General features: G+C 32.3%; 3 protein-coding genes across 3 annotated transcripts; 1 reads left to right on the plus strand and 2 right to left on the minus strand.

Annotated features, from left to right (window-relative positions):
• Positions 1-34,432: 34,432 nt before the first annotated feature.
• LOC149055077 (zinc finger BED domain-containing protein 5-like) lies at positions 34,433-34,960 on the minus strand. Its single transcript, XM_089229497.1, has one exon. It carries the CDS (start codon positions 34,958-34,960, stop codon positions 34,433-34,435), a length of 528 nt encoding a protein of 175 aa, XP_089085623.1.
• A 440-nt stretch (positions 34,961-35,400) lies between these two features.
• On the minus strand, positions 35,401-36,285 carry LOC149055078 (SCAN domain-containing protein 3-like). Its single transcript, XM_089229498.1, has one exon. The coding sequence runs from the start codon at positions 36,283-36,285 to the stop codon at positions 35,401-35,403; it is 885 nt and encodes a 294-aa protein (XP_089085624.1).
• A 2,933-nt stretch (positions 36,286-39,218) lies between these two features.
• On the plus strand, positions 39,219-40,346 carry LOC149055079 (KRAB domain-containing protein 2-like). The gene is made up of 2 exons (XM_089229499.1): positions 39,219-39,626; positions 39,870-40,346. Exons 1-2 carry the CDS (start codon positions 39,219-39,221, stop codon positions 40,344-40,346), a joined length of 885 nt encoding a protein of 294 aa, XP_089085625.1.
• The last annotated feature ends 31,743 nt before the right edge of the window (positions 40,347-72,089 follow it).

Consider the following 72,089-nt stretch of genomic DNA (forward strand, 5'->3'; position numbering starts at 1 on the left):
ATTTCTTGTTATTTTATAATCAATCATGTTTCTTGCATCACTAATTTATATATTAATGCGAGATTAAAAGAAAAAAGACAAATCTATGCGTTTCTACGCTTTTGTCCATGTAACTTTTCGGTAGTCAAGTTACGTTGAATACATTAGAAATAGAACGATATATTATAATTGAATATTATTTGAAGCACTTTCATTTAAATGTTTTTTTTTTCAATTAAGTGAATAATATACACAAAAAATAAAGTGCCTAAACGAGCTTTAAGTAAATTTTCTTAGAAATTATAATGTTTTTATAAAGCTTATAATTATGATTTTTAAAATAATATTTTAAATTATTAAATAAATATAAATAATTTATTTTGTCTGATTTTGTGTCTTAATAATATAATTTCTATGTCAAATGAAAATCAAACGTTAAACTTTTGGTCTACAAAATGCACTATTTGTTTGCATTTTCATCGGCTAAATATTAATATATTATTATATTTATTTATCACGTTTAATAATAAAAATAAACATTTGCACCATAGTTACAGTACCAGGCGACCAGTAAACATATTATTATTTCAAACTATTATAATCGTACAGATATTAATAAAGCAATCATTCAATCATAATATTATTTTTTGTGAAAACCTTGATTAAAAAGCTTGAACATTTCTTTTTAAAAATGAAGACGTTTAATCCTAGTTCTGAAGAAAATGTTTCGAAGACATTGGACCTTAACTTTGGTGACGTGGAAAAAATGCACAACGTCTTGTCCGCAGATACAGATTATATGATTTTAGATGACGATAATGATGGTGATGCTGAAATTATAAACCACGGCTGGCCCAAACACGAGGATTACATGATGTTAGATGACATGACGTTAACTGACATGATTTTAGATGACAAGAAGTTAGATGAATCGATTAACAACATGTCGAATAATCCACTTCGGACCGCCATTGGTCTTGACATAAAACCGTATCCGATTGCAAAGGATCGGAAGGCCACCAGACCAGGATTAAAGGGTTTCGGTGGTTGTACACCATCGACAAAGAACAGAAAAATTGCTGACCCGAAGACGCGGCCGTGTAAACCATCAAATGAAAAGGTTGTCATTACCCGAGGTACTTGGTTAATTATTGTTTTTTTTTCACGCCAAATATTCATCGTGGTCCTACATCTATGACGTGGAGCTCATTTTATACTATTATAACAGAACCGTTCATGTTACAATATTTAATTATAATATCGTACCTACTATTTTGCAGAAGTTCGCCGTCAACCACTTCCGTCTATTCCGAAGGGTCCAAATACTACCGGAAAAAAACCTGCTCGGGTGGTACCACCTCCACCAGTAATTCCTAAGGCAACATCGGGTGTTTCAAAAGCAGCACTTAATTATAACGCATCGGACCGGATAAAGAATTTGGCCAAGCCCCGATCATTGCCAAAAATGGAAACCATCGACAAACATTTGTGTTCTATGGGAAAATCAAAGGCACTTGCTTACAAACCGTCGCTCCGAATTCAACAACTCGCCTTGCCCCGGAACCGCATTGAAGCGAAGAATTCTTCGACGCTTCAAGATGGCGCTGCTTAAATTAATAATATGTATGTATAATATTTCTTATAACGTCAATTTAAATTTCAATCTCGTAGTATTTAAAATTAAATACTAAATATCACTGTTCACCAAAATAGGTTTGTGTGCCCGTTTTCCTGTAAGACTTATGGCCCCAGCACTCTCGATAAAAACTACTCAAGTGATGCACCCCACCAACTGTAATACCCAAACCAAGAACGGGCATATCATCACAAGCTGCGGTCAAATATAAGAAGACGGACACCACATAAAAAATTTGGCTCGTCATATGCCGAAAGCGTACAGCTATGACGAACGGATATGTTTTATAACAAAGACTTTTTCGTTTATACATATACAAAATTAGGTGAGTACCGACAAAATGTATTTATTTTATTGAAAAACGGTTTACGTTGTATCGATTGCAGTATTTTAAACTTTAGAACTCTCCAGTGATATGAATGTATAATCGTTGGTTTATACTCATTTCTGGTGACCGGCATTGGAGTATATTGAACTTCATATTATGTTTCAAATACATTGGTCAGTCAGTGCAGCCACCTTTCTCTCGTGTTATGAAAATTAACGTATTAAAACAATAAAGATTTTAATTGCAAATATGGTACATTGGACCAACGAATTTTAAGGAGATTTATATAGTACCAAATATGTTATTTGTGTTATATAATATATAAGTAATCACACAACAGTATATTTTTTGGATACTTAATCTAAAAACGTTTTCTATTTTGTTATTGTTTGCATATTATACATCACAAATAACATATTTGGTACTATATAAATCTCCTTAAAATTCATTGGTCCATTGTACCATATTTGCAATTAAAATCTTTATTGTTTTAATACGTTAATTTTCATAACACGAGAGAAAGGTGGCTGCACTGACTGACCAATGTATTTGAAACATAATATGAAGTTCAATATACTCCAATGCCGGTCACCAGAAATGAGTATAAACCAACGATTATACATTCATATCACTGGAGAAGTCTAAAGTTTAAAATACTGCAATCGATATAACGGTTTACGTTTTTCAATAAAATAAACAAATTTTATCCGTACTCACCTAATTTTGTATATGTATAAACGAAAAAGTCTTTGTTATAAAACACATCCGTTTGTCGTAGCTGTACGCTTTCGGCATATGACGAGCCAAATTTTTTATGTGGTGTCCGTCTTCTTATATTTGACCGCAGCTTATGATGATATGCCCGTTCTTGGTTTGGGTAGTACAGTTGGCGGGTGTATCACTTGAGTAGTTTTTATCGGGAGTACTAGGGCCATAAGTCGTACTGGAAAACGAACAGTAAACTACTCGCAATCCAATCCTTGCGAGCAGTAATAAATAACATTTAATTTTAAGTACCATGAGCCGGAAATGAATGTCATCCATATAATGTATTTTCGTTAAAACTCAAAATTTTGATGAATTTCACTATTTGAATAACTATTTTATGAAATGCATGATTTGAAAATGTAGATACGAGATATATAATGTCACAAAAATAAATGTACGTTATTTCTTGTATTTCAGTTTTAGTTTCAAGCTCGTGGTACTTAAAATTAAATTCTATATATTATTACTGTTGGCCAGGATCAGATTGTGAGTAGTTCACTGTCCGCTTTCGTGTACGGCTAGGGAGAAGTGGAGAACGGTCGTCTGTAATACCCAATAACAAAGCAAGAACGGGTGTTATCCCTAGCAGCGCTCAAGTACTGGAAGACGGACACAACATTTGTCTCGGTAAATGCCGAAAGCGTACAGCCTACGATGGACATATTAAGCGCTTCATAGCAAAGTCTTTGTCGTTTATACATACAAAGTTAGTTGAATACGAACAGGATTTATTTATTTTATTGAACTAAACCGACTGTTGTATTGATTCCAGTATTTTGAGCTTTAGAACTCTCCGAGACTCAGACCCTAACCTGCACGTGATGTGCATTCGTAATCGTTGGTTTTTACTCATTTCTGGTGACCGGTATTGGAGTATATTGAACTTCACATGTTTCAAATACATTGATAGCCACAATCACTCTCGTCAAAACGTATTTTTGACAAAATTCACGATCTGTTTTTCATCGTTTAAATTATATTTGTAATGAGTTAAAAAATAATCAAGGAGAGTGTGATCAGATGTATGGAATTATATTTTACAATTCATCAATGTATCAATATAATAAATGTTATTATTCAATGATATTTATTTTTCACTCATTACTTAAATATTATCACTTAATGTGAGAATTAATTAAGGTGGTGAGTAATAGAGTTTTATATTATAATACAAGAAAAGCAATACAGGAAGAATGTTTAAATAAATGCGTATTTATCTTTTGCAAAACTGATGATTCAGAATATCTTGCACGATTCGATTTAACTATAGTGTTAAATATAAGTCGTGAGAGGTATATTAAAATAATATATTTTACTAATGGCCCAGTAGCTGATGTTTATACGTTCAATAGTAATAAAAAGATGTATTATGATAAATTAATTTTCGTAAATATATATTTTTACAAGAACACAAATATAAAATATGTACAATATTTAAAAATGACATTTGGTGAGCAACTGAGTGACAGAACCTGTGTCGTAGGGACCTGTTTTATAGATAATCTTGTCCTTGCTGGATTTCTACTTAAAATTGATCACCCCCAACACGATTACGTGCTAGTCATGCATATATTTAAACTCCGTTTACTATTGAAAGTAGACAAGAAAGAGCTGACTAATTATATTATTTTCAATTTGCTTCACGGTAGGGTGGACGCACCTAGAGCGCATTAATTTACGTGTACCAAGTGCTCATATCAGATCAAAAGAGTCATTCCTCCTCCCCACCTCAAGGTGCAACTTTTTGTTGAACGATCCCTTAGGCAGAGTAGTTGCATCTAAAAATCGTACACTTTTAATTTTAACCCGAAAAAGGTCGATAGACAAAAACCGCACACTTTTCGGTCCTTATATAACAAAATACCGCAAACTTATAGTGATTAAAATCGCATGCTATTTTTAGTGCTCAGGCTAACTAACGGATAAGATTATAAGATAATATACTGAAATATTCATGCTAACACGTTTTAAGACTTAAGTCACTACTCGTTATTATTTTATTAGTCGATCTTGTCTCTTGTGTATACAGTATACATATACAGTGCTTACCTATAGGTATTTAGTGGGTTTTTTCAGTTTTATTAAAGGGGGCAAGTACTTAATACTCGACAATTTTAAATACAGACAATTTATAGTGTGTAATAGTGGAAATGTGGTTTGGCGGTGTTTTAATAAAAATTGCACGTCCATGGTTACAACATGCAGTCAAATGTAGAATCTACTAAAACTAAAAACACACATAAACATGAATAAGTGAAGACATTGAAAATTAAATTCCAAGAGGTACGTAATGAAGGTAAACGATCGTTTGAAGTTTTTTAAAAATGTTTCTAATCTAGGTAAGTATAACCTTTTTGGGGTCGAAATTAAATATGTGCGTTTTTTGGATACAACAATTCTAAAAATTGTGCGATTTTAACCTATTAAATGTGTGCGGATTTAACCTACCAAAAATGTATAAACATGTATGTAATGATATAACGTGTATATACCATTACGTATTGATACAACTCTTTGAAAACGATAACATGTTGTTTATGAATTTTTTCAAAAAAATAATCAATTGGAAACTTTTTAAGTCTTGTTTAAATAAATATTTATATTTATTCATGGTGAAATTTAAAATACCTGAAAGGACGTTATCAAAACTTCTTGCCAACTTTTTTTAACCTAACGTCATACTCCACGAGACCATAGTTTTTACGTATCACTTCAAAAGAGTAACTATGAAATACGGTTTTATTTAGGTATTATAAATCAAAACTATTGAACTTAATAAAACGCAATGTTGTATTAAAAAAATAATTATAATTATAATAATTATTCAAGAGCCATATAATAAAGATATTTTATACAATCAAACTTTTTTTTAGACGAAACCTACTTGTGTTACACTTCAAGAACCGTCGTTCTACTTTAACAGCGAAGTTAAAAATTGAATAATTAGTCAGTAACTGAACGATAACGGTGGTTTTCATTTTCATTTATTATTTTATTTATGTCAACTACGTTACGTTGACAGCTGGCAAAGTTTTATTCCATCACATCCCACGCCATAGTATATACTATACTGCCTTAATAATTTTTTTCTGGGTGATTATTTTTTAAACGTTTCTTGACGGTTAGATAATAAATTAGACGATTCTTTTGGATTGACAGCGTTAATGAACTTTCTGCGATCTGACGACAGTTTCCACGGTTGAATGATGAATTTTGTATTTTGTATTTTTTTTTTTTTTAACTGTCACCGAAAGACTTTCAAACAACTCTCCAGTAATTTTCTTGTAAAAACAATTGTCGAGCAAATTGAATTACTCAAAGTTTAAATAAAAATAAAAAGTTTTATGTTTAACATAAATATACGACCTACGAAAATAATATTTTAAAGCAGAATTAAACTTCATATTCCTAAAAAATATTTTCTTTGCAGCATTAAGATTTTTTTTATAGGAACTCGTACAATTATATAAAATTAAATAATTTAAAATATTAACAAATATGAGAAAATATGCATTTAAAATAATAAATACCTATATAAACATTTTTTTTTTAACAATATCTGAACAATCACGACTAGTGAATTGAAAAGCTCATTTTTTAATACTTCGTTTTGAAAACCAAATGGTTGCTCAGTACGCAATTAATAATATAGTCTACACATCGGCTTTAAACCATTTTTACAGACAACAAAGTTCTATATTATGAATATGTTTACACGCGACCGTAACACATTGAAGAGTGTTATTAGTTATTACTTGATTTTAATATAATGTAATGTCACGTCGTTTTATCGACTCTAGTTGGTGATTACTGTTGTTGTGATAATAAGTGTTCGAGTTGAATAATAGGATTCCGGAAATTCGGGATCCAATATTACATATATATCGAGGCCTACAATAATATTATCTTTGGCCAGTGTTGTTCTCGAGGAATGCGGCATCGCTTAGATGTGTATTATATTGTTTTGCCAAGACGATTGTGGTGGCGGCCACGTCGTCGTATACGTCCCAATAACACTTCTATATAATATATGATATATATATCTATAACTTTTCAGGAACGACCGCCACCGGTGGTGAGCGCATTGAATATTATATTACACACATTGTTGAACGGTTCCAACTAAGGTCGTTAAAATCAACTCGCGGTGTGTGTGTGTGTGTATGTGTGTGAGAGAGAGGGGAGGAGACAGAGAGCCAATATCTTCATGCGTCATAATTCACGGTATTGGGTACAACTCGAAAGATATCTGATTTAAGGCGCTGCAAAGTTTTGGAGGGGTGGGGAAGGCAAAACTGATGCGAGCGAATTCCTGCGGCTGCCGGGCGGATATCTGTGCACCGCTCGGGTAGTGTATGGACCGGACGAGAGAAACTTAAACAATAATTTGTGCTGCGAGTACAGAGCACGGGGTGCTAAGATTTTAGCAAAACTGCTAGGCTAGGAGTGGGTAGGTCCTTAATGGCTTTTAGTTGGGATTTAATATACATTTGTCATCCGACGGGTTCACGTCGATTTCTCCTCTCTCTTTTCCGTTTTGATCACGCGGTCCGATTACACCTTGCTTGACTCTTAACTCGGTCGCTCTCTTTCTCTCTCTCTATCACTCTCCGCATCCTCATCTCCCTCTCTCATACTTTTTTTGAAGGTTCCCGGTGCTGCTTAATGAGGTAGAACGTGAATTATGTGCAATCAAGGCTGTATCAGTTTCTTATCAGTTCCTGTAACAAAGTTTCACCGCCACATTCTGCCATGATTTAGGTGTTACTGCCGTAATTAGCACTCAGTTAAAAAAAAAAATTTCGTCTACCTCACGAGAGCGCACTTCGAAAAGGTGTATCAGCAAAATGATTTATTGGAATTGTAAATCGTTAAACAGAAACAAACAATATTGGAAAGGCATGTTTTTTTATTTATTTTCAAGCGTATAAATTATTTTATTCAAATAGGTAGCAATATCAAGGCCAGATAAATTTTAAATAATATGTGACTCTGTTTTGAATAAAATAATAATGGTTTTTTAAGTGTGGATTGAATGTGCAACTAAATTAAAAATTTCTCGACGAAGAGAATATTACTTGAATAACATTTATTCTATACCACATAGATTTCACAACTTGATTTAGTATTCAGCGCCCTCGAAATGTGGTATAATATTTTAGTTCATACAATTGAATGATCAGTATTGTATTTCGTATTACGTAATTTTACCGATGTCACGATACGTATTTTTGTAGCTATCGTGTATAACATTATTTCCATGTTTTAATGATTTAAAATCTAAAAAAAACATGTTTATAATATTTTATTTTATGAATTTATGTCAATAATATGACATCACCACCGCAACCTTAAAGTTTTTTTTTTAATTATTAATTGCTTGGGCACAGTAGTCTGTCAAATCAAATATATTTAATACGATGCTCTGAATAGTTGAATAATTCAAATATATAAAAATAATGTTTGATTCAAAATATTTTATGAACCGACATTTTCGTTCCACGTAGTTATACACACGACCATCAGATTCATAAATTATTTCGACGCTTAATGTTTAAACTTCAATAATTCTTCATTTATAATTATTCCGTGTCTTATTATGAAAAACTATTATACTATCGATAAAAAATTGATTTTATGGAAATTAATATTTTTGATTTTTATATTAATATTTTGTTATTTTCAATTTTGTACGTGAATGAATTATACATTCTTAGGTTAGGTCCTAACTTTACTTTATGGAAAATCAATTTTCCATACACTTAAGTTAGTACAACAAATTTAATAATTAAACTTATTAATGAAACATTTTATTATTTACAAATATGTATGTAAATTCATTTGAATAATATAAATATATGTCACGACGTTATGGATATGCAATTTAGCTACTCGGCTGTCAATGGAGCCGTTTTTCAAGTACCTTAAGTTATAATTTATTAAAATATTTGTCTAGTTATTACAGTATGGTTTGTTATAAGTTTATAACTTTAAATAAATATAAATCATAACATCAAGTACAATTATTATTTATATACATATATGCCATATTATATCATGACATCTATAATGAGTCATTATTGATGACTGAAGGCAATTCCAAAGTATTCAAAACTAGAGTAGTATTTTATTTTAAGTAAAAAATAAAAATAACATAAATTAAATATTAGGTTTAATAAATAAAAAAGTGTGTGAGTTATATAAGCAATAAGGGTGGATTAAGTGAAATTTCTTTCGTAGTTTTTAGTGATATCGGGTCTTTTCTGAAAATTGACAATCTCGAAGTAAAGACTTGTGTGAACTGATAGGATTTTAGGCTCAGGTTTGTGATATAAAAAATAATTCATTATTTTAACTATTTTTATTTATTATATTTATTTTATTTGCTTTCTTTTCATTCATTCGAAATGATTTACTAACTCTAAATGTATGACGGTAATATTATTAGTTTATTACTAAAATAATTGATGTAAGTATACTCAAATTCGCAATCGTTTTGATATTAATGATTATTAATTCATTATTACAAATATAATGGATATATAATTAAAAAATGTAATCGTAAATAAATAATATTACTAATTAGTAATAACACACGTATATGTATAATATGTATGTTTGTTATTAATATATTATATGTATAATTTATACATATTTATAAATTTAATCAACATGCAGTATGTAAGACGAAGTTCTGTCTCACTATTCCGCACGAATTATTTAATATTTAAATAGATAATAATACGCATTTTCTTTAATATGTATTATTTACACCGTTTTTATTAAACGTTGATGTAATTGTTTTATTTTAGCCCTTAAGAAATAATTTACGTTATTATATAAACAGATACAATAATTAATTAGAGTGACCATTATGAGAAATATAAAATTATTTTCAGATTTGAATGGCATTACTTTAAGTTTCGTGACGGGATCATAATTTCGTTGTTGTACCCTACGTAAAGAAATTTCAGTTCAATAAATATTTGAAAATCGGTTTTACACTTTTAGTATAAAATCTACATAATCATTTTTCAATATACTTAATAGTACCTTATATAAACTTGTTAGAAAAATCATATCTGATATAACATAATATTTGCTTATAAAATGAAACTGGAATGACTCAAATCAGTCGTAATAGATAAGTGAATCATAAAACAACTAGTTATCTTCTAATTATTTATTTTTGTGCTGCCTCAAATAGCTTATGTTATATTATATTCAATATGGAAATAACTGATCTCTCACGTTATCACTTCGTTAAATCAACAACTGCTCTCAACATTGTTGCTCTTTGGATACACATTTATATTTACATTTATATATGTATTCACGGATCCTTCAATGTACAACGTTGATGAAAAATAAAATACCACGCCGATAATAGGTTACGATTCAAATATCTTATTAAAACTGATAACTTGTTATCTAATGTTAAATTCGCCGTTCAGTCTTCAGCGATTTTTTTTTAAACTTTACTCTATAATAGACAAAAAAAAAAATTCTAACTCGTGGAATCGACCGAGGTTGCTGGGAACCTTAAACGTAGGTGGACCGAAGTTTATCGAATTCGTTCTTAGTATAATATTACACCTCTGCAATATGAAACGAATGATACGAATGTCTACGCGCGGTTTTGGGGTTTGAACGTCGCGACTAACTTTTTGTGAAATGAAAAACGCATCGTCCGGAGAGACGGACGAAACATAAAGTTTGAAATCAGTCGTCGCGGGAGTGTAACCATGAAACTGAACACACCGGTATAGTGTATACACACAGTGCACATTATGATTCCGCACAAACAAACACACTTATTGTATTATGTTCACACATTGCGCATAAAAGTGGAAGTAGCACAGTCGTGGAGGAGAAACTACGGTGGTCGGTCGGTCGGTCGGTGGAGGTGGCGGCGATGGAGTCGGTGGGCGGCGGCGGTGGATATAACCGTCTAATGTTCGGAACCGTACAGTCGATTTCCATGCAAAACAACCGTTGCACGCGGACACACGGCCATAACAATAATAATAATAATAATAATAATAATAATTTCGCTCACACGCACACACACACACACACACACACCGTTGTCGGCTGGACATAACGCGAGCACACATGCACACACAGTACACGCATATAAGCGCCGCACACGACGTGCCCAATGGAAAAGGTCCTGGGCAAAATAACCATAACAATATTCAGGCGTTAAATTTAATAAAGGATTCAAACAAAAGTCATTAATTACGATAATGCGTTCTGGCGCTCCGCGTAGAAGGGATTATGTCCCCGGTATACGACCAACAACAGAACTAAGGGACCGTCGCCGTTTATGATATCTACATCATTTTAGTTTAAAACCATTATCTCAATGTGTTGCTGCGCTCGCCGGAGAACCGCGGGGCCTCTTATGCACAAACACGCGTATATATATGTATATATATATATACATATACACACGATCAACTGTGTATCTCTCTCTCGCTCTCGCGAGTGTGTGTGTAATATATACGCACATTATACATCCCATTCCGCCGCTGCCTATGCCACCACCATCGGCCCATCCTCCTCCCTCTCACTCACTCGGTCTCCGATAATATGTGTCCGAAAATCCTCTTCTGGCGCTGCGGAGGAATCGAAACGAAACGCCGCCGCTGCACGCACCGGCTTAACGGCGATTACCATAAACACGGTCCTGTACACGGGGCCCCGGCGCGGTTAACAATGTTTATTCAAACCGTTTATAGGCATCGTGTGACGTGCGCGCCAACGCACACACACACGGCGAGGGCGGGAATTAACGGCCGTATAGTACCTATATAGCACCTGTTTCGCGACGACTATAATATGTGTACGAAAGCATGATACGCACGGCCATTGGAAGGGGTTTTATTTTAATCGTTACGTGACTATTATAATTCACATTAGGTCGGGCGCGAGATATCGCCGGCCCGGAGAAAAGACATCGCCGCCGGGATGTGCGCCTCTCGCACACGTCTGCGACGCGATTCTAACCGGGCGCAAACGACTGCCGCCGCAGTTTTATTGTTATTATTATTATTATTTAGCTGCAGCCCACCGACCCGGCAGGCTATCCCATTATCCGGTGTTTTATATATTATAAAATTATAACACGCGCACGCACCACTCGTCGTATAATAATAATAATAACAATTACTATCGTCGCTATTATTATAAATGTCATATTGCTGTGCGTTATTGCAACCGACGCGCCGTACAAAAAAAAAACTAGTGCGCGTCGTCGTCAGCATCGCAATTTGTCGGTCGGCGAAATCCATCCGATCAGCGCTAAAAACGACAAACGGATATAGAAAACGGACGAGAGAGCTAATCGATAGGCGCTAGATCTTTATAGAGATAATATGCTGTAATGTAAGGCTTAGAAATAATTCTTAACTATAGTTAATGAAAGGGATCATTCCATCGGATCAAACATGCAATTAATCCCAGACAAAACGGTTTTTAATTCAGCGGGACAATTTTTCAATTTTTTTTTTAACGCGTCTTTTCGTTAAACTGCTTTAAAAACCGTATCGAAAGGTTTTTATGGAGTCCAGTATAATATAATAGTAGTAGTTTAATCAGTATTTAATATTTGTAATAGTCGTATACTAATAGGGGGACGGAGGAAGTAGAAAGTAAAAAGCGTGCCTCCTGCTGCGGAAGTGTATGTATATATATTGTATCATAGTAGGTACTTTGTCCACTATTACCGCCGCCACCGCCGGGACAGAGGGCGCAGTGATGTGATTAATGATGGAATCATTTACCATCGCACGCTCGTTCAAGACAAATTAATTGTGAAAACATCGAGTCTCGCGGTCGAAACGATGTCGTTACTCTCTCTCTCTCTCGGAGTTAAATAGGGGTTTTAGTGACGGGGTGTTGGAATCACGTCATCGCGGACAATCTCGCGGGTAGGCACTATATAATATGCACGCATTTAATATAATAATAAATTGTGCGCATATCAACTCGGGCGACAGCGGCGGCTACGGGGTGAGTGTCAACCCTGCACACCCTAGACTTTTATTATACGACTCAGACGCGTTTTTCGCAACGATAATAATAATAATAATATAACGACGACGTTGTGATGTTTGTATATAAATGAACTCGCAATAATGTCCACGTTTATTTATTAACTTCGCGCGTGGTAGTTTTATTCATTGCATTATGTTGTATATACATCGCGCTCGTATACACGGCAGAAAACGACTTTGGGAAAATTAATGCATTTTCTTTGTCCGGTTTGATATTTTGCGCCGCGGCAATATTGTTGTGTGTATAATGTAGAGGAAAGCTTTTGGACGGCGGCGGCGGAGGTGGTTGTAGTGACTGTGACGGGCGCGGCAGTGTGGGTCGGGTTGCCTTTTCTTGTCACTTTCGTGTTTAAGCTGTTTGATTTGTAGTCCGGGTTAATTGAAATTCGAGAATCACCGGTCGCTATAGGGTCGACGGCGGAGCACACTCTTCTCGCGCGTCTCAAACTCACCCCCCCCCCACCTCTAACCCAACGCTTGCCCACCCATCGCCCGATTTTCCATACAGTAATGGAATGGCTTGTCGTTGATTTAGTGCTGGATTCTGACAAGCTATCCTCTTTGATTGCTCGCTCGAATGAGTTATTGGCTACAGCCAACACCATCGTTTTTACTTTGTCCCACACCTCGCGCGTATATTTTATAATAACAATATATTATCAAACACGTACAAAAATAAAAAATAATAATAATAATTATAATAATGTACATAGGTCGGTGCTATGTGTGTATATAAACTCATGTCGAAATTTTTTTTATTTTCTAAATAGGGTCAAAGAGTCACAACGTCATCTACACTTGATTTACCAAAGGTCTTTGTCGTTTAGTTCATTGCCAATTTTTTTTATTATTATTATTATTTTACCATTCTTTTAATACGATATTTCATGCGTGTATGGCGCAAAAAGTTATTATAAAAATAACTATATGAAATCGTTTTTTAATCTATCTGACAGTCAGGTCTCGCTTTGCTTTAGTAAAACACGATATTTATATCCGTTCACGATCACACGCTGCGTGCATACATAACATACACATAAAAATTGCTAAAAAAAATCGCAGTTAAACGGCTCGGCACAATCGTATAGTGTGCATGTGTTCAATGATCGGCGCGCGGTATACCGTAGTACGATCATATCGTAACAAGTCGAAAAATATTTTACTTATAACCTAACCTAACCGACAACGCGGGATGGATAATGTTATATTAGAGTTTATTTCTTTATTTCTCGGGTCAACGGTTCTCTGCGAATTGCCTTTGGCGTTGCCCTTGACAAATTAAATGTTCACGCGTTCACTTCGTTTTTAAACTCCGTTTAAATATAAACCGCACAGATTTGTAACATACAGTTGCCTTGTTGTTCTGATCAAATATAAGATAAAAGTTAAACATTATAATATCAAATCATAATAAATATTTCATTTTCCGGAAGTCTAACTAATGGCAAAAAAAAAAAATCGTATTTCATTATCAAACAATATTATTCCTGTGTGAGCCACAGTAGCCACACAATCTGAAATACAAAATTTAAAAAATTAGATTCAAGATACTCATCTTCGGATAAGTAATAGGATTACCTTATGTATAAAACTCCAGAAACACAAGAACCTATAACCTCTTTATATGGCCTGGTGAAATTTCAAAATGGCCTGCTTGACACTTCGCACACTCGAAAAAAAAACCTGAAATGACGCCCCTGCGTTTAATTAAGGGTCCTGCTCGTATATGTCTTTGTTTAGTGACAAACTGACAATATTTAGGCAATATGCAACTTCGCCGCCGTTGACATTTGCATTTTTGTGTTAGTCGTCAATATAATTATTAGTATGTATCATCGCAGCACTGCATGTGCTCACGTGTCAACCGCCAATCGAAAATGAAAATCGTCAGTTTTTGCTTTAAACACGCATTAACTAACTTTACCAGGAAATACCTTTGCGCGTCGTAGAGAGGTTTTTCGTATTATTAATAAAATATTATTTGATTTAAAAATAGAATTTGGAAAATCCAAGTCTGATGATGTGCCCTGAAAAAAAATTATCGGAATTGGATCGTTGTACGAGGCGTGAAGATTTTTCCTGTAAAGCATATTGTATTTGAGTAAAGACAAAAAACCAAAATAAAAATATGTCACGTTGTGCAGGTCTTATACATATTATTAGAGCGAGGATTTGTATGCATTTTCATATTTATTCTGGTTGATCGCATGATATGCTAAGTGAGCACAAAATTTGTTTCATGACATAACGATTTAAAAAATGAAACTTTGTTAGAGCATATTTTTGCAGATTTCGTCATTTTTCTATTTTTAGGGCTTATTTTACAATTATTTTAATAAAATTGCATATTTCATCTCTTCGTGTTTTTTTTTTTTGTTTTTTTGGAAATTTTCTAAATTTATACTATTTTCAATTATAATATAAGAAAAAAAAAATTATATTTTTTATAGTTTCGATTGTTTTGATTAATATCAAAATATCAAAATATAGGTAAGTACATTTATTTTAGGAGACATTTTTGATATAAATTGATTCCTTTTTTATATTTTTATTTATTTAAATTAATATCGAAAGATTACTGGACCTCACTGAGAAAAACTCGTGTGGAGGCCCATGGGTTATCTTAGATTACAAATAATTCTTATTGTTTTATATATAGGTTAAAGCTAGGTACTTGAAAGTAGTGAAAGTGGAAAAAATAAAGAAAAGTGTTTTTAGTATTGTTCCATAATTTTTTTTTATAATTTATTGTATTAATTAAATGTTCCAAAAATGAATTTTTTTTATGCATATTTTTTTATTTTCTATGCATATTTTAACATTTTAATGCATATATTTATGCATATTTAAGATTTTTTAGCGCATATTTGATTGATTTTTAATACATATAATTCCGCGCTCTACATATTATAATATACGTGCACGCGTTCAGTTATTCGACAGAACCGAAATTTATCGCTGCGTACATGGCAATCAAATAATAATGTCATGGCATTCATAACAATAATAATATTATATAATAATAAAATCGTGTATTATTGGGTCGTGATGTATATACAACGCGTTTCCGTTTCGCCGGGTCAGACACTCGTCGGACGCGGGCACTCCATCAAATATCACCATAACATCATAATAATATACGCGATCGGCGGCCCGGTTGGCATATTTAAATCGGGCGATGATACTACACATTTACATAATAATATTATTATTATTATTATTATTATATTATTATCATACACATATTATTATACTGCAGAGTATACTCTTTATATATATATAGCGGCCGTGTCGTGGGCAAGACGAGGGTCGCGGTGAATTGGTATGTGGAGGTTGTGGGTAGGGGAACGTCCGCGACGATATTTACAACCGGTCGGGCTCACGCGTCGTCCGTAATTACCATAATAATAATCGTATTATTATAACTATTATCATCGGTCATCGGTCGTGATTATTATAAACAGTGATGCGACTGGATATAGCGGGGGCGGCGGAGCTGTATAATAATAATAATATGTAATGTTATGTATATACACCGTCCGTGCAGTATAATAAATAACCGATTGATCGAGTCGGGGCGTTGGCGGGCCGGGGGCATAAGCGATTCGCTCTATATTATATCGTATGATCCTTGCGGGTTAACAATATGCCAGAATTTATATTAAACGGGCTCCGGGCCGGTCGGTGTCGCGCACTATACCACCGCGGGGATGACGGGGGACACATTGTTTCAATATTGGCCATTAACGTCATCCGGGTCGCGAATATTGTCCCCCACCCCTAACATCCGCAGCGTGGCGGGGCGATCATTCCGAACGTGCCGAAAAAAAACAATCCTCTCCTCTCCCCCCCCCTCCTCCTCACCCGCCAACTGGACCCACCGTAAAACTCTATATTTTTACGATAATATATATAAATAAAATATAATACGATCGGATTTCGCTAGTGTACTCCTGCAGCCCATACACACACACACATAGCATTTCGGCGTCATTGACGGGCTCCGCGGCATTTACTCGTATTGTTACGACCCTGCCGCCCTCTAACCCCCTCCCTTATTGGTGGGGTGACGTGGACGTGGACTGCAAAAACGTATCGGTGATACATAAAACGGTTTGTGAAATATGGTCGGCGATGCGAGTGGCGTATTATATTATTATTGTACACGATAATATATTACTGTTGTTATACTAAATATTATGTCGGACCTATCGTACATTGTTGTTTTACGTTCCGGCTGTGGAGGTAGTAGTTAGGTTTGTGCAGCCGCAGCAGTCCGAGCGGCAAACGAGGCGACGGGGATTCCGAGGAGGTAAAAAATTCGCCCCCCAAGTTTATCATCGTTATATATTATTATACTTTGTACGAAGAAGAACGAGATGATATTATTATTATTATAATATATATATATATATAGACACCGAGAGAGACACGCGTGTTAGAAGGGAATCCACTAGCTTATCCCGGCGGGCCCATGACTTCCGATTTGCCGGCGGTAACCGGAAACTGGGCGCAGCGCGAGCGTTAAGGAATGTCCGTCTCTGAGGGAGGTAGGACAAAAATTAACAAACGACCCTAACCCGCGATCGCGGTCGCTTTTGATTTGCCCGCCGACAATTCGTTCGTTTCCAGCACCACCGGTGCGCGGGTGGTGTATCCCGACCGGAATTATCGCGACGCCGTCCGTCCGGCCGACTTCTGGGAATACGTCCGCGTGATTATATATATATATTATATATCTACAATCTTACATGTATATAATATGTATTATAGGCGAGTGTTCATTCGTGCTCGTCTGTGTCCCTATACATCCGTTTGGCAGACCAACACGGTTTTCGATCATTATTACAACTACGGCGCGGCGTATGTATACTTATCGCCGGCATACGATATTTATCGAGTATAAAGTTTTGCAGCGCAAAGCCGACTACGACGACGAAGACGGTGGACTTTCCGTAAGAAACAATAGTCGACGTATTCGTGCGATATATATATATATTATATATATAAATGTGTGTGTAGGTATAGGTACTCGAGGGGATGCTACCCCGTGCACGGTCCCACACGGATTTCGCCGACGCTGGAAGCGGGTGTTTGCGTGGACGGTCGAGAAAAAATGAACTCTTTCTCCATCCGGACAAGATCTTTTGTGTAATTTTTAAACCGCGTTGAACTACGCGTAAACCAGCAAGAGATGACGTCTTGCTGCAGCCTCGTTGATTGAAATAACGGTCAGGCGATTCGACTGTTCGACAAGACTTGACACGTATCGGAGACTATCATATTTTTATTCCCTACCCGTAGTATTGAGTTGGCTGCCTCACAAAATGTAACAACAAGTATTAATTTAACTTACCATGAAACAACAGAAAAAATTTTAATAACTATTGTTCCACTGCTGATATTCAAATAAATGTATTACTTTTATTGCTGTGATAATTTTTTGTCCAATGTACATTTAAAAATGTATATTTTAGTATTTTCTGTGTAGTATCCATTATGATTTGATTAATATCCGTCTGCTGAAAAAAATGTAATGTTTTAAAAGTTTTAGAGAAAGCTATATTAACTTTATTAAATTAATAAATAAATAAATAATAATTTATGAATATTAAATATTAATATTAATATACACTATGATAACTATAACAGAGATTGAATATTGAACACTTCCATCTATTAAATACAAATAAAAAATATTATTTATTGATACAGAATTAGTGCGAATTTTCGTTCAGCTATTACTTAAATTGTTCATTTAAAAAGTAAAAAGTGTATTAAAATTATATTTAATCTACAATTCGTTTATTTTTGAATAAATTCAAATTAGTTTTAAGATTGAAAATTAAATTAAATTAAAATTATACTGTAATAATTCTTCAAAGTTTCTAAATAATATATTTTATTAAAAAAAAGATAATATTTTGGATTTAAATGTCAAAAACATAATATTTAACAAGCAACGGAAACTATATTACGTTGAAAAAAATCTGTAAATTCAGCTGTCATATTGAAAAATATACTGTAATTATACAAATTAAAAATTATTGATAGGTTTCCTGGAAATTCTACAATATACAAAATTTGAATAAAAACACGAAATTTATGGAACTGCAAAAATAAAAAGAATTGAATGATTATTTTTATTGTGTTATAGTTTTGGTATATGATAAAAACCAGTTGAACTTTAAAAAACAATGTACTGGAAAATAGCGATTCATTATATATATTTTAATTTCATCATTAAATACGAGAATATTGTAAAAAGGTGTAAATTACATCACACATTTTATTTTAAGTTACCGATGGCATATCTTGTACTGTAATGACGACCTTATATAGTACTCGTGGGAAAATAATTTTATATGTCAATGGTTATTATTTTTATTTCAAAATTATTTTACGTTTGATTCTATAAAGATAGAGGAACTTATTTGTTTTACAATGATTTTTTTATTCAATCGTCCGAGTATCTACAAATAGTGGCTTTGTGTGGCATGCACCATGGTTGCTTGTGGCTGCAAACAGGAATATCTGACAAATGAAACAACTTTTGTTCTATTTAATATTTAAATTTTTTTTTTTTTATAACTTATTGACTGGTGTGTTACACCGTGTAACTTACACAGTAGTATAACATTTTTCATTTTTATTTTGCAATATTGACAATAATAAGTTTAAAATGTTTTATTTTCAGTGTTAAAAAAAAAAAATTTTATACTATACGTGTGGAGTAAACATTTATAAATTATATAAAACATTAAAAAAATATAGATAATAACAAAAATTATTTCATTTATTAGGTCTTCCTGTTACTCTTTGTATATCATAATATTGATACTAAAATGAATTAGATTGCCAATATTCTTTTATTAAAAATTTTTTGATAATTTACAAATATTGCGATTTTCTCAACGGATTTTTTCCAGTAGAATGCCTCCGCTTAAAATATTTTTTACAAGAGCGAATGTCTCGCATGAATAACTAGTAATAAAATGCCGAATTGAACTAACGAACCGGATCATGAAACTTCAATTCACTATACAACAGACTCAGTGAACATTATATACTTAAATAAAGACAGAAAAACATATAGTTTAGAAGTAGTTTACGTATTGTATCCAGTGAGTTTAAAAATAACGAAGAAACGAAATTAGGACGGAAAGAATGAAATAAATGTTGTACAACGGACCCGGAGGTGGACGGACAAGACGTAAAACTACTTATCATTCAAATGTCATCAATTATTAATTACGTGACTTTTTATAAATTATCAGTACTCGAGCGATTCGTAGTATGATCTGAATTCAAATAAATTAAATGTAAAACACAAAATACGTCACAACTCATAATGTTGTATACATAATATACGATCGATCGTGAATGGCGATTTTAATAGAATTATTTATTATAGATAGATGATTTAAAATTACAAAACTATTATAAAACATAATATAATGAGAACCGAGTTCAAACAATTGTCATACAATGACGTAATGTTTTGATGGAAGTAACGTTTTATTATCATAAAACCTACCAGCACGCGGTAATGACAAAATATATTGTTGACGGTGTACTTGATTTGCCTACTCGGAGCGCCGTCACTACCGGGTCGTTTCCATTGAACCAATTACTAAAATAATATTATAATATTGTTAATAATTATTATCGTAATAAACTCTATCTTGTACCGCCATAACCATCGTAACCGTAACCACCACCACTATCAACACCACCATTTTCACCAACTGATCTCCAGCTACAGGATGACGGGAATCGTCATTTTAAACGATTACGCGATGAGTAGAACCCGGCGAATGGCACGGCGGCGACGACCGTGTATAAATAACTGATATTATTATTTTATATAAACACGCATATACACTCGATATTGTAAAACCGTTGGCGTAAAAGCCTCTGCAAAGTCAGCATATTATCGTCGGCGTCGGAAGAGAGGTTAATGTCAAATTGTCAAAGCCCTCGGGTAAAAGGCCGTTATTGTGTTTTGTGCACGTCATAAACGCGATGGGATCGGGTGGCAACGCGATTGTATACACTGTTCGGCGACCACCGGTATCGGTGGGGAAAGGGGTGTCTCGTCATTACCGTTGATCCTAATTCTTCGCAATATTATTATTATTATTATTATCATCATCATCATAACCGTCCTCCACGTCGTCGTAGTCGTCATCATCACCACCATCTCCGCCGCCACCGCAGCCACTATGCCGTCGACGCCGCTGTCGTGGTTATTATTTTTATTATTATTATTATTATTCAAATAACCGACTACGCTATACGGATGGAGTGCCAGTGCGCGAGGGTGGGCACTTTAATATACAGGCGAACATTCTTGTCGTAATAATTTTACATTACACCCGCCGCAAATGGCCTGTTACGCCGGTGAACGTATACGACGCGGTTTACGATGACGATAAAAAAATAATAATAATAATAATAAACGACACTGATAATGATGATAAAAAAAAAAAATAATAATAAAAAAAATATTGCTTATAAATACACCTAACAGTCATTACACCGTTAATTTCGAAAAACGGACTGCCGAGATAGGCGCATTACAGCAGCAGGTGAATACCACGCGTCTCGGCGGCTAATACACGCTGGCTGTTTAATAATTAACAATTAACCGCGGGCTCGCGCGTTGTTTTACATGCTTCTATTGTTTACGACCGAAACTTTTTATCATAATTATAATAACAGAGTAACAAACCCTTTTTACACGGCCGAAAGTGCGCCGGCGAACGATTTTTTTCGCATCTTATTTTTACATAATTAGGTATTCGCGGTCATGCTGTATATCATTATATTATTATCTCTTAATAATCCTCATTATTATTATAAACACGAATGCATACCGCATTTATCGATTATAAAACCAAAATTTGTTAAAAAAAAAAAAAAAAAAATTGTGCATTTCATAGGGTTTCATTGCGGTAAATTTTTGCGCGTGGTTTTGAAAAGTCTTTTTACTTTGTCCACTAGAAACATACTACAATTATATAAGGACATAACGCATTTATGTCATCGAAATTTATTTGAATGAAACCATTGTTTATTGCTGCATAAACTTCAAATTTGTATTCGGTTAAATATAAGTGCTCAGGTCTGTTGTTTAAAAACACAGTTGAAAAAAACGTCGGATGTGAGAAATTTATTAAGTTCCAATTAATAAAATATATTTGAACTACATACGATGTAATATAACACGTCAAAGGCACTCATCTATAGTATTAAACTTTCAAATTTTTTTAAAACGAAAACATCAGTGTTAGCATATCAAAGGCCACTGTGCGATATAAGTTTTGTCATTGTTCAAACATCGTTAGGATAAGTCACACATAATATAATATGTTTATTATTTATATTTAATAATATTTTACCAGAGAACATAATTCTGCATAATTGATTCGCGCGAATACAGACGTTAATAGATTTGTATCAGATATGTATCTCTATTGTTTGGTACCACGGGATGAACTTTTCTTTATAAAACATGGGACACCGTACACTATAAGGTCAAACCTAATCCTCCGGAGTGTCTATAAGGAACAGTTGCATTTCAACTATTTGAGAGTCTCTTTAGAGACCAAAACTAATTCGAGGGACGAATCCCATGGGCACGCAAGTGTTACTTAAAGGCTTTTGTAATACCGAAAAATACGGTTTTGCAAAAACACGGGTTCTGAAAGGTTTGGAGAATATTGAATTCAGAAAACGATTTTCGAAATGATAACTTCTCTATTCAGGTTATGGGCAGAATGTAATTTTGAACAGCCATACTTGACCTTTTTTTTCTCGATTAAGTGGCATTCATATTTTAGTTAAATTATGAGGGTCTCAACATAAGTTGTAGGTGGTGTAGTATGTGTGTGTGTGGAGGAGAAGTAGACGATGATTCAAAACAAAAATAAAAAATGTTTAAAAGTATAGATAGGTCAGGTTAGGTAACCTAACCTACTCATAATACATTTTATAGATATTAAACCTATATTTACACATTCAATATTAATAAGGAATAACATTTTTAAATGAATATTATTTTAATTTAGATTTTTTTGTTCACATTAAAACTCTATGTAATATGCAGATTGTATATGTTGTTTTATATCTAAGTTAATATTAAATGGGGGAAAGTTGATCAATTCTTTGTAAGATTTTCTTATTATTTGATAAAATTATATTTAGTTTGCATTTCATACCATAGGCCTATAGAATTTGTTTTATAAATAATATTATCATACACATACTTACATATTAAATGTGGTTAAGTTGAAATTCTTTGCTGACGGCCAACTACAAGCTTGATTTTCAAAATAAATTGAAATAAAAATAATATTCCTCCTAACAATTGTATTATCATTTTAACAGCAATTTTTTGTCAGCGTTTTTCGTTCACTCGTATTGAATTAATATTCTGTGCTTAAATCAATTTAAAATAAAGTTTTGCCTTAATAAATTAATCAAAAAATATAATATAATATATAAATATTGCACATGTTTTTATTATTATATATCTTTATTTTATTTTTAATTAATAATGTATTTATAGAACTTTATTAATTGTATAAAACCGTAATAGCGCTATGATTAAAAATACACCTAGAACAAAACAAATAGACTCAGTAAAATATTTAATAATGTGTAAGATTTAACAAAATTATCTGACAAATAACATCGCTTTTGTTTCAATCAATACTTTAAAATAAATGTTTGTATTATACAATTTATAGACGATCGTGATACAAGTTTAACAAAGCAATTTTTTTTTCAATTCTGAGATTCAATTATACCTGTTTTTTGAAAAATTTCAAATAGCCAATTATATCTATTTTTGGAAAAATTTGAAATAGTCAATTTATAAATATGTACTTATAATTTTTAGCAAAATTTTATTTAATTCGATTGGAGGGTTTTTACTGTTTTTGCAATCATTCAAAATATCTATATCTTTGTGTATTAAATAAATAATTATTCGAAACGTACCAACAACTCTTATATGTAATGATTAAAAAGGGGTATAATAAATTATTTATATTACCTCTCCAATCCTTGAATTGACTTCCAAATTAAAACCGTGATTAGCGTCTGATGATGTGTAAGGTGAGGTAACCGATTTGTATTTTAAAATAATAAAACCTTTTGCTTTGGTCTATTGATATTACTTTTATTTAATTTATTTCTAATGCACATTATTACATTAACATATAATTTTAACTAACTTTTCAATTTATTTTTAATACAGATATATATTTTTAAATTTAACAACATTACGTCTTACTGCATAGACGAACTGCGTAGTCTTTTACACTCGTTTCTATACCAAAAAAACAATGACAACGCGTCTGTCCTGCTAGTGACTAAAAACGGAGCTCCTTATATCTAATGTTGTATGTATGTGTATGTGCGTGTGTATGTGTGCATGTGTGTGCCCTATCTTATCCTTAACGGCAAACAATTAATATAATTATTTTATTATATATATATATAAACTTAAAATGATACGATGGCTTAAGCGCACATCATTATACATATACAAAAAAAATTTATTTGGGGATTTTCAGACACAGGTAAATGGTGTAATTTAGATATTTAAGTACTCATAATTTTGCGCAGTGTTACATACGTTTGATTAATAATTTATCGATTTTTCATTTTTCGTTTGTCGAGTGTTTTTCTTTCACACTGTGTACATCGGCTGTATTATTCTGCAGTTTTTCATACGGAATAAAATAAAAAGCCCTCTCATACATTTTAAATACCTACTCAAAATTATTTTACTCCCGACCGTATAAGACACCGCCGGAATATGATCCAGCGTAATGTTATGCATGGTTCTGTTGTTGTCATGCACGCCTAAAATGTCGACTCACAAGACACGTGGACAAAGAAACGCATTTTAATATGACTAGAAATAACAAGAAAAAGCACTAGACCCTTTTGCGACGTTTATCGTATTATTGTATTACGTATGTTGTTCTTGCTCCTTACACACTGAATATAATAATAATAATAATAATAATATAGGGGTGGTTTCTCTTTTTTCCGCAAAAATAAACCGTTTGCCGTCACGTTTGTGTTTCCGACGAGAAGCCAGCGACTTAAAGGCACCGAAATACTGTTCTACGTCATCGTACAATAATTACTATCGCCCTAATCCGTTAGTAATACGACAAATGCGTGGCACTTTTGAATAGTTTATTATCAGTTAATTACGACCCCTCCAAAACGCTACCGAACAGACCTATCTAGTTAGAAACGAAGATGAAAGCACGCCGTACAATAATATAGTTGTAATTACGTCTAATGTTATATTTAAACCTTTAAATTCGTTGAAATAAGTTTTTTGTGCCGTTTAGTCGACCATTTACTATTGCCGCGAATGTACATAGTTCTTATAGTTGTATAGCTATTGAATATTTCACGTGCACCATTTTTTTATTTATATATTAATAATATTAGTATAGTTACAATTAATAATGTTTGATCGGTTGAAGAGAATAAATTAAATATAAATTTTCTCTGCGTATACGTATTAATGTTATTCATAATATTATTATGCTTGAACATATTTTTTTCGGCTAAAAGTCCACGTCCGTCTCGAGCGTTATTCTTCGTGGTAGGATAGACTATTTTCTTAAAATATCAATAAATCAGAAATATTAAATTATTCGTACTGAGATAAGCTGCAGCGTAGAAACAAAAACAAATTAATATATTACCCTCGAGATGTTATTCCGGTTACATTCCAAGTGATCCCAAACGGTTTCGTCGAATATAAATCAGCAGTTGAATTTACACAAACCCACTTAACAATTAATGCACTTATAATTAAAGCAAAAAACTATTGATTTGAGTTTCATAATTGAATATTTAATATATTATCCTCCATAAAATTAATTATGATATTCAAAAACTATAAGCTTTAATTTAAATATCATAGTATTTTATGCTGGTATTCTGTATTTATTCAACAATATTTTTATTATTGCGTATAATATCGACAGTTGTAAGTTTATGTTTATTCCAAATAAATTACTATTTTAGATAAGCGACATCAATTATTAGATTAACCTAATCTTATTAAAAATAATTTATATAAAAACGCTCATACCTGATAAATAACGATTTAATATATAATTTATTTTCGAATAAATATCTTTGCAAATTATATTGAACAATTCAGAAAAAAAAATCACCTGTAATTTAATTATTACTTTATAAGACAGATTGCACAACAGTTAGTAACGTATTTAGGCGGCCAGGGGCACCTTGCACATCGGGTGATAAATTTTTAGGGTCGTTAAATTTTAAAGAGCATTTTGATATAATACGGTACCTGGGTCATTTGGGTAGTAAAAAAAAGTAATGATGTTCAGATACTAATAAACTGTTATGCCTTTTTTTACAAACCCACCTATTGCTAGGTTGGAAGGGGGAAATTTTTTCTTACCTTGGGCGAAAAATGTTTAAATACCTACGTTTCCGGCGACAGTAGTGTATATATGGGGTTATCCACATGATAAACTTATACTTTATTTTGAATACATTTTATGAAATATTTAAAATATATATATAATATTCGTGAATTATTCAGTAAAAAATAATAATAAGGTTTTGCACAGGGGTTACTTATAAATTAAATATAATACTATATATATAAAATACATATAGTGAATAGATTACAAGCATTGCATTTGCATATAGAACAACAATTATTATATTTTATTTATTATTTTTCTATTTTTCTATATTATATACACAAGATTAATGCCTATAGATACTGTATTCACCGATATCATTGTCACTCTTTGAACCAGACAAATACAGTGATTGTAAAACGCGATAGGTTAATTATTTATCACTGAACCTGATCGAAAAATTACATAGACATCAATGCACAAATGAAACGATAAAATGTAACTCAACACGCACAATAGGTTGGGTATAAACTATAATTGAAATATTGACGACTTAACTAATTTAGAACAATACCTATAGTAAGTGATGAATTCGTAACAAATATCAAAAAAATCAGGTGATACGCCAATAATTCCTTTCTGTATGGGTATTTTAAGCATAACATAATATTACCATTATGACGCTACCTCATTTACCGTCCTTTACTTTGGCTTTGGTGTTTCGTTTTGTATTCTACAATTTCTACAAACATTATTTATTTAGGGTTGCCAGATTTTAAAAACACCAAACCGGGACATCATATTGAATAACCTTTTTTTTTGTATAATTTGTTTATTATCATGTTCAATTGTAATAAAATTGTTGTGAGCTATAATAGTTTAATATTAGAAGCTAATAAAAGTAAAAAATTAAAATAGTAAAAACCTTTTTTTGTATAATAATTATGCGGGAATTAATAATATCCCATATTTTAATTGAAAAATATATTAACCAATACAACTTAAACTACATTTACTGAATTTAGTGCATTTACATTTATTAATTGTTAGTAATAATCTAATGTTCAAACTTTTCGGTTGAATGAATTGTTTTCAATACAGATGTATTACTTTTAATTTTTAAATACAATCCATTACAAGTTAAACCCAAATTATATGTATAATATTATTCTATGTTTTATAATTAAACAAAATAATATTAAAGTTATTTTCTCTTGTCTTCCATAAACCGGGACAAAATTAATGACCAACCGAGACACCATGACATGCTGTTAAAATCAAGACTGTCCCGGTAAAACCGGAACGAATAGCAAGCCTATTTATACCAAGAACAATATTAACAATATTTTAATAACTTACAATTTTTTTTTAAGGCACTGAACTCAAAATGTCCGTTCTGCGATTGCGTCTGATGAACAATACTTAAAGGAAGTGACGATTTCCTATCAACAATGCTGGGTGACATTCCGTCGTGTTATTAATATATTATAACATAATATTGCTTTCGGTATGTGCATATTAAGTAAAATATAATACATAATAATAATAATAATAATAATAATGATATCTCAGTACCCTCATTTGCCGCTCTCTGCTTATTTCACTCTCGCGTTTCGTTTTGTATTCCATACTCGGTCATCGTTAACAAGGACGACGATGAAAGTACGAAGCATAATACACACATACGCATTCTCGCACGGGCTGTATATATACACAGCGGGGCACTTTGCAGCGGCGGAGGCGGCGGTGGCACACCAATTCGGCACATCTGGCGGCGAAGACATCTCAAATTTATGAGTGACCCCGGTTGGTTTTCATCGGGGCTGCAGCGGTGCGCGGGGGGAAGAAGTCCGAAATGAAAACACCTCTCCCCTCACCTCGCCACCGCGACAGCGCATAAGCCCCGAGCCCCCTCGGCACACCCGACCGCCCACGATATGTAATAATATTATACACTCGCCGGACCCGCTTATCAACGACTTTACTCTTGTCAGCGCACTGCTGCAAGAGCGGCGCGAAATCCATTGCGCCAATACACTGCACACGCACACGCGCACACACACGCACACACACGCACACGCGCGACCTAGAGCGGACTAACCCTTTGGCCGCCGACCGGATGTTTTAATGACCGAAACTTGAATTTACATTAGTAATTAGAACGGACAGGGCGGGGTGCATATTGTGGCGGGTGCAGGGCGACGGGGAGAAAACTAGCAGATATTATTGTATATATTATTAAAGAGTGTATATTATATACACGTGCTCGCGCGTTTATGTGAGTGTGTGTGCTCCGGTGGTGAGACTGCGGAGAGGGGTTCATGTGGGTGGGCGTGTGGGAGGGTGGATGAGCGAGAGGGCGAGAATGAGAGAACGCAGAGCAAAGCCGGTTATTTACTGTCTGGCCGACCATAAACGTCTGCGTGCGCTTGTAATATACGACGCGATAACACATTACGGTTTGGGGTGAGCGGCGAGTGGCGTGTGGGTGGTGGGGTGGCAGTTAGTACACGCTAATGCCGTGTTTGTCGCCGCCAATATACGCTCGCGACATATACACTCGTCGTCGTAAGACGCGTGGCCCCTGAGTCGTGTGTATACGTACGGACACACCCGAAAAGTTTTCACTCTCACTCTATCTCTGTCTCTCTCTCTCTGCTGCACACTCGCTGTACGCCCGTCTGCGAGATTTGTGAACTGACATAATATTTTTGCCGCTCGTACACATTTACGCAACACACACACACACACACACACACACACACACACACACACACACACACACACACACACACACACACACACACACACACACACACACACACACACACACACACACACACACACACACACACACACACACACACACACACACACACACACACACACACACTCAAACACACACACACACTCGGTCTGAATCGATAACGCTATAGAGCCAATAGAGCCGTTTCTTCGAGTATTTTTGGAGATTCGTGTAATATATACCTAGCTTTTTTATTGCTACGGAGCGATCAAGATTCAGTTTAACGCTTGTATATGGGGTGGTGAGAGGGAATGAGGGTAGTGGTGTGGAAGACGTATGACTACGGGTGGTGACGTACTCGGAGGTATTTTATAAGTTTTTTTTTTTATGATGCACATCATAATATAATTTATGTTATACTCACCGAATTCTACTATCGGCATGAGTGTGTCAGAAAAAACTCCAAGTGTGGGTTTTAGAAATCTTCGCGAAAAAAATTATCTACGAGACTCGATAGATCTCAATTTGGCATATAGTTACCAGATACGAGTGTGTTGTGTATATATATATATACACAATTTGTTTGCAGTTCACTCGGCAAACATTGCGCACTGTACCTAATACTATTTATAAAATAAACTCTCTGGTGACAATAATTTATTGTTCACCAATTAATGCGGTTTCATTCATTCACTCGTTCGATTCGTCGATGAGTCCACAACGATTAAAAACAAATACCTATATTATATACTCCGATTTAATCTGAACATATATCTAGCCCAGAGGTTCCCATACTTTTCGCAGTACGATCCATTTTGGTAAATGTTCAAATTTTGACGACCCACAACTTCCTAATACTTCTAACGAAATTTTTGTTTTATTTTGCTTTTTTTTTATTGATAATCGTTACAATTGCGATAACTTTTAGTCATTTATTTTTTTATCATTTCACAACATTTCTCTGGTACTGCTATATTTCTAATCGTCGTGAATAATTATTGAACCAAAACCAAACATCAAAGTACACATTCTATAAGTTTTACTTACATGGAAAATACTTTGTCATATTTATTTAAATTTATAATTATATTATAATATAATTTATTTTATTTTTATACATTTTTATATTCTCAAATAATCTAATATTAAATATTTAACATTTTTGAAATATATAAATATTCCAAAACTCAATGGGATCCACCAAACATATAATCGTGACCCACAGTTTGAGAACCTCTGTCCTAGCAGGTTCATATGATATTTTTTGTGGTCACACATTATTATATATTACGAATATTACGATAAAACAAACGGAAAGACTTATTGTTCAGTCCCTTTGTGTGTGTGTTTGTGTTTATTGTGGGCAAAACTACGCTCGCTATGAGCAAACGTAAACGTCTTGTTGTTATCTTAATCCTCATTCGATAGATCACAGTACTTTATAACGAGTTTTATTGTCGCCAACATTTTGGTAACATCTACATATAAAGTTTACCAATCTTATATAAAAGTAATTATTTCGTGAGCAAACTTAAAGACGACGGACCGTTTGATCTATATTTTCGTTTTAAACATATACACACGGTTTTAATTAAAACAAGTTTAATGTTTGGCAGCGATGATGGTCGTCTCGTTTATCGGATCACCAAAGTTTTTGCGTCGGGATATTGTATGCACTGCAGTAATTTGTGAGCAAATTGACGTATTCTAAAATATTATATTTTCTAACTGCGAGCTGTGCTTTCATTTTTCGTTTATGGAAATCGTTTGGGTTTGAAACAGAAATTAAATTGCAAGCCCTCAGCAGGGGTCGACGAGTTTTGATTTTTCCTCTCCCCGGCCTTTTTAAACATCGTTCTCGTTGCACGTTCGTTTCGACCGCCTCTCCTTACTATCCTTTTCCCCTTCATTGTTGTTGTTGTTGTTGTTGTTGTTTAACAAGGTGGAGAATTTCCCAAAGAGATTAATTGAGGCCAATGTAGAGGAAAAAGAATGCGGGCTGGTTATTGACAAGTGGCTGATGAACAAATCAGTCATCCGCGGCTTGTTAAAGCGTACCTGATTGCCGCCGTTCTCATCACTCAAATACACTTTGACAGATTAAATTTACATCGTTGAGTTTTTGCTTTTTTCACTCCTTCGCAGTTATTTGCCTTAGACGTTCGGCTTTGTCGAGAATTAATAGATTGCAAAAAAAAAAAAAAAAATGAAAATAAAAACTCGAAGAAAAATCTTTCACCTTTCATTACCGCCTTGTTTGACGTCTTATCAAAATTCATTCCTCTTTTGTCCCTCTGATTTTCGCACTTTTAATTATTTTCCTTTCAATTAATTTCTTTCCCTCTCCCTTGTGATTTTTTTTCTTGAAAACTTTACTTTGTTTCTCAACGTCCGTCACTGTTAATTTATTGCGAAAAACGGGCAAAAAATTATACTTATCACAATATTTTCAGTCTATACTGCTAACTTTTTTTAATTTTCCAGTATACTATTGTTGAAACAAAACATTTTGACAGGTCACTACGACATCGATTATTCTTTATAATACAGTGTTCACCGACAACATTAAAACATACTATAGAATGACCTGTATAACATTATAATGGATTTGGACTGTCCAATTAAAATTCAATTTGTCTAAATTTATCGGTAGTTACAAAAACATAACACCAAATATATATATAAAAAAATTTACATTATTAATCATCCACAAAGAAATTTTTTTATAATCATAAAAATATCGTATAAACATTTTTTTCTATTTTAGTGTATAATAATTTTATATTATACTTAAAATTAGAATTCAGAAATGTGATTGTTTTGACATTTTTATACAAATGTGTAGTTAGTTTTTAATGATGTAATAAAATAACTATGCAAATATTGTATTTTATAAATTTTATTAAGTAATTATAATTCCAAACAATAAAAATAATTGTATTAAATATGTTTAAGTATATAAAACCATATCATAGAAACTCGGGCTAATAATATATATTTTAATATAGATCGGATAATAAACATGATTTCATGATATTGTTTTTATAGGAATAGATAATTTTGATTTCTCTGTTGAAATGCTAAGTACATTTAAATAGAAACGCTTTCAATTATCCAGCTGATATAAATTGTAAAAATTCGAGTGAATAATGATAATAATAATAACAATAATGAAGTATTTTCATCAAATGTCTAAATGTGACCAAATTCACATATAATTTTGAGTTTAGATTATGGTTTCTTAGAAATCCCATTGTGCTTATAGTTTATCAAATTATATGTTTCAATGTGGATATATTATATTCATAATAAAATAATTTTTCTTTGCATAATATCTTCACCCATATAAAATACAGACATTTTAGACATCAACAGTGTTCATAATCATTATGATGTTATCCCTATAATTGTATTATCTATTTTTCTCAATCCGGTTTTTATTTTTTAAAGTTCGATGATTTGTTTAATAAAAATAATGATAAAATTAAACCAACGAATTGAATGTTCATAAACATAAAATATTCACACCGTTTATCAATTAAACACAATTTATTTTTGAAGAAAAAATAAGAAACTTGCACAGAATTTGAAATTTGAATCTTAGATTGCTTAGAAATTTCCAAAATTCAACTTAATATTTTTATTCAGAACTTTGAATAATATAAAATTAAAATAAGCGATCACATACGAAATCGTTTTAATTTACAATCTTTGTTACATGTTGACTGATGGATGTTCATCAAGTGATTGAGTGTTTTTTAAATAAACATTTCACATTGAATTTTTATTCAGTAAAAGCGTATTATTAAATTGAATTTTAAAGCGTTGTGAAAATAACAACGAAGTGTATAGCGTGTAACTAAAAAAAAATTTTAAAAAAAAATGAAAACAATAAAAAGATATATAAAAAATCTTATCAATTGATTTGCTTTTAAAGGAGAAAAAATGTTTAAGCTATATTATAATATTTTAAATAACCATTAAACCTCCTCACGTCTAAACACTTCTCTCGCACTATTTCTCTCCATCGTCTCCAACGTAGATAGCCACGTGATATATTATTAAGTAATATTTAGTATATTACAACAATATTATTCTATAGCAACTAACTTCACCAAATTCATAAATTAGAATTAGTGTCGCTTCCTTCGCTCACGGTACCAAATACACAAATATCAATCTATTAACAAATTGTATCATAATTGAAAATAATATCTCTCATAAATAAATAAATAATACAGTAACCATTCGTGGTATACTGATATTGTTGTATAGAGTGTATACTGTACATAGACAACAATAACAAGTAGGTACCTGCGTTTACACAGCAAGTGGTTGCTCATATAATATTATGTGTTCGCAATATGTTTTAAAGTAGACACTAGACTTAGCCAGTATATATTTTGTCGAAAGACTTGTTTTTTTTTTTAAATATTGCAGGCTTCCACTGCTACAGTTATTAGCCAACATTTTTTTTTTTTTTTTAATAAAAACAGATTTGATATTCAAATATGCATGCAATTGAGAGGAGAAGAAAAGATATAAGAAAAAAAAAATTTACATATTTACAGTTAAATTATTAATTGTATTTACAAGATAGATTGGCTAAGTCAGAATTTGTTGATGAGGTTGCATATAGTTATGAACTTGATGATGTTTAAGGTTTGTCTTTCGTCGAGGATTTCTCTGATATTGAGAGGGAAGTTGAGAAACGCGCGTATTGGTTCGTATGTGGGGCATACTTAAAATATGTGTTTTAGAGTGATGCGAGTTTGACATATGCTACATGTAGGTGGTTGATGTTTGCTGATTAGGAAGGAGTGTGTAGTGAAAGTGTGGCCGATTCTTATACGAGTGATCGCAATATCTTGACGTCAGCTGTGATCTGGAGGTGTATACCACTGTTTCACAGAACTTTTTATGTGTTTAAGTTTGTTGGTAGGTGGAATGGAGTCCCAGTGGTGTTGCCACGACAAAAAGATTTTATTTTTGACGGACGTGAAAATGTCATAGGATAATAATTTGTCAATGGTGCTGTTGAGTAGATAACATTAGAGGCGAGGGAGGCTGCTTCGTCAGCCATTTCGTTACCTTTTATTACTACGTGGGAGAGTACCCACATAAATTCAAAGGTTTTCCGGGAGTTGATTAGTTCAGATTGGGTAATTTGAGTGATCTCATTTTCGGGCCACGGGTTTTATAGTGCTGTTAGGACGCTAAAGCAGCGGTTCCCAAACTTTTTTCGCTCACGGCGCCCTTTTTGAACTAAACTTTTCTCAAGGCGCCCTTCCCAAGACATAGCATGACTAATCATAAAAAATGAATAAAAAACAAATAAAAACCAGACAATTTTTTAATTATAATACAAGAATATTTATTTAATTTTAGTTATATACTTTTTACACATTTTAATTATTTTTGAAGATTTACATTTACATTTATATTTAGAGGTCGAAATAGATAGGTATAAAATTAATGTGATGGATGTGCTTGCATATCACTGCACATTTTTTCAAATCTTGGAATTAAACAAGACACAGCTACTCTCATTTCTTTTTCAACATTGATTTTGGTTCGATACTTGCTTTTTATTACAGCAACCGCCGAAAACCCAGCTTCACACAAATATGATGTCGAAAACGGAATTAAAATACGTTGAGCCTTATCACTTAAAAGAGGATATTCATCTTTTATAGAAATCCAAAATTTGGTTAAATCCATATTGCTAAATTTAGTCTTCAAACTATTGTCGCAAGACAACTCGATAAGACTCTCTTCTTCGGTAGAAGTAAACTCAGATGGAGCAGTGGAGTTGAATGGATCTTGAATCCAAGAAAATTTATCTATATTTTCATTTTGAAAGTATTTTTCAAACCAAATGACGAGTTGTGATAGGTGATCTACAAAAATAGACTTCATATCTTGAGTGATTTCAACTCCGTTAGAGGTCAAAAACTGCTGCAAAGTTAAAAAAGAATCCTTACTCGTGCCTTCATTCATTTTTCTTCTCCATAATTTGAGTTTTTTAATAAAAGCTGAAATTTTTTCCATTGACTTCAAAAGGTGCATATTTTTTCCTTGCAAAGAGGTATTCAGTGAATTCAGTTTATCAAAAATGTCACACAAATATGCCAATTTTATTAAAAATTCTTTATTGGAAAATTCACTGGCATGTTTATGTCCTTCTTCTTTAATAAATACATAAATTTCCTCTCGTAGTTCAAAGTACGTAATATCATATTACCGCGCGACAACCATCGTGCGCTGCTATAGTACAGCAAACTTGTGTGTTCAGCTCCCATATCTTCACATAGTTTTTTGAAAAATCTCGATTTCAGTGGACGAGTTTTTATATAATTGACCACATTCACTACACATTCTAAGACTTGGTTCAGTTCAGGACTCAGATATTTTGATGCAAGTGCTTCTCTATGAATAATTCAATGAGTCCACAGTGCATCAGGAGCTTTGTTTTGAATAAGCGCCTGTAATCCTCCATAGCAGCCAGACATAGAACGAGCGCCATCAGTACAGACACCAACACACTTAGTCCAATCTACACTATTTTCAGACATAAAATTATCAAGAATCTCGAATAAGTCCTGAGCCTTGGCACCAGCTGTAATATTTTTACAAAAGAGTAAGTCTTCTACCATGTCATCATTATCTATGAACCTTATGTAGCATATCAAATGAGCATCCTTATTAATATCCGTAGCCTCATCCAGCTGCAACCCAAATGCCTTTTCTTTAAGTTTTTCTATCAACTGATCATTGAGATCATCTGCCATATGGTGAATTCGGCGACTTATTGTATTATTAGACAACGGCACTTTTGAAAGTAATTTCCCAGCCGATTCGCCAATCATAATGTTTACCATATCTAAAGCAGCTGGTAGGATAAGCTCTTCTGCAATTGTATGAGGTTTCTTACATTTTGCGATTCTAAAAGCAACTTTATAAGAGGCTATCAATGCATTGTTTGGTATTGATGCATTCTTAAAAAATATACTTTTTTCCTGTTTTAGTTCTTTCCTCTTTCTATCAAAGTAATCGCGAGATTTTCCAACCGCATACTTATGATTCGTTTCCAAATGGCGCTTCAATTTACTTGGCAACATGCATTCTGGTGCTAAAACTTTCATACACAATACACATAATGGTCTTTCTTCACCATTCACTTCTGTCGAAGTAAAACCAAATTCCAAGTAACTATCATCATACTTCCGATATTTTCGTTTTTTTACAGTCGAGCTGTTACTGGTTGAGGGTATGCTTTCCTCCTCTTCACAACGTTTATGACTGTTCAATAAAAATCGATCCATGATTTAAAAAAAGTCACAAAATTAACAAATATTCTATATAAAAACGACGAACACGATAGAGCAACACACTACGCGAGACTGGCGGTCATACTAATCCGAAAACAAATTTTATCAAACGTCTCTTAAAGTCATGACTATGGTCTAAAAATAAATTTAAACTCATTAATGGTGGTGTGGATAATGCGACAGAACCGATAACGATAAACAGTTTATCAATTTTGTGAAGTAGGAGACATAAAAATTATTTTTGTCTACCGATATTATAGTAATCGGTTTTGTCGCATTACCCTCGCCGCCGTTATCGAGTTAAAATTTATTTTTAGACCAGGTAAATTTCTACGGCGACGCGGCGCCCCTAAAAAGACATCGCGGCGCACCAGGGCGCCGCGGCGCACAGTTTGGGAACCGCTGCGCTAAAGGAATCACTGATAATCAAAAAGTTATTTGTTTGAAGTGAATTTGCTAATTGAATTGCTTCGAGTATTGCGTAGTTTTCGGCGGTGAATATGTTTGTTATGGTGAAAGGCTTGTTGTTGTAGTATAATATTGGTGATATAAAGATAAGAAAACATTCTTATCTATCGCTTGCGAAATTTAACTGTCTCTTTATAAGCCGTATATCAAAATATTGAGTAGGTAGGTACTAATTATACAAAACGATCAATTTTTTCGAGTCTATTGGTAGGCCAAAATGCTTTAGAATCATCTAATATCCAAAATCTTCATATTTTGTATGCCTATATTATAATATAAATGATATTATACTATTATGACTATTATTAATTTATAACACAAAATTGGTACCAATACGTATCAAACATTTATTATTTACAAAAAAACATTGTTTGCACAAATAGTTACAGTTTACAGTACAAACTAACAATATATTGTTCAATATAATCAAATTTTGGATTATTAATTGTAGATTAATATTTGTTGTTTTATTTATATTTTTACTAAACATTAATACTAATAATTAATCCAAAATACTAATGGTTTACGTTCAAAAATAAACAGTACAATTTATAAGCTAAAATCAATTTAAAAATTTTAGTTTATGAGCAAATTCTGAAAAACAAAATGAACTGCAATTTATTATTGCCTGATTAATTAAAATGTATGAGTAAAATTTGTTTTATAGATTTTATATCTCAGTATCTCAGAGATAATTATAATAAATAAAATACCTGCAATTCAAAATAAACCCTGAGTCGTTGTTGTTCAGGACAACTTAAATATGATAAAATATAATAAATTCTTACAATTACAACTTTCAATAAATAAATAAAACATAATACAAAATTGTTTGAAATCGAAGTAGCTTGAAATAAAATAAAATAATATTTTTTTCGGAATTAAAGTTTCATAATTTATCGTCAATTCTCTTCGTCAATATACCTAAGTAAACAAACACCATTAAGTATTAAATATTTGCTAAATAATGATTTATATAATTAAAATAATAAACCATGATTGTAGATTATGTCTCTACTTATCTTTCAAAACATATATTTTGTAAGCTGATATCCATAAATAATAAAACTCGGTAAATTAACGGCTCTTTCATATATATATATGTCGTAGGCATATAGTCAAATCAGGCATTTTATTAAATGCCTAGGCATATAGTCAAAGAATTTAATGTTTATGCAATTTCACTATCCGCCTAGACATTTAGTAAAATGCCTAGTCATTTAATTAAGTGACTAGGCATTTGACTAAATGCCTATTTCATGCCAGGCAAATAATAAAAGAACATTTTGTATTATTTTAAAAATTTAAATATATTTTCTATCAGTTATTTATTGCTATTTTATACATAAAAAAAGCTGTGTATTATTTATTAATATGAAAAACACGTATAGATACTCGTATATGAAATAATATGTTTAATTTTGTGTCATTATGTCAACTATTACTATTGTTTTAAAAATGAAATAATAAAAAATAAATATATTCAGGTAATAACTAATTAGGTGTGATAGACATAAATGATGGTACGAGTATATTGTATAGCATATATGTATAGTCAGTAAAGTCTATAGTACGAGTAGTGAGTACTATATATTCTTATTAAATAAAAATAAAAGTTCCATTGGTTTTTACCTTGGAAAATTAACGTTGGTACTAGGTTGTATGAGAACCTTATCTATAGATATTGAGTACTGTGGGACAAATTATAATCTTATCGATTATAACGATAAAAATATGACGTTACGGAAAAAGATACAGAACATGCGATTGAATTGTACAATAATTTAGTTTAGTACGTCTATTACGTTTACGTAAATCGTATGTAGTGTGATCGCGATTGCATGTAATATTGTAACATAGGTATACCTATTGACATTTTTTGTATATTTAAAATTTTGATTGTTTTTATTTGTATTTTAAAATATAATATAATGTCACACAGTGTATTGTTTTATGAAAAATTAAAATCAATTTACGACAACCAAGATAAAAAAAAGGCATGGAGTCAGGAAGACTACGACAAAGCACTAAATGAAATCAATGATGCGAAATTGAATCCAGGTAAAACTAAAACTCAAAACCAATATTATTTATGTCGTAAATATGATCTGATTGAAGTAGGAAATGTTAAACATATTATTTTAAAACCAAAAACTAAAACCGAAAATATTATTTATGTTGTACCATATGAAAACTATTTTGAAAAAATCGAAGAAAGTCATAAAGCGACTGGTCATGGTGGAAGGGATAAAGTTGAGCAGAGTTTAAAAAATAAATACAATATTCCTCGAATAGCAATCCAAATATTTATAAATTTGTGTACAACTTGTAACAAAAAAAAATCAAAACCTTGTAAAGGCGTCGTTATAAAACCAATATTATCGGCAGATTTTAATTCAAGAGGGCAAATTGACCTTATTGATTTCCAATCAACACCCGATGGAAATTTTAAATGGGTTATGAACTATCAGGATCACGCAACCAAATATTTATATCTTCGACCACTTACTTCAAAACGAGCCACCGAAGTTGCACACGAACTTTTAAAAATTTTTTTGGAACAAGGAGCACCTCAAATACTTCAATCTGATAATGGGCGAGAATTTACAGCGAAAATAATTGAAGAATTAGCAGAATTGTGGCCTGAGTGTAAAATAGTACACGGGCGGCCGCGGCACCCTCAGAGTCAGGGATCTGTAGAAAGATCAAATCAAGATGTTGAAAACATGTTACGAGCTTGGGTCGTAGACAATAAAAGTACCAAGTGGTCAATCGGAGTTTATTTTGTACAATGGCAAAAAAACATTTCACATCATCGAATTTTAGGTCGTTCGCCATATCGAGCCTTGTTTGGCACTGAACCGAAGGTAGGTCTTAGTTCTACAAACTTACCTGCCGAAATTATTCAAAAATTATCAAGTGAAGAAGATTTTGAAAATATTTTACAATATTGTGACATAAATAATATCTGCAGTGTTTGTGAAAAATCAGGTAGTGAACTCCAATGTACTATATGTAAAAGAAATATTCATTATGATAATTGCAGCTATTCTATAAATAATAGTAACGATATTGAAAATATTTGTCTGCTATGTAATAATGAAAAACAGATAAAAGTTAACCGCATTGAATCTTACAAACGACAAACTATAGCAGCTAAAAAAATGGCAGAAAATAGTGAAAAACTATTTAAAGAACTAGAGGTTGGTGATCAAATAGTATTAAGTGTTCCAAAAGTAGACCGAGGACCTCTCGATAGTCAAAATATAAATGGGTTAGTGATAGACATTCGGAACGGCGTTTACCAAATTGGCACAGAAGTTGGTATAATAAAAAATTGGTGTTCAAGAGAAGAACTTCAACTAGTGTCAAATAATGGTTTAGAAGACAGCAAAATACAAAAAGACAAATACGTGTCCATACGTGAAGCAGTAGCAAACTTATCAATTTTCAACGGTCAAGGTTTTGTTAAATGTCAATGTCAATCAGGAAAGCGGCAATGTCAAACCAATAGGTGCTTGTGTTTTAAGAAAAATCTTAAATGTTCCAGCAAATGCCACCAAATTACAACATGTGACAACAAGTAATAGGTAACAAAAACTTGTAATTATAATATAACTTTTTATTTATTTTTTATTATTTCATTTTTAAAACAATAGTAATAGTTGACATAATGACACAAAATTAAACATATTATTTCATATACGAGTATCTATACGTGTTTTTCATATTAATAAATAATACACAGCTTTTTTTATGTATAAAATAGCAATAAATAACTGATAGAAAATATATTTAAATTTTTAAAATAATACAAAATGTTCTTTTATTATTTGCCTGGCATGAAATAGGCATTTAGTCAAATGCCTAGTCACTTAATTAAATGACTAGGCATTTTACTAAATGTCTAGGCGGATAGTGAAATTGCATAAACATTAAATTCTTTGACTATATGCCTAGGCATTTAATAAAATGCCTGATTTGACTATATGCCTACGACATATATATATATATATATATATATGTATATAAGGTTATGTATACTGTAGGTACACAAATAATATTCAGTGTTTTAAGTTTAATAACTCATATTTACGGGGAATAAATATTGTAGTCTACCCAGATAATTAAAAAAATATAAGGCATAATAAATACGTTGAATATATTGAACTCTTAAAACTCCTCTGGTTATTTAATATTTAATGACAAGAGTAAAAAAAACTCTAAATTACGTTTTCTAGTTTCAATAAACAATTTTTATTAATGTGAAAAAAACGATTTTCAAAAAACTACATATTTATAAAAAAAACAATTATATATTTCTATGTGTTAAAACAAAACTAAAAATAATTTTAATAAGCTAATAACTTCAACCTTTTAATAGTTGAATTTATATGTAGTAGTAATCCACTGTAGAATTAATTAAAATACAATAATATAGTAGGTACTTTAGATAAAAACAAAATAAACTATTCTCAATATACCCGAGAGTTAGAAAATTATAAAGAACGAAATTGCTTTAAAGTTTAATTGACTACGAAAAAAAAACAAGCAAGAAGGGTGAACAAGAATGATGATTAGAATGCTGAAATGATGGTGTCTTTTTTATTTTAAAAAAACTATATGAGTGCAAACATATGTACATGTTTTGTAAATAAATAAATTTGTATTAAATCCAAAGTTGAACAAATGGTGTAATGAAAATTATATATTTTCAGTTTCACCACAGTTTAATATAACTAATTAAAACTGTACACACTTAACGTACCTATTTAATATAACGATTATTGTCCAAACATTTAAGGTGTCTTAACCCCTAACTAAATAACTGTACTCGGAGTACATTTAATTTACTTTTGAGCTCTGTTGATGTCGATCATTTTCACGATTGTTAACTGAAATTACCATGGAGGGTAATCGCATCATTTTTGTTAACCGGCAAAATACCGTAATCATTTTGTTTTAATCGCCAATGCCATGTTAAGTGAATTCGAAAATTCAGGGTTCTGAAAAAACGAGTATTTAATGCTCACATTTAAAACCGAAAAATTCGTTACATATTTAACTATGACTACAATACTAGTATGTGCAGTTGTATCAAACGTATTTTTATTCTTCACTGCTCGTATTTACTCGGCTGTAGTTATTCGTCACTGCCGCCCATTAGCCATCATGTGGCCTTTCTACTAAAAGAACAACAAACGTATTGTTTTAAAAGAAAAAGAAATCAGAGACGTACACATAATATGATTTTTAAACAGTTTATGTTTCTTGTTTGCACACGCAGAACAAATATTTTTCCCGATTACATCGACTTAATCATTATTTTTACAGCGCGGTCCATTTTTCCATTTTAAGTAGTATAATTCTTCGCCAACGTTTGTAGAACACGTCAACAAAGTCATGCGGTTGTTCAAATCATTTTTCGTCGACCTTTCTGCTGACCTACACACATCAGTAATGGCTTATTTAATATTTATTAATTCTGAACAATGTTCAAAACTACATAAATGTAATAATTTATTGATGCTTATGACTAATATAAAACTTACTAATAACTGACAAAACCCAAATGGTACATGAATTTGTTTTGTTTCTAAAATAATCATCTGAAACTAAAATTTTAATTTAAATAAAAAAAAAAAAAACGTTTGACTCGTTTCACAAAATTATAATTTTTTTCATCGTAACATTTTGTGACACGCGATGGTTTGGCATTACTATCCAATCGATTTTACAAAACATCTTACAATAGATCAAAAGGGGGAAAGGATTGGAAGAAGGAAAGATTCAAAACGAATCTAAGAAGACATTCTATTAGCTGGTGAAATGTATAAAATATTATTTGATAGACGGGAGTTCAATTTATTCTATATAGTATATAAATGATAATTTTTACGGAACGGAGATATCGCTTAAAAAATATGTGTTTGTTCAAAACACTTAACTACTTAAGGTCGTTATTCTGTGTGGTGTAATAATTTCTTGAAGACATCCGTTTTATTTAATACGTTCAGATAACTTTTCGGAATCGGTTTTTCACGGACAAAAAAAAACATCACAACTGAAATGAAAAAAATCGCGGCATGTTTTCGAAACGAAGTCGTATAGATGTAGAAAAACGGACCTATTATAACTTTTTAGATGCAATAATGTCACAGCTTCAAAGTCGTTGAAACTTCAAAAAAACTATGTCATTAAAACCGTTAGCTTAGGAGCATGTTCCTCGTTAGCCTATAACACAGTTTTATTTTTTTCGGCAGTGTTGTTAGTGGAGGAAAATATTTGTCGAAACAAAGTGAACAAAAATAAAAAAAAATAATAATAATAATAACAATGACTTGACGGCGAGTGAGAGAGACGAACACGTGACGAATAATGCATTCCTACTGCTGTAAGGGCTCGTTCTCCGCGAACATAATAGTATATATTACGAAAAAAAACCATTAGCCGTTTCGGACGGAGTAATAAGCCTCCACCCCCCTCTCTCCAACCGATTTCAGGACGGCGTGACAAAGGGAATAGATATACGAATAAGAGCAGACTTAGGTTACGGCAAGTCTAAGAGATTAAAACACGTAGATTCGATGGCTCGAAAAGTCGAAAGACTTTACGGTGTACGACGTGGCAAACGCAACGAATAATATTATACTAATTAAAAAGTCGATTACACACGCGTTTTCGGCCAGGAAGGGGGGGGAGAGCGAGGAGATATAGCTTAAATTCGTTTTTCACGACAAAACTTTCAAAACGACGGACGTGACGAGAGTTGGTGAGGACGCACCGCGCATCATGTCGGGGAATGGAAACGTTTGCAGGAATTCGACAATTAATATGTAAATTTACGCGCGTCGGGAAATCTGAGTGCGTGTACGGCACAGTACATATCGCATATACATAATATAATAGCGGAAGGGCAAGAATGGAGGGAGGAAGAGACTTTCAAGACGACGGATATACTGCCAGATGGTGGGGCGGGGAGGAACTATAGCTGTGTGTGTGTGTGTGTGTGTGTGTGTGTGAAAAACAACGTTCGGGGGTGCATTGAAAATCGAATGAATATGCTTAGGGGAAGGGGGTGGGGGGTGAGCGGTGGAATAAATTTCGGACCCAGATAATAATAATAATAATCCAGTCGTTCTTATACAGCGTACCGGTACATGGTGGCACGGCGGAGCTCCTCCAGTCAATCCCTGACGACCGTGGCTGCAGCAAAGACGGAGACTAAGACGACGACAAATACGACGACGGACAGACGGATCATAAAAGTTTACATCCCTTCTCGGAAACAACTTGGAGGGGCGAGAGCAACAACGGTTTTCGAGTCTGGTGGTATATGATGACGGAATTAGGACTAACGTATTATATTGTACCTATTATATATGTGTATAATATTATACGCACGCGCTCAGTGCTCTACTGGTTAGGGGGTGTGGGGGGGGGTTGGTAGTGGTGTTTATGCTAATCGGCGCGTGAGAGGTGTTTTGTTTAAAGCTAATAAGCTTAAACAGGATATAATCAAGAAGCATGTCGCCGTGTACTCGGCTGCGGCGGTGGTCGCGTTTTATATTAAATATATATATATATAGGTGTACGCGTAGTCTTTCACTGCAAAAGTTTTCGTAGTTTTGTGTTGTATATACGACCGCTTTCTTCTTCTGCGGTGGCAGCCACACACTGCTCCCTGGACCAATATAATAAATTCTTCGTTTCTTTCCCGCGGCGGCACCGACTTAATCCGCACTATATATATATACATATGGATTCTATAAGTGTGTATATATATATATAGAGTACCTATATACCCCCGAAAATATCCCCGCAACTTCGCCGAATGTACAGTTTTTCGCACGATAATTATCCTCGGCGTTTTTCCGGGAAACTTTTAAAATCCCGATTTCCGATATCCGATCAACATAATAGAAGTGAATGACGTCCTATTTATAATACGCGCATTGTTACGTGTACTCAAGTATGCCAGTCACATGATCGTTCCATTCGTCAACGGAACTCTCCGCCGCTGTAACAATAAAAATATATTTGTGAGCTTTATTTCGTCTTACGTAATTTTCTAGACGTCTGCTGCTAGCACCTAAATAGTGTTATGACCGAAGGAAACCGCCTGCAGTCGACCACGGAGTTATAATAATTCGCATCCCTTTTATCATATATATTATTAACGGCGGCACGCGATGTTATGTATAGTGACGTTTAAATACAGGTTAAACGATTAGATATTCGATGCGATTATTGAAAAGGTTATAAATATAATAATATATACCAATATTGTACCTAGGATATACCATAAACTGTCTTCGTGTATTTCATTTTAGACTAGTAAGACTCGAAGACTCATTGAAACGTAAATCGTTTTTAATCCAATAGTGAAATTGTTAAAAAAAAAAGAAAAACCTATCAATATTAAATTTAGTAAAAAACCATCGCGTTGCCACATTGGTATTAATAAACCGGTGGCATTGACATGTCGTAATTAATTCTGGAAAACCTTAAATATGTTTAATAATTTTGTTTTATTACTAAGAAATTTCCTGTCTTAAATCGACTATATACGTAGGCTTATGAAATAATATTTTTATGCGTTTGTATATATTAGTTAGATTACCCATTTAATTAAATTTTTTTAAATTTGATTTAAATTACATATGACTGAAAACACTTATCAATATATTAAAGTTCCCATATACGTATAGTTTTTGATTGTTGGTATTTTGAAATCTGTGTGCAGTGCATCGTTACTAACTAACCGGGGAGCGTCCGAAACCACAATTAAGCCTTTGGTCTGAGTAGGACTTGTATTTTGTTTATGTGGGTCTGGGGCACATTTTTCCCAGACAGGGACTGTAATACACTTACATAAAATGTTAATGACTAAAAAATCATTAAAAGGTATATTTTCAACAGAAACCTTGTTTGTTATTTATACAGAGTTTAGAGTTTATAAATCCGTCGACATTCAGTATAACTAAGGTTACCATTAGTACTCTTTTAAGAGTACATGTACTCAGTGCCGCAACTTGGTACATATTGGTGGGTGTGCAACTAAATATATAGGGCCCATGTACAGTGGCGCAGTGAAGAGTGCGGTGAAGAGTATTGAACATATATAATAGGTGAGGACTGAGGAGCATAGTGGTAGCAGCACTTAAAACCATTCATTTTCTTTTTTTTCCCAATTTAAATGCAATAAACATTTAAATTGGGAATCAGTCGTCACAACATGACAAAAATAAAAAATTAGAAAATTCGAAAATATGATATAATTCATCCCCTTGTCATTCGAAATTATTCTTTTCATTATTTTGATATAATTTTGGTTAGGTGTTAGGACTTTGTTTTATATTATAATAAATAATAATTATTATTATTCTAAGGTATTCATTAGTTTCTATTTTTTGATAAAATAATAAGATAGTAAGATACCACTTTGTGAAAAATCATAGTAATAAAATATATTAAACACTATCTTAATGAAAACACATATTATATTAACACATAATAATATATGATTATGATTTATGAAATAATAAATGATCATAAAATTGATTTCATTAAATATAGGTAGTTTTAGATTCTGAACGGAGTGATGAATGTATTGATTTTAGGCACAATAATGATGTATGTTTTTTTTTTTGTGTGTGTCTATGTTACAGCATAACTAGTCGAAATAATGCTTCAATTTCAAACTTCTGGAGTGGTTTCCGATGGAAAAATGAATATCTTTGGTGCATTAATGAGGTCAAAAGTAAACATTTTCCAACAGTTTTCAAAAAAATCGAGAAAAATGAAAAAAAGTGACAGAAAAACGTGAATTTTTACGCAAAACTAGTTTTCGACCAAACCGATTTTTTTATATGGTTGTAATTCTAAAACTAATCACTGTAAATACTTGAAATTTTATCCAAATGTTTATGTTATTGTTATCTATTTACGGTTTAATTTTCAAAATTGTTTGACTTTTTGAGTTATTTATAGACAACTGAAATTTTCGATTTTTTTGAGAATTTTATTGAAGTGTCGGTAAAAAAATTTTGGATGACCAAAAACACTTGAAAATTTAATACAAAGTTCCTCATAAGTTATTCCTATAGTGATTATAAGAATATATAAGCACAATTTTTTAAGTTCAAATATTGACTTAATACGTAAAAATTACGGCAATGCTCAAGTTATATTAGATAGAAATTCATAAAAGTTTTTCTTTTTAGATCTAAGATTTGAAAATTAAATACAAGGCTCCTATCATATTTTTACAATAGCAGTTGAAAAATAAAAGAAATATATTGGCACAATTTTTTTTAAAAGCATTTAAAATTTGAATTTTGACAAAATACGTAAAAATCCCGAAAATTCGCAAATTATTTTAAACTAGAAATTCATAAAATATTTTCCTTTTATTTTTAAAACTTAAAATTTAATACAAGGCTCCTAAAATATTTTTACAATAGCAGTTGAAAAATAAAAGAAATGCATAGTCACTTTTTTTTACAAGCATTTTAATTTTAATTTTGACAACATACTTAAAAATCACGATAATTCGCAAATTATTTTAAGCTAGAAATTCATAAAAAATTTTCTTTTTAAATCTAAAATTTGAAAATTTTTAATAATCTATAATATATCCTAGACAGATAAACCGTCTCCGTTCAGAATCGTTTTTCGTATACAATGATACCTATCATTGCATTCAAATTTAAATTAAACTTTTTTTTAAATATTTTCTTACAGAATACTCAACATCTATATGTAGTGAATGCATACAAATATCATATGATTTGATCGAATTTGGAAAAAAATCACAGAATACCATATAATATAACGCCCGCAGGATCGTTGAGCTAGGTCTGCTGCAGCTATCGATTTCCTCGTTAAGAAACACATCCTATACAATGACGGTAATACTACTACTAATAATAATAATAATAATGTAATTTATTCAACGCGGAAATCGTATATATTATAATATGTATACCTATTACCTACACATACCTATATTATACTGGTTTGTTTATAGTTTGGGGACGCGTTACGAGATAATATCATTACAATATCTACGTAAACCGTGTAACTATAACTATACTCTCACTTACACACAAACGCTCACACACTTCTATGTATAATGTATAGTACGTAATGTGTGTCGGTAAGAGAGAGAGAGAGAGAGAGAGAGAGAGAGTGATAGAGAGAGAGAGAGAGAGAGACTGCAGTGCTGACGCTATTCATCGGATGCAGATCGCTCGTGCGTTTCTTCGTATAATATTAAAGGAAATATCTAGGTGGGTGTAGTTGAATGGTGGCGAAGAGACTCCGCGGGTGCGAAGTAAATTGTCGTCGTATATATTCGGAATAATAATAATAATAAAGTATAACGCACGTGAGCTAAGGTCGGTGCTGCTGTGTGTGCGTGTTGGGTGTGTGGGTGGGTAATGGTAGTAAATTTAGGAAATGTAATTAAAACCAGTCCGGTGAAACTGCTGCCACCGTTGCCGGACTCTGAGCGTGCGAAAAACGATGACACCGTTACGATGTCCATACTACCCTGCGCGCACCTCAACTTCACCACGATGTTACATATTTTATGCTACTCCTCGGCACAACTCACCCGTAATCGTCGTACTCTATGCGCGCCGTTTCCTTCCAGATTAATTAAACCCGCTCTGAATACGGCTAAATCGGCACTTTGCAGGTTGCAGTCTCGAAACTTTGCTGCCTGTGACCGCCAAATACCGTTCGACGGTGACAGCACAACGATCTACCCTCTTGAGGGTGGTGGTCAAAGAGGGGTAGGGCACCGAATTGTTATTATTATTATTATTACTATACTATACTTACTCACTATTATTATCATTATTATTAAGGACGTCGGACCAAAGTTATCGCTAATCGTTGGGTCAGTATTATGAGCACATATTTAACGTCATCGGAGAGTATATTACTCTATACATTACAGTCATATTATATAGGTGTAATATAAAATAATGAGTTTGCCGTTCATCAGCCGATAATACTAATGAGCGATCAGTTCGATGTTTTCGTTATTACATTTTTAATAAGCAATTATAAAAGATTGCATAGAATTTTCATCGTTCGTTGGTATATTGCAGCAGTTGTATATTTGTCGATTAACCATTTCTTTTAAATATTTTTGTTTTTGTATTTTGTTGATAATTACAGATGCTACAAAACGCAAACAAAACATGCACGCTAGATTTTTGCTTTTCGTCAACAACGATTATAATTCTAAAAAATATTTTTAAATTGAAAAAATGACTATGACTAATCACCATTGTTGCTATACCAATACAACAATCAATTTGCTTATTACAGTAGTTAATAAACGATCAAAAATTGGGACATTACAGCTAGCACGAAGTTATTATAGTGTGTCGTTGACATTGTTAAGACACATAGATCAGCATCATAAAATCCTTTTACAGTTGGTGACTATGGCATAGACAGGACTACCCCACCTTACCACCTCACAAACAATAATTGAATAAAGTCTAAAATGAATATTGGACCTCTTAACGGACCTTTGTTGAGAGGACTCCACATCTGTATTCGTTGTCTCAGTCTTACAAACGCGTAACATTTGCCATTTACGCTCAGCAGTTCACGTTTTATTCCGTTAGCTTAAACATTAGAGTGAATGCGCGTATTATATGAAACTCGACGGTAAGAACATTATCTGTGTTTTGTTGGAAGTTTTTTTATACGATAATTCAGTTTTTAAGTGAGTTATGAGCATTTTTATTTCACAATTTATCACACGCGCATGTTGCAACAGTGGTAAGGACTATATTCTCGGACAAACAATGTACCTACCCATACCTATATTATAACGATGATGATCAAACACACTCGAAATACAAAAACTCGTGTCAACGGTCAGCAAAAGCATATAGGCTCGTCGACTGCACGTGGACTTGCGGTGTGGTTTTCGTATAGTATTATACTGTAGTGTTATATTATATTGAAAACGTTGGAGGTAATTTCTACGGTGGGTCTTACATCGTCGCCGCGGCTACTGCGGCGCGGTAATGAACGGAATTATGGCGGCCATAAGTCGTCGTTTATAGACGAAGGCCGGCCGAGTGTTTCTCCGCGGACGCGATTAAAAGTTCCGGCCTTGACATAAACTAGTTCATTACCGCTGAAAGAAAACCGACATTAGTTTAAATTTGGACCCGCCGGCCCCTTCTTAAAAGGGTCACCTTTCCTTTTATGGCCGGACATTTACCTAATATACCGGACCGGGTAATGTGCGCCAAAGTTCGTTTACCGCTTCTCTTTCTCCCGCCCACTCCTCGGACTGCCTATATCGAGCCGCTTCGCCACTTTGCCATCACTGCCGCCGCTGTCCAACACAAAGTAAGATCCAATATTCTTCCGTTCCACCACCGCGCCGCCGTCGCGATCGTCTAGGGATCAGGGACGATAGTTTTTCACCGCCGGCTTCGTTAAGTACACTTCTTTTTGCTTTCTGTTTCCTCTCTATCGCTGATCCATATATATTTCTATGTTATTTTGTTGGTTTCAGATAGGTTGGCCGTAATCAGTATAATATGTTGTTTTCTAATTATATTACAATAATAATATTCAAATTCCCCCTCTGCAGCGCGTAGGTGCTTTGGAAATATTATATTAATTATATTTAATAATATAATATGTACCTATATACATAATACTGCAATATAATAAAAGTAATAAAACAAACAATAGCCGTATATATACGTCGAATTCATGAAAGCTTACATCTTATCTAATGTATTTCAGAAAAAAATTTAAAAACATCGGTCCATTACAGAAATCGCAAGAATACTATTCTGACTTTAATCATATTAATATAACAGACACGAATTTCCGTGTTAAGACACAATGTCACTTACACATCAAACATATCAATGCAATGTTACGTGATTAAAAGTAATGATAAATCCAAAATTTCAGATAGAGTGTAATAAAAATAAATACCACATTAGCTGTTAGTTAACAATAATTGTAGTAAGACTTACTTCTAGCTTGTTTCAAACTTACTTCTATAATAAGTAATAACAGTAAGCTACGAGCATTTTACAAGAACCAAAATTGATACAAATTTGTAAAATGACTCAAAACATAAAATAATTTTTTTCGAGATATTTATTGCAATTAAGTGTTTCGCAGATAAGGTGATTACTTTATTTATATTGTTTTTAAGAATAATATAGAACTATAAGCAGCGTAAATAGAAGAAAAACGATACGAAGTCCATGTTTTTTTTTTTACATTTCTAAATGTTATATATTCGGAATAATTGTAAAAAATCGATGTTGATTAACATACGTACTATTTTACAGCTTTTAAATTGTACAATCCGAAATTTCTAATTTTTACAATCAACAATGAAAATTGCAATACATTAGGAAAATAGTTTATTGTTTATTATAAAATCAACACAAGTAAGTTAGGTACTTCATGAGTACGAATTTCATTTACTAACGTGAAAGTCTATTTAATTTTGAGTTATCTTTTCTCGATGCATAATGTAAAAAATGCACAATATACATACTGGTACTTTGAAATTACGCAATATCACAGGGATTTGTGTGTAAACAAACCCAACTGCAGAACAACTCAGCTGTAGTTAACAATGGGATTTAATCCATTATTAATATTAGATATAACATTTTATATTCTCTAACTGCTATTACATAAAATAATGATTATAACGATATTCCATAAAATATTATTTTCTATCCTACCTTCATAAAAGTGGGACAACGTAGTAAATACTAGTGACATTTAAAAATACTAAAATGTAATAACAAGACGAAAAACAACAATTATTATTTTATTGTTACAAACCTTTAATTCAATTAAATGTCCACAGAGATGTGAACTTTTTGATACCACACCAATATTATACTACTAGGTACATATATATATATATATATATATATATATATATATAATATACAGGGTGATTATGGATTTATCAAGCATGCTCACTTCCATTTTTTCATCTAATAATCAATTAATTTTAATTCTGAAATTTGGAAGTTTGAAGTACTCAAAGATTATAAACCCAAACTTCTGTTATTCAAATAAGAATTCCCATATTTTACTGTAAATTATTCAATAAATCATTTATTTGAAAAATGTTAATTACCTAATTCCAAATTTGAATGAGTATAATTATTTATCGGTTATTAAAATCTATATATTCGGGATAATAGATTATATGAATGGTGTTTCAAAAATATAAATTACGTATATTATTGGGTCTAATGTTTATTGCTATACTTGAATCATACTATTTAAAATGTATTAATGTTGATAAATTAATGTTAATCATTAACATTTTCTAGTCACCCAAGACCCAATATTATTCAAAACAGTTTTCATGGATCTAAAATTGTCTTTAGTATAGCCTAACATTTTGATCCAGATAGAATTATAACATAAATATATTCAGAAAATCAGTAATAAAAAAAGGTTCTTATCAAAAACAGAAGTTTATTTCTCCACAGAACATTTATTAATTAGGCAGAATAAAAAACTCAATAATTCAAAAATTTATTTTGTCTAGAATATTATTTAAAAATTCCAAAAATCACATTTCGAATAAATTCATAATCAAAGAAAAAATTAGCATACTTTTCGAATTAACATGTATAATCTCAAAAATATTTTTTCAATCGATTTCGGAAGAAAAAACAGATATCTTATCTGGATGTAATAAAACTCAAATATTCTATTTTTTGTTCAAAAGACTTTTGATAAAAAATCATGTTAGTACAAATTAGAGTCGACAGAAATTAATAATGATAAGATGTGTGCCTATTATATTATAACGAGACGACTTTGCAGGCAAAAGGTGACAACCGGTTGCAAGGTATATTATTTACGATCGAAATAGGCACCCTATCGACTTGCACAATCGTTTAGTTTCCGACTGCAACAGTTTAGTTGGTAAATTCATCTGATCTGTATCAGTGGCATATTTGCGGAGTGAATAGAGCCTTTGCTCCCTCTTCAAGACGCTTTTTATTATTTTGCTTAATGTATATTATTTATTTTCGATCTAATACAAAATGTTTTCAACAATCAATTCCTTTGGATATTCAGCACGAGTAGGTAACTCACCGTTACGACTAAGTCGTAACTTACCGATTTATCAATTTATCGACTTTAGATGACATTAGAACATTTTTTTTTGTGGTTTATTAATAACATAAACCAAAAAAAAAAATTTTTTTCACAGCTACACCACTGTAGATCTGTATTGAGTACTTTAATAATAAGAGCTTATGTACGCAGTAGGTTTATATAAACTATATTTACGTCAGTCGGACGGATGCTGAACGGGCGCGGCCAAACAGCGTGTGGCGATAACGCGGTGTGGTTATCCGGCCAGAAGATCAGCATGCAGAAGGGAAGGATGACGACGACGATGGAGTTATGTGGGCAGGCTGTCTACAACACTGTCGTCGTATATTATTATGATATGATAATATTATAATATAGTAAATATACGGTTCAAAAGAGACCTTTATGTTCGTTTACCTACTTATCTATTAAGAAGGGTTACAAGAGGACGAACGTCTTGACTGCGTTAACGAGTTAGGGGTGGATGGGTAGAGAGGAGGAGTTTCTTAGATGTCTTCGCATTAAACAGAGGTTAAGTCGGACGGTTTCTTTCGTGCTGATACCTTTCTGCGACCACCGAACTTGGACCTTGTCTGAAACACTGCAGCGAGACTTGTGCGGAGTTTCCGTATATTCCGAGCGGATCTGATATCCCGGCGGTTATACGCCTCAACAATAATATTATGATAGGTATTAACTTTGCCGTCGTCTGAGAGCGAGAGAGTTCACTCAAAACGCACGCTAACAATATCGTGTACCTAAGATACGACTGGCGATAAACTTTGGAAACGTTACAATTAGTACGAACCACTACGCCACCGGTAAAGTAAAATATGTCTAACGTGGGTGCGTTAGCGGTTAATTAGCGCGCTGCGGGTTCATTCAGAGCAAACGGCGGTCACTGATATTGTATGTTTATATTATATATATATATATATTATATATGTACCTACTATAATATATACATAACGAACAAAAACATTACTGCACAATAAAACATCCATCTTCATTGCTAACCCGTTAACCAGCTCTTCGGTTATCATATTTACGCCACTATTGTAATTGTAAGGCATCGAATAATTATACTATGATAATAATATTGTTTTAAATAATTATATTCGGAAATACAGTTTGTACAGTTCTTTGTTTTGGCTGACTCATCTTTACATTATCACCACTGCACAAGTCAGATAATCTGAGGCTACACCAACAAGCGTTTATTGCGGTGGTAAAAGGGGGGGGGGGTCGATTGATTTTTAAATACAGCTACAATTGATGCCGAACACCTTACCTCTGCTCCCCTCAATTGTTATGGCATTTATGAATTTTCTTCAATTATATGTAAAAACCATCATTGTAGGTATTTTTTACTCCATGCCGCGGAAGACTTGACACTTTTTTTTAAATAAAACAATCGTTTTAGATCTACCTAATCAAAATTACAAAATCTTAACTCACAATATAAGAGAAGGGAATGATCCAAGCATTCCCTTCTCAAACACACTGCTTTTTAAGACGCAAGCCATGCAGGTATATTTACCTACTTTTGGATTTCACGTTAAACGACACATTAAAATAAAATATGTATTATTATCGCTGAGTTGTTCACTAGGTATTTTACTTCTCATTGTATTTTTAAGCTCTAACAGATTTATTTATTTAATTACATGACTTTAAAAAATATAAAAATACCCGCATACAAAAGAATTGACATCAGCTCTTGGAGCTGTCACGGTCTTCTTACATAGAAATATATTTCTATATTATGACAAAAGATTTTTGATTCGTTTAAGAATATTATTTATTAATTAAAAAAGTACAATTTAAAAAAATAATACTACACTTATTATGTATTTTTTCCAGGTGATAACACTCTATTGGTTTATTATTTTTTTGATCCCTAATAAGAATATCACATATTTTATAGTATTACGTATTGTTAATAATTTGATTTACGTGTGGTATTGCGATTTGATAAAACAACGTAAATATTGGAAAACTAAATTTATAAATAATCCATAAATATATAGAACAAAACATCATTATTTCTAACGATATTGCAACTACAGTATGTAGTATTCAAAAAAGATTTTATATGCAGGAACGGATGTGAATTGATCTATAAGATATTTCATGGTAAATGCTTCAAACGAAGTGAATAGGTAATGAATAAGGTGTTTATAAATAATTCAAAACAAAAAGCTCCATTGAAAAAAAAAAATTTTAGCAACTGTAATAGATTGAGTATTATTATATCGTTTAAACTGTAAAACTTTCAAACTGTAATATTACATCGAAAATCCAAATATCTATCAGAAACATATTTAATTATTAGTGTTCGAGTGTACGTTATTAAATACGATTCTTGATATTAAGTGGCTTAATTAATTCATTGACATTTTGGAACGGCGTGAAAGTCATCGAATATTAACAATAATAATAATAATAATAAAAAAAAAAAATAGAATTACTGCTTGTTATCATAAATAATATACTTATAACTTTTTAGTAATGAATGTAATTTTTTCGATTAAAATCGCCAGTGACGAAAAAAATTAATTCCGTGGTCGTCTTGTCCGTATAAACATAATGAGTATATACCTATCCAGTTTTAGGCTCATCTGAGTTGTTTATTATTTAAAATAAAATTTATCAGCTGTTCCGTCAAAAAAATCAACACTTTTCAGTTTTCCCGACTATATGAATATTATTATATGTGGTATATGAACAATGAACGTCACGTCCTGGGAGACAAAAACCAGTCCGATTATGATTGTTGAAAGTTTATGGATTTCAACTTAAAGCTCGGGCAAGGGTTGCCCAAAATTCTGAAAAACTTACACAAAAATAATATTTTAAGCGTTGAATAACCGTTCGCCAGTGTGCGCGGAGGTCGTGGGAATTTCGATATCGGACGCGACGACGACCATCGACAATCGACCGGAAACACCGAGAGAAACGGCCGAGTGTGCTGCGCAGTATGAGTATAGTGCGCGTATATATGATATATATATATATATTTTTTTTCGTCTGACAAACAGCTTTCGGTGTCTTAAATGACACTGTCAAAGCGTTATTTCTGCCGGTTGATTTGCGACACGAAACAGCCAACTGCCGACCGACGACGGCATGACGGTGACGGGGTAAGAGCAGTATCACTAGTAGGTATAGTAGTAGTATTCGATTAAACACCGCTGCCGTTCGCTATATTATACACACACACACATATATATTATATATATATATACGTACTGTGTGTTGCGGGTTATAAATCGTGTAAGAGGGCACATATATATATATATATATATAATATTTATGTGACTATATATTGTGCGAGTATATATATACACAAACATAATAATATATAAGCGCACATTTTCCCCTCAGTTTTTGAAAAGTGACCGTGTGCGCGGCGGCACATCAGTTTCACCCAAACGGCCACGAGTTATACGACTGATCATAATTCTTTTTTAAATGGCTTCTTTTATATGAAGAATGACCGAGTCTTTTACACCGGCAACGGCGGCGGCGGTACGGTTTTTCCCATATCGGCCGTACGCCAACAAATGCTTTTCACATTCTCTCTGTCCACCCCCCCCCCCCCCCAACTACCACCACCCCCATATTTTTCATTTTTCCACCGCGCACGTCAATGTTTTATTTATACTCGATTTTCCACGCACAAACGTTTTCACCCGTTCGATTACCACACCGCCCGGACGCCGTGAGGGACGAAGGACGAGACCAGCCGTTGACCAACTCTTATCTTGTCGCGCGAACATCGTCGCAGTGGTAGTACCTATATAGTCTCTTTCCGCCACTATGCACTCTGAACCATTTCACACGGACACGTATTTAGAATTTTTATGCCCCAGGTAAGGTTTTATTGCCGCACCTACACACCTCCCCAAGTATAATCACAAAAAAAAACAAAAATGTGAATATTAAAAAAAAATATCGGTTACGTGAATGTCGCTCTGCTGTACAACAGCGTGGGTTACAAGTGGTCCGCTGTAATGGATGGTATTGAATTTGAACTATTGAATATTGTGATATTATCATTGTATACTAAAAACCATTTTGAGCAGCGTAGACGGTTCTTCGGCTTCATCAATTATTGGAAATGATATGATCGTTTGGTGTAAACTTCAAGTATCTACAGATATCTGTTGTTTTTTTTTTTTTTTTAATTTCAACGAAATAGGAAAACCGTTCGATGTGAACATCCAATGTTGTAAATATTTGAACTTCAAACTACGTAGCATAAAAGTAGACATTTATTTTATCGATTAAGATAGACAAATTTAAAAAGACAATTTTTCAATGAATTTTTAACTTGAAATAATTTGCAAGTTTTTCAAGTATTTTTAATATTTATCTTGTATCTAATACAAATTAAAACAATTATTTATTTATTTATTCAGTAGACCTAGTCGTTGTATTATATTATATTTATATATAGTCAATTTTAACTATGCAATATATTTAATGAGTAATTACATTATCATTGTAATAATCTTTAAAAAAAAATGCAATATATTGCAATATTATATATATATATATATATGTAATATTATATTAATATAATAAAATATGTAAGATGATGTTATTATTAACTTTTGATTGTGTGAATGGTAAATACTAGAGTACAATAATAATTTTAGTGGTGGAGATTGAACAACACAAATGTATTCCATTTCCGTAACGGTATATAGATACATACTATATATACAATATACCATAATATAGGTTTAGGTTATAGAGTACGACGTGGAAATATTGTCGCTATTTATAGGACAAGTAAAACAATATTGAGAATATGATGTCTTGGATAGAAATTGCTTTTACTCTGAAATGATGGAACAAAAAGAAAATCATAATAAATATATTTTTATATATACAATTTGAAAAGTTATTGCAAATACTCATCTATTTTTATAGGATTGCCAGTGAAACGTCGTTGTTTTAGGTTTTGTTTACAAAACTTAAATTAAGTTTTCGAAAAAATAAGAGAAATCCATTTTTGTTTCATAAAATATAACGTTTCATATATGAAACCATCCATTGTCTGGCTCTTCTGGTGTAAAAAAAAAAAAAAATACTAACGGTAAATTGACACTGAGTGCGAGAAAATCACAATTTTGTTTAATGCCTTTATGGTAGTGGTCGTTTTCTTTGTTGGAAAGGGGGTTATTTGAGCTGTATATATTATACGTAGTGTTTAGATGCAGCCATACGAAACTATTTTTTTTTTATTCAACCCGAACGACGGAAATATTTTATTTAAAAACACTCGTAACACGACAACGATATACGCCGGACAGTAACTGTTAAAAATGTCGCATCACGTATACAAGATATGATGAAAGCGGTGAAAAAAAAATTGGTCTCTATACTTTGAGGATAATTTGCATAAAAATGATTCATATAATATGCACCGGAAGTCCAGTGGTGTGTTAGACAGGATCTCGGGGCGTGAATATATAATAGAAATACAGAGTGATTCACAATTTATGATCATCATCGTATTTTTATGATTTTATTTAATCTGTTTTTTTTTTTTTAAATAATTACCATATTATTTTCAAATTCTTGATATTTTAGGAACTATGTATCCTGCTGAGATACAAGCACTATTATTGACAACATCACCCACTCTTTCTTTTTATAGGTAAATTATTTAGTGGATAATTTACAGTTAAAATTTTGAAGTGCCTAATTCATTTATTTTAATGAGTAGTTTTTCAAGTCTCTGTGTCATATTTTAAAGATATTTATACTAAGGAAAATAAATCCATGATGATAGCTACCTATAGAAGATGCAGGAGTTAAAAATGATAATTCGAAAATGTTAGTAATTTATTAATATACGTCATATAGGTGTATTACATGTTAATTAATTATGTTTTGTAAAACCATTCTTTAAGGACTATTATCCTCATTATAAAAACTGTGATTACTGCAAATCTGTTCATTCAAATATCTAGTAAGCTCATTAAAATGCTCAAAAAAATAAATTATCCGATATAATTCACAGTAAAAAAGAATGATCTCATTTGACAAATCAATAATCATAAGATCGTATCTCCGCGGGATATCTACGGGTAACCTCAAGATTTGAAAACGATGAGGTCTTTGAGACAGGCATAATACCTGTATAAAAATTCCAAAAATCATAATCTAAAAAAAAATCATCCTAAAAATGAAAAAAATTCGGGTTGCGCATGCTCCTGGAATCATCGCCTGCGGTATATATGTATTATTATAATATATTTTATGTAGGTAATGGCCGATGTGCATCGGTCGTCGTCGTCGAGGAGAAGAGTTGGAATAGATAATAATCGCTATATTTACTATACCATCGTCCATCGGTTACGGGCAGGGCGCTTATATAACCGTGCATTAGCGAGATTGCGGACGAGAGACGGTCCGTATTTACGACACAAATCTTGTGAGACGAACACAGTTGTCCGCGCAGAACGACCGGAGCACTATACCCACACCGTATTCCACCTCCACCGGTGTGATGTACGCGCCACGAGGCATATCAAATAGCTGGAAAACTTCCAACCCGGCGACGGTTTCGCAACAATAATATAATATATTATTATATCAGAGACGGCGGACCGTATAACGCGGACGCCACCGTTTTCCCGGTCACGATTATTATCTAGTCGGAAGTACTGTTACAGTGTATAATAATATTGTGGACGTAGGTAACATTATTATTTATAGTCGTACACGTGGTGTAATAATGACGATAATTTTAACCGCGCGTGGTAATCGACTTTGACGAGATACCTGCAGAACTACATTGATAATATCGTGTAGGAGCAAGTACATAGTTGGCCTGTCATATATTACATTGCAGCTACGAGGTTGAAATAATTATGTCGACATCAAAGCAGCTAGTTATTCTGTACGTTGACTGTTTCGCTTACAACGGTGATGGATCCAGAATTTGTGTACGGAGGGTGGGGCCACTTATAAATCGAAAACATTTTTACGATGAAAAATTATTCTTTATTCTTTTTTTGGCGGCGGAAATCCGAGATTGCCCCCATCGCACCCCCACCCCGCCACCATTTTATCCACTCTCGCTTACTTATAATACATATTATATATTTGGTGTTAATGAAATATAATAACAATAATAATATTATGTAATATATACGTGAGACACTATGATTATCAATTTAAAAACCATTAACGCTGTTGAAATTTGAAAATATTTGTTATACATCGTTTTGTTCGTGAAAATTTTTGAATTTATTTTACTTTTTTTAATGACATGGTACATTTTTCAATCGCGATTCAAAAGCAAAATATTTTTGGAAAGATTCGAACACGTTGTGATTCACACGAATTTTGGACAAGTAGTCTATATAAGTTATAGTAGCGTTAAGAGTTTAGATGAACGGAGCGGCAAGTTGTACCTACAACAGATTATAGGGGTAAATCGACCAAAGTTGGACCACTAGTTCCGTTCATCTGAACTTTCAACACTAATAAACTACATATTTAAAAATTGATTTTTATCGATCGTAGTCCTCCAAATAATATTCTGCATAGAAATATGAAATTAAAAATGCGTGTTTGCAATCAAAAAAGTAAAATAACTCAAGAAACAGAACAAATAGAACTATTTAACAATAGATGAAATAGTTAGCAAATATAATTTTTTTCTCCAAATATTATGGTTTGGAACTATACATCTATACACAATATTGTGTAATTAAAATATTTTCAAAAACGTTAATAATTTGTATAGATCAAAATTTTCCGAATATTATTCTGTAATGATATCAAAAATATATTATATATATATTGTCAATCAAAAGAGTGAAAACAACTCTCAAATAACGAGTGTCTTATGTTAAAAATGCATCATTGCACCGTAATGTAGTTAGGTATGCTTAATGTATTTTATGATATGAAAATGTATATGCTTATGTAAAAGATAAAAAAAAAAAAATTTCAATGGACCAGGAAATAGGTTTTCTCACAAGCGTGACGACGGTAACGCGTATTACATTGGCATACTCATAATCCAATGTCATTGTTCTTGCGACTTTAAAAACCGTTCCGTGATAAGTGACTTATTGGGGTATCAGAGGGTAATAGTCCAGAGATATAATCGTGTTATTATCATTGTCGTATGTGGTGTAGAATCGTTTAAGCCTCGCCACAACAATGGCGGCGACGCCAAACGTTTATTGAGCAAATAAAAAAAAATCGAAATATTCCATATCATCATTTCGCAGGCATTAAAATAACTTTTTACCATTTTATATTGCATGATACAGCGTGCTACACAGATTGTAACACATTAATCCGCATAATATAACATATTAATAAAATGATATAAAACAATAATAATTAAATATAATATGTAGGTCAGCAGTTATTAATAGGTAATACTAAACCATTTTGTCTAGGGACACCGCCATCGCCAATTACATCGCATTGTACAACAAGATACGAATCGTGAATAACAATATTTGAATAATAATTATTATAATTTATAAATTAATAATCCGTAGCTACGTGTTTACATTATGTAGTATTCCTAAAATGCGAGTGAATTTCTAATTATAGAAATCGGTACCGAATAGAAAGAAAAAATATTGTCGATTTAAACGAATCCAACCTACGGTAAACGATTATAAAAACCTTTTAATTATTATTAATTTTCTATGCACAATGTTATTGTTTACAAAAACTTTGTCAGATAAATTCCATTGTACCCAATAAGTAATAGGGTTGACATTAATATAGCTGTGTCAAAGTCGAGATGTTGTTATTTTGTATTTTGCTAATTTGCAAGAATTGACCATAATAATATTAAATGATATAAATATGAATGTCTTACGATTAAAATGCAGAGATGATTTTAAACTGAATGTTTTTATATTATTAGTATTAATATTAACGCATTATTATTAATAATAATATTATTTATACTATATTTTGTATCTATTTTATAAAAAATAAATCCGTAACACATTATTTATCTACACATTAGAAATTAGATAATAATATTTCTCTAAATATATTATATAATACTTATGTTGAAATGAGACTTTAAGAAAATCTCACAACAGAAAAGATTAAATCTTATTTTATAATTTTATAGGTATTAGTAAAAAACTTAAACATTTAATTGACATAAAAGTTATTAATAATAAAAAAACACACTACTAAATGTTAAGGTGCTTTAATTAGGAGCCCAATTAAATATATATATATATATATTATATACATTAGGTAAAATATTTAGGAACTAGTACCCACTTTGAACAAATTTTCTATTACGTCTATTCACAAAGTTAGGAACTTGTTCAAAGTTTAGTAGAAAAGCCTTTTATAAGCTTCCAGAAGATGATTTGGGTCAAAAGATTATTATTATGAAGAATAGATGGTAGGTACTCGAAGGGTTTGAAGTTGTTTAAAGATACAAGTAGTGTTCAAGTATAGTGTAGACTTAAATTAAAAAGACTACACGAGTATACCACTTTAATGTTGATAGGTACTTTGAAAATCTTTTATTTTTAACAATCACATGAACTAAGTAACGTAAAATACAAAAAACGAATTTCTTTTCATTGAAAATTTATTTAAAAAATAAATAAATAATATGTTGAAAACGCGTCAAAAATCAGGAATATTTTTGATTCTGAAATTATTTTTATAAATTAAATTTTTAATATAACAAGTAATCTAAATTTATATCTGTAGTACTTATTGAATTCTTATTTTACATATCCATTACAAAAGGATCTACAAATATCCAGTCAATTATACTCTAGACCAACTCTACATCAGAGTATGATCCTAAGTATTATTATTATTATTTTTTTAATAATATAAGAGTAGAAAAAAAAATGATAAAAATGTTGATAAAATTAGTTATGGTATGGAGTAGTTTATTATTTAACTGGCTTTAATATACTTGTAATACCAATATATATTTTCATACCATAAACCTACGTATGTCGTATATAGACATACCAATAGGATATGTTAGGCATATATTCAAACTTGTGTATCTGAGTTCTGAGTGTGTAATTATATGTATCTTCGTGTTATGATTATTTGCGACTATAGGTAACTTATATGATAAAATAAAATGCTACTTTATATTATTTTTAAAATACAGGAAATATAAAACCATAAAAATAAAACACTACAATTATATCGAATATTGTAACTTTGATACAAAAAACTAATTAATCTAAAACCATTTTAAATAATTCAAAACAATCATAGCGATAAACCACAAAATTGTTTATCATGCATTTTTGCCATACAATTTAAAGTGATAAAAAGTTATTTTTCTACATATTGAAAATACATTATAATAATTGTAAGATTCTAGTTATAATTAGATATACCTACCATAGTTATAAGTAAAATATGACTAATACTGCGCTCGTACATACTTATTACAAAATTAAAGAAATTGAGATTCAACCTTAAAAACCTTTAAGTCAAATTACCTTAAGCTCCAATGTTGTAGTTATGTGCATTCGTTTAGTTGACCTGTAATAGAATTTGCGAAAAATATAAAATTACAGTAAAAGTTCCATACAACGTATGCAATTTTTCTGTTTGACAAAATATTTTTGAGAATCTAACCGTAGTAGAATCACGTTTATTTAATTCTAATTATCGAAATTTTCTATGTAGTACGATTTTTTTTTTTGGTGGGGGGGGAAGGGAGGGTTCTTATTTACATGGAAGTTTTGCTAGTATAAAATACATAATAATATCTGCATAAAATGCAACAATAAAACAAAAGGCAGGCATTCGATGATCTGATGGGGATATGGTCCATAATGTTTCTGTAACAGCAGTACCTACTCAGAGTAGATATTATCGAAATAGTGTTGAGCATGCAAGTTGCTCTTAAGTTGTTAATACGATGGCAAATAATGTACTAAATTCAACGATTAAAATGTTCAAATAAAATCCCAACTGCAAATGCGCACGAATATGATGGCAATACTATATACACAGACACTTATCCAGTGAACAGTAAAACTTTTATTGCGAACACATCGTCGATTAGCCGACACTTAAATGCAAATCGGTTTCACTGCTCCAAAGGTCCTCCCACCTGTCCCTCGACACGGCTGCAGACCTGTGCCTGGATTATACGTTCTCGGCACAATAACAACCTTCCGCTCGAATGTAATACAATAAAAACTAATCCGGCCGACTTACACGTCCGATCATTGCCACTAACCCTTTCGTTGGGCGGAAACCCTTAACTGCCTCTACGGAAACGACACGTATACATATATATAATTACGTATATATAAACAGAAAACGATCTATATATATAATATGATGAGAGTGGAAGAGATTTACACACACACACATATGTTCACGTACGTTCTTACTCACACGCACATACGGGAACAAGAGCAATAGGACTGTGAGAAGACGAGAAGAATGCGGAAAATATGGTGCGGAGAGCGAGGGAGAGAGAAAAGTCCATGTCCCGTTGTTCCCGGGGGGGCAGACGCGGGACTCGGGTGTGCGGTGGTAGGTGGCTTGTGCGGAAATTATAAAAGACATTAAAAGTAAAATATACGAGTGGAACCTTTTAAACTGGCCAGTGATTTAATGAGAACGCCATAAAACGCCACCACCACCGCCGCCACCGTTGCCGTCCGCACTTTTGTAAAACCCACAGCGAGACACATACAATACATATAAATACGCGGCGGTGGAATGGGTGGGTTGGTGGGTGGGTACACAGCAGTGGATTTGCATGTGTAATAGCCGGAGCACCCGAAGACAAGGCGGCCCCGGGGGTTGCGGTTATCAAGCTACGTAATGACCAAAGGGTCCCTTGCGCCAGTCACAAATCACTTTTGTCCTGCGGCCCGCACCGAGGCTCCTTCAAATAATAGAATAAGCGCCGCAGAAAGAGGATAAGCAAGCCGGCACCTATAAATTGTACCGTTTTAAGTACAAAACGCGTATAATGTGTTTGTAGATACGCCAGCGGCGGTGGTGGGCATCCGACGGAAGGTGTGTGGGGTGAGGGGAGGAGACGACACACGCGGAGAGATTTTTGCATCTACGAAACCCTTTTGTTTCTAAACCGTTTTTTTTTTTCGAAACAATAAAAAGAAGGGCCCCTTTTTTCAGTCACTCGAGCTCGTGTTTATGTATAAGCGCGGGGAGCAGAAATTAAAACGGAAATCGTAATTCAAATACGTTGGCATCTACTCGCACGAGTTTCCGACGAAATATATATCACGCGGGTTTTTCTTGTTCTCTTTAGTGAAAACCAAATTATCATGTAAATCCAAAAATCCAATCACTAACATTTTTGCTTATTTAATGTGGTCATTTGCACACATCACCGCGGAGAATACCAAGAACAAAGATTTATTCTACGGTAGCTACAAAAACATAATATTATCTAAGGCATTCACATTTTATAAATAAATAAATATTACCTCTGATCTCAATATTATTTACTTAAAACAGAATAATATTTAGACGCCCTACACTTTTTATTGTCTTCGCGTTTACGCGTTTATATTTTAATGACAATAATAAAACATCTGTAAGTGTTCGTGTTGTATGCACAAATGAGTTATGAAATTTCACACTTCAAGAGTGTTTAGCTCACGGTTTCTAACCTGTTTTTAATACAAAGTAATGAAATATAATTCCAAATAAAATTGTTTAAGACGAATTTTGTAACCTTTATGTTTTGGTTTTATTTTTATTTATTTTTTATATATAGAATTAACTGGTATTAAACATTTTTACCATAAATAATATCAACAATCGTAGGTAATTAAATATCTCAGAACAAACATCGAACTATTTGTAGGTACTGGTAACTAACCAATGGACGGACACGGCGAGTATGTTAGGTTTTAGAATCCTAAAATTTAAGCATAAAATACAGATCATACGTGAGCAATAATTATCTTCATATAATATGATATAATAATACGGTAATAACAGTATTAATTATTATACCTATATTGAATATTTTAGCTTAATATACCTATTACACCAAAAATAATATTATTATCATTATGAGTTTAGTTTCAACAACTGAATCATTAACAAATGTAAATAAATGTATCTGATATAATATTTTAAACGTGACTGAAATTAAATTAAAATCAAATTGTAATGTATTTACAATCCTATATGTATAATTGCAGATATAAAATTTATTCTTCGAGTGTTATTTTAATATTGATGAATGCTGAAGAAATTTAAATCATGGTTTAAAATGTTTCCCTTTTATATGATATTCAAACAATCATATGAAACTAAAAACCTTGGTAACCTAATGAGATAAGACATGAATTATTGGACATGACAAGGGGTATTCGTAAAGAGATTATTTTTAGATAACGAAGAACATGGAAAATGCATCACAGACGTGTTTTAGTTTGCAAACCCTCAATATTGTGGAATTTTCGATAGATATATCGACGCAATAAATTAAGGCGTACCTACCGATTCGCTGTTTAATATAATTAAAACTCAAACATATTAAATTATAAAAAATGACAGTGAACCAAACAAGAAACTTAAACATAAAGTATGCAAAGTGATAAAAATGATTTGATCAAAACGTGTATGATATATTATGTTTAAAATGTATAGTAAATAAATATATGGACTCTAAAATAAATGACGATAATTATATCAAGCAATGTTGTGTCGAATTTGATAATCATATTTATTTACCTAACTAATAAACATAATATGGGTCAAATATATAAAACTTAATAGGACATTGGTAACCAATAAGTTATGATCAGTTAAAAACTTATTTTTTTATATAACACAACATAATTAATTGATATAAGCAATTTATATTAAACAATTTAATGTTACGTAAATATGATAATATTTAAAAAAATGATCTAATAATTATAAAATAATAAATTTTATTAAACTATACTCAGTATAATAGACCAGTATATCTTACAAGACAATTATTACAGAAAAACATTTAAATAATAAATGTTGTTTTGACTATAATGATAACATCATAGTATACTATATAATATTGTGTATAAAAATTAATTTAGTTAATATTTATAATGTATATTTACAAAAAAAACATTATTGTAAGGATTGTTTAATTTCAAAAATAAATCAATTTTTAAGTTGGAATTATTGAAAAGAAAATAGTAAAATTTGGTAATGATCATAATTATGTTGGTATAAAAAGTTGTGATAACTTCTCTTAAAAAAAAAAAAACAATTATTTTTAAGATCATGGAAACGCGTCACTAATTCTGAGTCATATCCGAGAAGGTAGGCATGTGGACGCCATGAAATTCGAATGAATTGTGTTTTAAGATATTACATTATACCTATTTTGGGCTATATTTTATGTTCGGTATAATGTTTTAGACGTAATGCTGTATATACATCGTAATTTATCGTTTAGTTTGTACACTGAAAGGTATAGCATTATCTTTAGTGATCAGTAAAAAGGGATCGGGAAGTTAAAATTATGTTTGATATAAATGTCGTCTTAAATCGAGAATAATGAACACTATCAAACATTAACAAAAGGGGAAATGAAATTTGTTTAACGATTATTTTTATTTATTATAATTATAGCTTTCACGTTGTTAGTTTAAGTTTATGTGCTGTGCTCTCTAAAAGATATTATGCTCCGAGCTGCGTAACGAGTGACGCGGGAGACGTTCGCTCTTTGCAAAGGGGAGAAACAGAATTTTGATTGGATGGCTTTCGGATGATTTACATTTTTACTCGTTTTCTAATTATTATTATTACGGCGCGCATATTCGACGAGAATCTTAATCCGGCCAGACGTCCTGTCATTGTATTATTGTTATTTATTATTATTTTATAACATACCACACACGTTATCCTTATTATATTATATTAAATAAAAATAGTTTCATACTAAAAACATCACAATCGGTTATTACCACAAGATGATATTGGTTGCGAAAATCGATTATCGCGGATGATATGCGATTCTTATAATACCCGCACGCTACTTAGTAGGTACTAGGTACTCTCACACGTATGTATAATATTATGTTGAGAGGCGCAAATTTTTCGAAATAAAGTTCTAGTACTCATTTGTTTATATTTCTTAATTTTCTTATGCTCCACAATACTACATAGTAGGCATATAGCTGATATACTCTTTTATTTTTGTTTACACGCTGTAGCGTATGTATAATGCACCTATATAGTCAGTGCTACTGGGTTCGATTGATTCGATTTCAATTTCACTACGAATCGTAAAAAACAAAACAAAAAATATTATTGATCTCAACGTTCGATTATCACTTCCGAACATATTGAAATATTTTTATTATTATTATTATTATTGAAATATTGCCAGTGTACAATGGTAGAAAGTCGATTACCACACGCCAGCTGCTATCTACCAGCCATATTATATAGCTGCATCGACAGTTCTTCGTGCAGGATGCATCAAACCTGCAGCCTGCAGTATACATAGCGTATGCAGTCGTAATCACAGCTTTACAAAGTTATACGTCCACAAAGACAACGACGACCAGAACCTCGTATATATTATTACGGCTGCAGTATTATATTATTTCGATTTATCGAACAACAAACTACTTTGATGTGTCCCACGACTGCAGCACACCCACACAAATGTTTACGCGTCGTTGTTGTTGTATCAATCGCAGTCCCTCATCACTGCTCTCGGAGAAGTTTTATCCCCCACCGCACTAACTCGATATTATTATAATATATTTTTATCGTCACCGGCGTTTTGCCACGTGCACGCCGCCGCCGCTCATTTGAATTACGTTCATGACGAACCTCCCCCCACTCTTTCATTCTCTCTCTATCTCTCTTACACTTAACTATCAAAGCACATTAAACGCCGCCGCCTCAGCCCCTTAATAGCTATTACCGCCGAATGTCGTTTCATACAGTACTGCAGGGTTAACGTGTAAACACACACACACGAACGCATAACCACACCCTGCGGCCACCTCGTCGCCGAGGATCGTGCAAGAATATGCCATGAAAGCGGAGGCGGTGGCGGCGTGGGGCGGAGGAACTGTTAAACTTACATTTCTCATTAACTTTAACGTCGAGTTTATACAACGATGAGCGTCTTACCCGACGCTGTTTAAGCTGTTGACGTAGTCCAGAGATACATCGTCCCCCCCCCCCCGGCAGCCACCGCGTCCGCTTGTGACCTACGTTATGACTCTTCCTATGACCTAACGCGCTCGTAGATACACACTCCGCATAAGCTACGTCCACGTGAAATTACCTCTATATCACTCCCACTAGTGTGACTGTGCGTGTGTGTGAAGGAGTGCTTTTTAAACACGATCACACCCCCTCAACACCCCCATCGGTGCACGACCTACTGGAGATTCCGCTGTCATTGACCGTTTTTCACCCACCCCTATATGTGATATGCATTCACACTTATCCGTTTTAAACTTAAAAATCTCGTCTTCGATCCTTGCGCTCTGCACCACGGATCCTTCACCCAGCATGTGTCCCGTTTCAGTTTATTGAAATACTTAAATTTACAATAAACTCGTAACTCTATCGTTCGGTAACGGTATTATAATCGTGAAGTGTGTTTATAATGCATGCGATTTATTTATTTATACATTATAAACGGGTAGGTACCCTTCGGTATTAATAGTACAGAAAGTATATAAAGTTTAAATATGACACTAAGTTACAATATAAGAGTTACAATAATTAGGAAAAGTAAAATATGAGTATGAATACAATAAAACAAAATAGTAATAATAGTGAATAATAATTAACTGATAATACACGACATGAATTAATCCATGACATTTAACAATATTATACAATTTGGTTAACAGATAATAACTCATTTCAACTTTAATATTTGTCTTAATCTTAATAATAATAGTAATAATAATAAACATGGTATTTCATTTATTGTTAGATTTAAACCTAAGTATACATTTTGTTTGAATAAATCACGTGACATAAAGAAGAAATCTATGTGATCGGCTATAACATTACATAATGACAGAGCTCTAGGGAAAAAAGATGCGGAACTGTAGTTGTAACTTTGTTTCCTATTTATTATTAGAATATATATAAATATATTTATGTGTAATCTTTGATACTGTACCCTTTTTTTTAACAAACATTTATTGCATTCAATAATATTAGTAAATCTCTCTTTAATCTTATGGGAAATATTACAAATATTGCTATCTTGAGAACATTTTTCTTTATTAGTTCGTATAAAGTTACAATATAATTCTGTGGTATTATTGGATCTTCACTTAAAACTCAAATTCAATCGTTAGGAATGTGCAAAATCGTTTTCTACGCATTATGATTTACAAGTGCAAAATTGCAGTGAACCCCACTTTCTATATCAGCCTGCACTGTTAAATTGATTTAATATTAGTAATTAAGCTGACGGAAGAAAAATAAACGATTTTAAATTATATTTAAACCAATAATCAAAATATATATAACTATATTAAATTGAAAGTGTCATCAGTGATGGGTGACTTTATTCCACCAATTTCGTAATTCGTGTTTCCTTTTTTAACTCACATATTATACATATTATGTTTTGTAAAATAGATTGTATACTTTTTTCTTAAAATAAAAAATGAATAAAAACCAATAAACGGTGTGGCATTGTTTGTCCCGAACTATTATATTATGCTCAACCAACTGTAATAATGTCCCTCTTGTAAAACTAGAACAACCAAACTTATGTATTTCCACACAAAAACAAATAATTTACTAGCTTCTCCTATTGATATGATAATGTCATTGGCAAATGAAACTAACATGATTTTTTTTAAGTATAATTCGATCAACACTTTTAACTCGTATAAGAATAGAATTCGTATATAAAATACGTGTTTTTAATTTTAAATTCTTGTTTAATATGCTCGAATAATTAACAAAAAATGTTATATCTTATTTTTTATGAGCGATATTGTTATTAACTATTAACAATTTTCATGTCATAATAACTGTTGTATTATTTTTTTGTACATAAATTAAAAATGTTTCGTAATTGGATCTATGATCCGTTTAAATGTATAAAATAAAAATAATAATAAATAGGAAACAAAGTTACAACACAATATTGTTATACGTGGTGTATATTCAATATTGACGTATATTTAAATACAATAATATTATGACGAAATTCACAGTTTGAGGTTTATAGAGTGCACTCACAACAATACAATTCATCGTCGTATTTCGTTACCATTGACGGGTGGAAAGCCACGATAGATTCAGTTCGACGCAATCATATGAGAGCCACGAGTACGTTTTTGTGTGACGATAGTAAGACATTGAAACGTCTGCACATGTCGAACATGATATGTAAAGCTTTCTAAAAACAATATTAAAGTAAAATTATATTTGACTGTTATAGTAATTAAGGAACGGATTTTGTATAAAATACATTTTTTAATGGTTAGCATAGGGCAATGCTTTCCAAGTATATAATTAGATTCATATATCAGATAATTTAAAAATGAAACTTTTATTATATATATATATATAACTTGGAATTTTAAGTTTTAAAAATATACATTAAATGTAAATTGTTTTAAATGTTTCGTTTTGTCTCGTAAATTAGTTATTTTCACGAAGACCGACTGATTGTATCTATCTATAAGGCTATACGTAATTCCTATCAAATAATCTCGATAACGTTACGATACGCGACATGAAAGTAATTGGTGTCCGATTATAAGTAGGTACTCGTAGAGTCATTAGTTGAATGTCAGTGCTCGCTTAATTCGAATAATGTCGTGAAAAATTACGAAAATTAAACCGTCCGACCGTGATGTCGATTACGTGCGTATGAAGGTACAATTTTTATAAGTTTTCAGTTATAACAATATTATACATTTACGTTTTTATCGAATTTGATATAATTTTTTAAGTTTTTTAGAGCATTTTTTTAAGGAATTTTGTGGTATTTTTTTTTGGACACTTTTCTCATTTTTTAAGACATTATAAAGTCCGTTCCTTAGTAATAATATAATAAGAAATGTCCAAAATACACCAAAACAGGGAAAATCTTCGAAAACTCATCATCCCCCATCTGCTCTCATCGAATATTATAACATTGAAGCAATCTACACATTTTTCCATCACACTAATTTAAAATT

The sequence above is a fragment of the Diuraphis noxia genome, unplaced genomic scaffold, assembly GCF_037042655.1.
Source record: "Diuraphis noxia isolate RWA-SAM2 unplaced genomic scaffold, SU_Dnox_SAM2 contig0005, whole genome shotgun sequence".
Lineage (NCBI taxonomy): Eukaryota > Metazoa > Arthropoda > Insecta > Hemiptera > Aphididae > Diuraphis > Diuraphis noxia.

Excerpts from the sequence above, each read along its gene's own strand:
- LOC149055079 (XM_089229499.1), top strand. The coding sequence starts at position 39,219 with ATGAACTATCAGGATCACGCAACCAAATATTTATATCTTCGACCACTT. Across the intron at positions 39,627-39,869 it reads TGTTTGGCACTGAACCGAAG|ATAAAAGTTAACCGCATTGA; the intron begins GTAGGTCTTAGT and ends AATGAAAAACAG.
- LOC149055077 (XM_089229497.1), bottom strand. The coding sequence starts at position 34,960 with ATGAATGAAGGCACGAGTAAGGATTCTTTTTTAACTTTGCAGCAGTTT.
- LOC149055078 (XM_089229498.1), bottom strand. The coding sequence starts at position 36,285 with ATGGATCGATTTTTATTGAACAGTCATAAACGTTGTGAAGAGGAGGAA.